General features: G+C 52.5%; 19 non-coding genes across 19 annotated transcripts; 17 read left to right on the top strand and 2 right to left on the bottom strand.

The window, feature by feature from the left end:
* The first annotated feature begins 2712 nt into the window (after positions 1–2712).
* On the top strand, positions 2713–2785 carry trnat-ugu (transfer RNA threonine (anticodon UGU)). Its single transcript has one exon. It is a non-coding gene; the product is annotated as a tRNA-Thr (tRNA).
* A 3943-nt stretch (positions 2786–6728) lies between these two features.
* Positions 6729–6801, top strand: trnat-cgu (transfer RNA threonine (anticodon CGU)). The gene has a single exon. It is a non-coding gene; the product is annotated as a tRNA-Thr (tRNA).
* Positions 6802–10896: 4095 nt separating this feature from the next.
* trnat-agu (transfer RNA threonine (anticodon AGU)) lies at positions 10897–10969 on the top strand. The gene has a single exon. It is a non-coding gene; the product is annotated as a tRNA-Thr (tRNA).
* Positions 10970–11658: 689 nt separating this feature from the next.
* trnat-agu (transfer RNA threonine (anticodon AGU)) lies at positions 11659–11730 on the top strand. Its single transcript has one exon. It is a non-coding gene; the product is annotated as a tRNA-Thr (tRNA).
* A 2179-nt stretch (positions 11731–13909) lies between these two features.
* On the top strand, positions 13910–13982 carry trnat-cgu (transfer RNA threonine (anticodon CGU)). Its single transcript has one exon. It is a non-coding gene; the product is annotated as a tRNA-Thr (tRNA).
* A 4509-nt stretch (positions 13983–18491) lies between these two features.
* trnat-cgu (transfer RNA threonine (anticodon CGU)) lies at positions 18492–18564 on the top strand. Its single transcript has one exon. It is a non-coding gene; the product is annotated as a tRNA-Thr (tRNA).
* Positions 18565–23045: 4481 nt separating this feature from the next.
* trnat-agu (transfer RNA threonine (anticodon AGU)) lies at positions 23046–23118 on the top strand. Its single transcript has one exon. It is a non-coding gene; the product is annotated as a tRNA-Thr (tRNA).
* A 4232-nt stretch (positions 23119–27350) lies between these two features.
* Positions 27351–27423, bottom strand: trnat-agu (transfer RNA threonine (anticodon AGU)). The gene has a single exon. It is a non-coding gene; the product is annotated as a tRNA-Thr (tRNA).
* A 5603-nt stretch (positions 27424–33026) lies between these two features.
* On the top strand, positions 33027–33099 carry trnai-aau (transfer RNA isoleucine (anticodon AAU)). Its single transcript has one exon. It is a non-coding gene; the product is annotated as a tRNA-Ile (tRNA).
* Positions 33100–37564: 4465 nt separating this feature from the next.
* On the top strand, positions 37565–37637 carry trnat-agu (transfer RNA threonine (anticodon AGU)). Its single transcript has one exon. It is a non-coding gene; the product is annotated as a tRNA-Thr (tRNA).
* A 5221-nt stretch (positions 37638–42858) lies between these two features.
* trnai-gau (transfer RNA isoleucine (anticodon GAU)) lies at positions 42859–42931 on the top strand. Its single transcript has one exon. It is a non-coding gene; the product is annotated as a tRNA-Ile (tRNA).
* Positions 42932–46804: 3873 nt separating this feature from the next.
* On the top strand, positions 46805–46877 carry trnat-agu (transfer RNA threonine (anticodon AGU)). The gene has a single exon. It is a non-coding gene; the product is annotated as a tRNA-Thr (tRNA).
* A 2131-nt stretch (positions 46878–49008) lies between these two features.
* Positions 49009–49081, top strand: trnat-ugu (transfer RNA threonine (anticodon UGU)). Its single transcript has one exon. It is a non-coding gene; the product is annotated as a tRNA-Thr (tRNA).
* A 942-nt stretch (positions 49082–50023) lies between these two features.
* Positions 50024–50096, top strand: trnai-aau (transfer RNA isoleucine (anticodon AAU)). The gene has a single exon. It is a non-coding gene; the product is annotated as a tRNA-Ile (tRNA).
* A 5876-nt stretch (positions 50097–55972) lies between these two features.
* Positions 55973–56045, top strand: trnat-ugu (transfer RNA threonine (anticodon UGU)). The gene has a single exon. It is a non-coding gene; the product is annotated as a tRNA-Thr (tRNA).
* A 3722-nt stretch (positions 56046–59767) lies between these two features.
* On the top strand, positions 59768–59840 carry trnat-agu (transfer RNA threonine (anticodon AGU)). The gene has a single exon. It is a non-coding gene; the product is annotated as a tRNA-Thr (tRNA).
* Positions 59841–63455: 3615 nt separating this feature from the next.
* Positions 63456–63528, top strand: trnat-ugu (transfer RNA threonine (anticodon UGU)). Its single transcript has one exon. It is a non-coding gene; the product is annotated as a tRNA-Thr (tRNA).
* Positions 63529–64520: 992 nt separating this feature from the next.
* On the top strand, positions 64521–64594 carry trnat-cgu (transfer RNA threonine (anticodon CGU)). The gene has a single exon. It is a non-coding gene; the product is annotated as a tRNA-Thr (tRNA).
* A 2565-nt stretch (positions 64595–67159) lies between these two features.
* Positions 67160–67231, bottom strand: trnat-agu (transfer RNA threonine (anticodon AGU)). The gene has a single exon. It is a non-coding gene; the product is annotated as a tRNA-Thr (tRNA).
* Positions 67232–68777: the final 1546 nt, after the last annotated feature.

Here is a 68777-nt window from a genome sequence, read left to right as displayed (position 1 = left end):
GCTCACTGCCCACGTGTCCTAACTCGCACCGAGTCCCGCTCACCCATCACCCCCTGTGCTCGCTGCCCCGTGTCCTAACTCGCACCCAGTCCCACTCACCCATCACCCCCTGTGCTTACTGCCCACGTGTCCTAACTCGCACCGAGTCCCACTCACCCATCACCCCCTGTGCTCTCTGCCCTACATTGGCTCCCGGTTAAGCAACGCCTCGATTTCAAAATTCTCATCCTTGTTTACAAATCCTTCCATGACGCTCGCCCCTCCCTATCTCTGTAACTTCCTCCAGCACTACACCCCTCCCTATCTCTGTTACCTCCTCCAGCGTCTACACCCCTCCCTATCTCTATAACCTCCTCCAACACCTACATCCCTCCCTATCTCTGTAACTTCCTCCAGCACTACACCCCTCCCTATCTCTGTTACCTCCTCCAGCGTCTACACCCCTCCCTATCTCTATAACCTCCTCCAACACCTCCATCCCTCCCTATCTCTGTAACTTCCTCCAGCACTACACCCCTCCCTATCTCTGTTACCTCCTCCAGCGTCTACACCCCTCCCTATCTCAATAACCTCCTCCAACCCCTGCACCTCTCCCTATCTCAATAACCTCCTCCAACACCTACACCCCTCCCTATCTCTGTAACCTCCTCCAGCACTACACCCCTCCCTATCTCTGTTACCTCCGCCAGCGTCTACACCCCTCCCTATCTCTATAACTTCCTCCAACACTACACCCCTCCCTATCTCTGTTACCTCCTCCAGCGTCTACACACCTCCCTATCTCAATAACCTCCTCCAACACCTACACCCCTCCCTATCTCTGTAACCTCCTCCAGCCACTACACCCCTCCCTATCTCTGTAACCTCCTCCAGCCCCTACACCCCTCCCTATCTCTGTAACCTCCTCCAGCCCCTACACCCCTCCCTATCTCTGTAAACTCCTCCAGCCCCTACACCCCTCCCTATCTCTGTAACCTCCTCCACCACCTACACCCCTCCCTATCTCTGTAACCTCCTCCAGCCCCTACACCCCTCCCTTTCTCTGTAATCTCCTCCAGCCCCTACACCCCTCCCTATCTCTGTAACCTCCTCCAGCCCCACAACCCCCCGAGATGTCTGCACTCCTCTAATTCTGCCCTCTGACCATCCCTGATTATAATCGCTCCACCATCGGGGGCCGTGCCTTCTGTTGCCTGGGCCCCAAGCTCTGGAACTCCCTCCCTAAACCTCTCCGCCTCTCTACCTCTCTTTCCTCCTTCAAGACGCTCCTAATAACCGACCTCTTCACCTGCGCCAATTTCTATTTTTGTGGCTCGGTGTCAAATTTTTATCCCATAATCCTCCTGTGGAGCACCTTGGGACGTTTCACTACGTTAAAGGCGCTATATAAATATACATTATTGTTGGTGTTCCCTCTGTCTCTCCTCTTCCCCGTCTCTCTCTCACTCCTTCCCCTCACTCTCCCTTTCCCTCTCTCTCACTCCTTCCCCTCACTCTCCCCTTCCCTCACTCTCACTCCTTCACCTCACTCTCCTCTTCCCCGTCTCTTTCTCACTCCTTCCCCTCACTCTCCCTTTCCCTCTCTCTCACTCCTTCCCCTCACTCTCCCCTTCCCTCTCTCTCACTCCTTCACCTCACTCTCCTCTTCCCCGTCTCTCTCTCACTCCTTCCCCTCACTCTCCCTTTCCCTCTCTCTCACTCCTTCCCCTCACTCTCCCTTTCCCTCTCTCTCACTCCTTCCCCTCACTCTCCCTTTCCCTCTCTCTCACTCCTTCACCTCACTCTCCCCTTCCCTCTCTCTCACTCCTTCCCCACACTCTCCCCTTCTCTCTCTCTCAATACTTCCCCTCACTCTCCCCTTCCCTCTCTCTCACTCCTTCCCCTCACTCTCCCCTTCCCTCTCTCTCACTCCTTCCCCTCACTCACCCCTTCCCTCTCTCTCAATCCTTCCCCTCACTCTCCCCTTCCCTCTCTCTCACTCCTTCCCCTCACTCTCCCCTTCCCTCTCTCTCACTCCTTCCCATCACTCTCCTCTTCTCCATCTCTCTCTCACTCCTTCCCCTCACTCTCCCCTTCCCTCACTCTCACTCCTTCCCCTCACTCTCCCCTTCCCTCTCTCTTCCTCTAATAGAGCCCCACCTAGTGGACTATCGATGTAATAACAACTACTGACACGCTCCTCTCTCTCTCCATCTCTCTCTCTCTCTCTCTCCCCGTCCCCCTCAAACTCACTCCTTCCCTCACGCTGTCCCTTTCCCCCGCTTTCTCCCCTTCCCACTCTCCGCTCCTCTCTCTCCACTCAATCCTCAATCTCTCTCCTCCTCTCTCTCTCTCTCTCTCTCCCTTCCCTTCTGACTTTCCCCTTCCCCCTCTCTAACCCCTTCCGGCTCGAGAGACAGTGAGCGACAGAGAGAAAGTGATAGAGAGACAGAGAGAGAGAGAGACAGAGGGAGAGAGAGAAAGAGATTGAGAGACAGAGAGATTGGGGCAGAGTGTGACTGAGTTGCCTTGGGATGTTTTACTACGTGAAAGACCCGATATATCGATGTTGAGAAGTGAATATTGAAAAGACGGAGGCAGGCGTCTCCCCTGCCTCCTCCCTCTCTCTCTTTCCGATCTCTCTCCCCTTCCCCCTCTCTCTCACTCCTTCCACTCTCTCTTTTCCCTTCCCCTCACTTTCCTGCTCCTTCCCCTGTATTTCCCAGTGCAGGTGGCTCCATAGCTCAGGGGTTGGAGCACTGGTCTTGTAAACCAGGAGTCGTGAGTTCAAATCTCACTGGGGCCTACTCAAAATGAGCTCAGTATTTAAATTCACTGTCAATTAACAAGGGTTTTAATTATCAATATTAAACAGCTCTGAGACTGTCCCTGGAACAACAGGCTCCCCTCCTCTCTCCTCCTTCTTGTGTCTCTGACACTCTCTCTCCCTTTCCAAATCTCTCTCTCCCTTCCCCATCACGACCCATTCTGCACCTTTTTATCGCTTTCCCGTCTCTCACTCATTCCCTTCTCCCCCTTTCCCCCTCCCTCGCCTCACCCTCTCTCTCCGCTATCCACTCTCTCACCCCCTCTCTCCGCTCACTCTGTCTCTTTCTCCAACCCAGTCTCTCCACCCTCTCTCCCCTTCCCCTCACCTTTTCACTCTCCACCTCCCTCCCTCCCCTCCTTCCTCTCTCGCTCTCTTTTCCCTTTCTTTTCAGAGTCTCCCGTTCTCCCTCTCTCTCCCCTTCCTTTCTCTCTCCCTTGCCTCCTCCCTCTCTTGCCTTCCCATCTCTCTCCCCTTCCCCCCTCTCCCCTTCCCCTCTCTCCCCTTCCATCACTTACTCTCCCCTTCCGCTCTCATCCATTATCCTCTCTCACTCACTCCATCGCCACCCTCCCCTCTCCCTCTATTTCCCCTTCCCCCTCTCTCTCACTCCTTCCACTCTCTCTTTTCCCTTCCCCTCTCTTTCCTGCTCCTTACCCTGCGTTTCCCAAAGCAGGTGGTTCCATAGCTCAGGGGTTAGAGCTCTGGTCTAGTAAATCAGGGTCGTGGGTTCAAATCTCACTGGGGCATACTCAAAATTAGCTCAATATTTAAATTCACCGTCAATTAACAAGGGCTTTAATTATAAATATTAAACTGCTCTGATACCGACCCTGGAACAACAGGTTGTCGTCTCCATTACACTTTCTCGCCATCCAAATCTCTCTCTGTCGACCCCCATTCTGCATCTTTTACCCCCTTTCCCGCTATCTCGCTTTGCCCGTCTCCCCCCTCCTTTGCCACACCCACTCTCTATCCTTTCCTGTCTCTCTCTCTCCCCCTTCCGCTCCCCACCTCTCACTCCCCTTCCCCCTGTCTCTCAATTCTTCCCACATTCTACCCAATATAAACTAGAGGTGATCCAAAACTCGGCTGACCCCGTGTCCTAACTCGCACCCAGTCCCGCTCACCCATCACCCACTGTGCTCACTGCCCCCGTGTCCTAACTCGCACCCAGTCCCGCTCACCCATCACCCGCTGTGCTCACTGCCCCGTGTCCTAACTCACACCCAGTCCCGCTCACCCATCACCCTCTGTGCTCGCTGCCCCGTGTCCTAACTCACACCAAGTCCCGCTCACCCATCACCCCCTGTGCTCGCTGCCCCCGTGTCCTAACTCACACCAAGTCCCGCTCACCCATCACCCCCTGTGCTCGCTGCCCCCGTGTCCTAACTCACACCAAGTCCCGCTCACCCATCACCCCCTGTGCTCGCTGCCCCGTGTCCGAACTCGCACCGAGACCCGCTCACCCATCACGCCCTGTGCTCACTGCCCCGTGTCCTAACTCGCACCAAGTCCCGCTCACCCATCACCCCCTGTGCTCACTGCCCCGTGTCCTAACTCACACCCAGTCCCGGTCACCCATCACCCCCTGTGCTCACTGTCCCGTGTCCTAACTCGCACCGAGTCCCGCTCACCCATCACCCCCTGTGCTCACTGCCCCGTGTCCTAACTCACACCCAGTCCCGGTCACCCATCACCCCCTGTGCTCACTGCCCCGTGTCCTAACTCACACCCAGTCCCGCTCACCCATCACCCCCTGTGCTCACTGCCCCATGTCCTAACTCGCACCGAGTCCCGCTCACCCATCACCCCCTGTGCTCTCTGCCCTACATTGGCTCCCGGTTAAGCAACGCCTCTATTTCAAAATTCTCATCCTTGTTTACAAATCCCTCCATGACGCTCGCGCCTCCCTATCTCTGTAACTTCCTCCAGCACTACACCCCTCCCGATCTCTGTTACCTCCTCCAGCGTCTACACCCCTCCATATCTCTATAACCTCCTCCAACACCTACACCCCTCCCTATCTCTGTAACTTCCTCCAGCCACTACACCCCTCCCTATCTCTGTAACCTCCTCCAGCACCTACACCCCTCCCTATCTCTGTAACCTCCTCCAGCCCCTACACCCCTCCCTATCTCTGTAACCTCCTCCAGCACCTACACCCCTCCCTATCTCTGTAACCTCCTCCAGCCCCTACACCCCTCCCTATCTCTGTTACCTCCTCCAGCGTCTACACCCCTCCCTATCTCTATAACCTCCTCCAACACCTACACCCCTCCCTATCTCTGTAACCTCCTCCAGCCACTACACCCCTCCCTATCTCTGTAACCTCCTCCAGCACCTACACCCCTCCCTATCTCTGTAACCTCCTCCAGCCCCTACACCCCTCCCTATCTCTGTAACCTCCTCCAGCACCTACACCCCTCCCTATCTCTGTAACCTCCTCCAGCCCCTACACCCCTCCCTATCTCTGTCACCTCCTCCAGCCCCTACACCCCTCCCTATCTCTGTAACCTCCTCCAGCCCCACAACCCTCCCTATCTCTGTAACTTCCCACACACCTCCCTATCTCTGTAACCTCCTCCAGCCCCTGCACCCCTCCCTATCTCTGTAACCTCCTCCAGCCCCTACACCCCTCCCTATCTCTGTAACCCCCTCCAGCCCCACAACCCCCCGAGATGTCTGCACTCCTCTAATTCTGCCCTCCTGACCATCCCTGATTATAATCGCTCCACCATCGGAGGCCGGGCCTTCTGTTGCCTTGGCCCCAAGCTCTGGAACTCCCTCCCTAAACCTCTCCGCCTCTCTATCTCTCTTTCCTCCTTCAAGACTCTCCTTAAAACCGACCTCTTCACCTGCGCTAATATTTATTTTTGTGGCTCGGTGTCAAATTTTTATCCCATAATCCTCCTGTGGAGCACCTTGGGACGTTTCACTACGTTAAAGGCGCTATATAAATATACATTATTGTTGGTGTTCCCTCTGTCTCTCCTCTTCCCCGTCTCTCTCTCACTCCTTCGCCACATTCTCCCCTTCTCTCTCTCTCACTCCATCCCCTCACTCTCCCCTTACCTCTCTCTCACTCCTTCCCCTCACTCTCCCCTTCCCTCTCTCTCAATCCTTCCCCTCACTCACCCCTTCCCTCTCTCTCAATCCTTCCCCTCACTCTCCCCTTCCCTCTCTCTCACTCCTTCCCCTCACTCTCTCCTTCCCTCTCTCTCACTCCTTCCCCTCACTCTCCTCTTCTCCATCTCTCTCTCACTCCTTCCCCTCACTCTCCCCTTCCCTTTCTCTCACTCCTTCCCCTCACTCTCCCCTTCCCTCTCTCTTCCTCTAATAGAGCCCCACCTAGTGGACTATCGATGTAATAACAACTACTGACACGCTCCTCTCTCTCTCCATCTCTCTCTCTCCCTCTCTCCCCGTCCCCCTTTCACTCACTCCTTCCCTCACGCTGTCCCTTTCGCCCGCTTTCTCCCCTTCCCACTCTCCGCTCCTCTCTCTCCACTCACTCCTCAATCTCTCTCCTCCCTCTCTCTCTCTCTCTCTCCCTTCCCTTCTGACTTTCCCCTTCCCCCTCTCTGACCCCTTCCGGCTCGAGAGACAGTGAGCGACAGAGAGAAAGTGATAGAGAGACAGAGAGAGAGAGAGACAGAGGGAGAGAGAGAAAGAGATTGAGAGACAGAGAGATTGGGACAGAGTGTGACTGAGTTGCCTTGGGATGTTTTACTACGTGAAAGACCCGATATATCGATGTTGAGAGGCGAATATTGAAGAGACGGAGGCAGGAGTCTCCCCTGCCCCCTCACTCTCTCTCTTTCCGATCTCTCTCCCCTTCCCCCTCTCTCTCACTCCTTCCACTCTCTCTTTTCCCTTCCCCTCACTTTCCTGCTCCTTCCCCTGACTTCCCAGAGCAGGTGGCTCCATAGCTCAGGGGTTAGAGCACTGGTCTCGTAAACCAGGGGTCGTGAGTTCAAATCTCACTGGGGCCTACTCAAAATTAGCTCAGTATTTAAATTCACTGTCAATTAACAAGGGCTTTAATTATAAATATTAAACAGCTCTGAGACTGTCCCTGGAACAACAGGCTGGGCTCCCTTCCTCTCTCTGACACTCTCTCTACCTTTCCAAATCTCTCTCTCCCTTCCCCATCACGACCCTTTTTATCGCTTTCCCGTCTCTCACTCATTCCCTTCTCCCCCTATCCCCCTCCCTCGCCTCACCCTCTCTCTCCGCTATCCACTCTCTCACCCCCTCTCTCCGCTCACTCTGTCTCTTTCTCCAACCCAGTCTCTCCACCCTCTCTCCCCTTCCCCTCGCCTTTTCACTCTCCACTTCCCTCCCTCCCCTCCTTCCTCTCTCGCTCTCTTTTCCCTTTCTTTTCAGAGTCTCCCGTTCTCCCTCTCTCTCCCTTTCCTTTCTCTCTCCCTTGCCTCCTCCCTCTCTTGCCTTCCCATCTCTCTCCCCTTCCCCCCTCTCCACTTCCCCTCTCTCCCCTTCCATCACTTACTCTCCCCTTCCGCTCTCATCCATTATCCTCCCTCACTCACTCCATCGCCACCCTTCCCTCTCCCTCTATTTCCCCTTCCCCCTCTCTCTCACTCCTTCCACTCTCTCTTTTCCCTTCCCCTCTCTTTCCTGCTCCTTACCCTGCGTTTCCCAAAGCAGGTGGTTCCATAGCTCAGGGGTTAGAGCTCTGGTCTAGTAAATCAGGGTCGTGGGTTCAAATCTCACTGGGGCATACTCAAAATTAGCTCAATATTTAAATTCACCGTCAATTAACAAGGGCTTTAATTATAAATATTAAACTGCTCTGATACCGACCCTGGAACAACAGGTTGTCGTCTCTATTACACTTTCTCTCCATCCAAATCTCTCTCTGCCGACCCCCATTCTGCATCTTTTACCCCCTTTCCCGCGATCTCGCTTTGCCCGTCTCCCCCCTCCCTTGCCACACCCACTCTCTATCCTTTCCTGTCTCTCTCTCTCCCCCTTCCGCTCCTCACCTCTCACTCCCCTTCCCCCTGTCTCTCAATTCTTCCCACATTCTACCCCAATATAAACTAGAGGTGATCCAAAACTCGACTGACCCCGTGTCCTAACTCGCACCGAGTCCCACTCACCCATCACCCGCTGTGCTCGCTGCCCCGTGTCCTAACTCACACCCAGTCCCACTCACCCATCACCCCCTGTGCTCACTGCCCCGTGTCCTAACTCACACCCAGTCCCACTCACCCATCACCCGCTGTGCTCGCTGCCCCTGTGTCCAAACTCGCACCGAGTCCCGCTCACCCATCACCCACTGTGCTCACTGCCCCGTGTCCTAACTCACACCCAGTCCCACTCACCCATCACCCCCTGTGCTCACTGCCCCGTGTCCTAACTCACACCCAGTCCCACTCACCCATCACCCGCTGTGCTCGCTGCCCCTGTGTCCAAACTCGCACCGAGTCCCGCTCACCCATCACCCCCTGTGCTCGCTGACCCCGTGTCCTAACTCACACCCAGTCCCACTCAACCATCACCCACTGTGCTCGCTGACCCGTGTCCTAACTCGCACCCAGTCCCGCTCACCCGTCACCCCCTGTGCTCACTGCCCCGTGTCCTAACTCGCACCGAGTCCCGCTCACCCATCACCCCCTGTGCTCACTGCCCACGTGTCCTAACTCACACCCAGTCCCACTCACCCATCACCCCCTGTGCTCACTGCCCACGTGTCCTAACTTGCACCGAGTCCCGCTCACCCATCACCCCCTGTGCTCACTGCCCCGTGTCCAAACTCACACCGAGTCCCACTCACCCATCACCCCCTGTGCTCTCTGCCCTACATTGGCTCCCGGTTAAGCAACGCCTCGATTTCAAAATTCTCATCCTTGTTTACAAATCCCTCCATGACGCTCGCCCCTCCCTATCTCTGCAACTTCCTCCAGCACTACACCCCTCCCTATCTCTATAACCTCCTCCAACACCTACACCCCTCCCTATCTCTATAACTTCCTCCAGCACTACACCCCTCCCTATCTCTGTTACCTCCTCCAGCGTCTACACCCCTCCCTATCTCTATAACCTCCTCCAACACCTACATCCCTCCCTATCTCTGTAACTTCCTCCAGCACTACACCCCTCCCTACCTCTGTTACCTCCTCCAGCGTCTACACCCCTCCCTATCTCAATAACCTCCTCCAACACCTACACCCCTCCCTATCTCTGTAACCTCCTCCAGCCCCTACACCCCTCCCTATCTCTGTAACCTCCTCCAGCACCTACACCCCTCCCTATCTCTGTAACCTCCTCCAGCCCCTACACCCCTCCCTTTCTCTGTAACCTCCTCCAGCCCCTACACCCCTCCCTATATCTGTAACCTCCTCCAGCACCTACACCCCTCCCTATCTCTGTAACCTCCTCCAGCCCCTACACCCCTCCCTTTCTCTGTAATCTCCTCCAGCCCCTACACGCCTCCCTATCTCTGTAACCTCCTCCAGCCCCACAACCCCCCGAGATGTCTGCACTCCTCTAATTCTGCTCTCTGACCATCCCTGATTATAATCGCTCCACCATCGGGGGCCGTGCCTTCTGTTGCCTGGGCCCCAAGCTCTGGAACTCCCTCCCTAAACCTCTCCGCCTCTCTACCTCTCTTTCCTCCTTCAAGACGCTCCTAATAACCGACCTCTTCACCTGCGCCAATTTCTATTTTTGTGGCTCAGTTTCAAATTTTTATCCCATAATCCTCCTGTGGAGCACCCTGGGACGTTTCACTACGTTAAAGGCGCTATATAAATATACATTATTGTTGGTGTTCCCTCTGTCTCTCCTCTTCCCCGTCTCTCTCTCACTCCTTCCCCTCACTCTCCCCTTCCCACTCCTTCTCCTCACTCTCCCCTTCCCTCTCTCTCACTCCTTCACCTCACTCTCCCCTTCTCTCTCTCTCACTCCTTCCCCTCACTCTCCCCTTCCCTCTCTCTCACTCCTTCACCTCACTCTCCTCTTCCCCGTCTCTCTCTCACTCCTTCCCCTCACTCTCCCTTTCCCTCTCTCTCACTCCTTCCCCTCACTCTCCCTTTCCCTCTCTCTCACTCCTTCACCTCTCTCTCCCCTTCCCTCTCTCTCACTCCTTCCCCTCACTCTCCCCTTCCCTCTCTCTCACTCCTTCACCTCACTCTCCCCTTCCCTCTCTCTCACTCCTTCCCCACACTCTCCCCTTCTCTCTCTCTCAATACTTCCCCTCACTCTCCCCTTCCCTCTCTCTCACTCCTTCCCCTCACTCTCCCCTTCCCTCTCTCTCACTCCTTCCCCTCACTCACCCCTTCCCTCTCTCTCAATCCTTCCCCTCACTCTCCCCTTCCCTCTCTCTCACTCCTTCCCCTCACTCTCCCCTTCCCTCTCTCTCACTCCTTCCCCTCACTCTCCTCTTCTCCATCTCTCTCTCACTCCTTCCCCTCACTCTCCCCTTCCCTCACTCTCAATCCTTTCCCTCACTCTCCCCTTCACTCTCTCTTCCTCTAATAGAGCCCCACCTAGTGGACTATCGATGTAATAACAACTACTGACACGCTCCTCTCTCTCTCCATCTCTCTCTCTCCCTCTCTCCCCGTCCCCCTCAAACTCACTCCTTCCCTCACGCTGTCCCTTTCCCCCGCTTTCTCCCCTTCCCACTCTCCGCTCCTCTCTCTCCACTCAATCCTCAATCTCTCTCCTCCTCTCTCTCTCTCTCTCTCTCCCTTCCCTTCTGACTTTCCCCTTCCCCCTCTCTAACCCCTTCCGGCTCGAGAGACAGTGAGCGACAGAGAGAAAGTGATAGAGAGACAGAGAGAGAGAGAGACAGAGGGAGAGAGAGAAAGAGATTGAGAGACAGAGAGATTGGGGCAGAGTGTGACTGAGTTGCCTTGGGATGTTTTACTACGTGAAAGACCCGATATATCGATGTTGAGAGGCGAATATTGAAAAGACGGAGGCAGGCGTCTCCCCTGCCTCCTCCCTCTCTCTCTTTCCGATCTCTCTCCCCTTCCCCCTCTCTCTCACTCCTTCCACTCTCTCTTTTCCCTTCCCCTCACTTTCCTGCTCCTTCCCCTGTGTTTCCCAGTGCAGGTGGCTCCATAGCTCAGAGGTTAGAGCACTGGTCTAGTAAACCAGGGGTCGTGAGTTCAAATCTCACTGGGGCCTATTCAAAATTAGCTCAGTATTTAAATTCACTGTCAATTAACAAGGGCTTTAATTATAAATATTAAACAGCTCTGAGACTGTCCCTGGAACAACAGGGTCCCCACCTCTCTCTTCCTTCTTGTGTCTCTGACACTCTCTCTCCCTTTCCAAATCTCTCTTTCCCTTCCCCATCACGACCCGTTCTACACCTTTTTATCGCTTTCCCGTCTCTCACTCATTCCCTTCTCCCCCTTTCCCCCTCCCTCGCCTCACCCTCTCTCTCCGCTATCCACTCTCTCACCCTCTCTCTCCGCTCACTCTGTCTCTTTCGCCAACCCAGTCTCTCCACCCTCTCTCCCCTTCCCCTCGCCTTTTCACTCTCCACCTCCCTCCCTCCCCTCCTTCCTCTCTTTTCCCTTTCTTTTCAGAGTCCCCCATTCTCCCTCTCTCTCCCCTTCCTTTCTCTCTCCCTTGCCTCCTCCCTCTCTTGCCTTCCCACCTCTCTCCTTCCCCCCTCTCCCCTTCCCCTCTCTCCCCTTCCATCACTTACTCTCCCCTTCCGCTCTCATCCATTATCCTCTCTCACTCACTCCATCCCCACCCTTCCCTCTCCCTCTATTTCCCCTTCCCCCTCTCTCTCACTCCTTCCACTCTCTCTTTTCCCTTCCCCTCTCTTTCCTGCTCCTTACACTGCATTTCCCAAAGCAGGTGGTTCCATAGCTCAGGGATTAGAGCACTGGTCTAGTAAACCAGGGTCGTGGGTTCAAATCTCACTGGGGCTTACTCAAAATTAGCTCAATGTTTAAATTCACCGTCAATTAACAAGGGCTTTAATTATAAATATTAAACTGCTCTGATACCGACCCTGGAACAACAGGCTGTCGTCTCTATTACACTTTCTCTCCATCCAAATCTCTCTCTGCCAACCCCCATTCTGCATCTTTTACCCCCTTTCCCGCGATCTCGCTTTGCCCGTCTCCCCCCTCCCTTGCCACACCCACTCTCTATCCTTTCCTGTCTCTCTCTCTCCCCCTTCCGCTCCCCACCTCTCACTCCCCTTCCCCCTGTCTCTCAATTCTTCCCACATTCTACCCAATATAAACTAGAGGTGATCCAAAACTCGGCTGACCCCGTGTCCTAACTCGAACCGAGTCCCACTCACCCATCACCCGCTGTGCTCGCTGCCCCGTGTCCTAACTCGCAACGAGTCCCACTCACCCATCACCCACTGTGCTCATTGCCCCGTGTCCTAACTCGCACCCAGTCCCACTCACCCATCACCCCCTGTGCTCGCTGCCCCGTGTCCTAACTCGCACCGAGTCCCGCTCACCCATCACCCCCTGTGCTCACTGCCCCGTGTCCTAACTCGCATCGAGTCCCGCTCACCCATCACCCCCTGTGCTCGCTGCCCCGTGTCCTAACTCGCACCGAGTCCTGCTCACCCATCACCCACTGTGCTCACTGCCCCGTGTCCCAACTCACACCCAGTCCCGCTCACCCATCACCCCCTGTGCTCGCTGACCTACATTGGCTCCCGGTTAAGCAATGCCTCGATTTCAAAATTCTCATCCTTGTTTACAAATCCCTCCATGACCCCTCACTACTCCCTATCTCTTTAACCTCCTCCAGCCCCTACATCCCTCCCTATCTCTGTAATTCCCTCCGGCCCCACAACCCCCCGAGATGTCTGCACTCCTCTAATTCTGCCCTCTGACTATCCCTGATTATAATCGCTCCACCATCGGTGGCCGGGCCTTCTGTTGCCTGAGCCCCAAGCTCTGGAACTCCCTCCCTAAACCTCTCCGCCTCTCTACCTCTCTTTCCTCCTTCAAGACGCTCCTTAAAACCGACCTCTTCACCTGCGCTAATTTCTACTTTTGTGGCTCGGTGTCAAATTTTTATCCCATAATCCTCCTGTGGAGCAGCTTGGGACGTTTCACGATGTTAAAGGCGCTATATAAATATACATTATTGTTGTTGTTCCCTCTGTCTCTCCTCTTCCCCGTCTCTCTCTCACTCCTTCCCCACACTCTCCCCTTCCCTCTCTCTCACTCCTTCCCCTCACTCTCCCCTTCCCTCTCCCTCACTCCTTCACCTCACTCTCCTCTTCCCCGTCTCTCTCTCACTCCTTCCCCTCACTCTCCCCTTCCCTCTCTCTCACTCCTTCCCCTCACTCTCCACTTCCCTCTCTCTCACTCCTTCCCCTCACTCTCCCCTTCCCTCTCTCTCACTCCTTCCCCTCATTCTCCCCTTCCCTCTCTCTCACTCCTTCCCCTCACTCTCCCCTTCCCTCTCTCTCACTCCTTCCCCTCACTCTCCCGTTCCCTCTCTCTCACTCCTTCCCCTCACTCTCCCCTTCCCTCTCTCTTCCTCTAATAGAGCCCCACCTAGTGGACTATCGATGTAATAACAACTACTGACACGCTCCGCTCTCTCTCCATCTCTCTCTCTCTCGATCTCCCCTTCGCACTCTCACTCACTCCTTCCCTCTCCCTGTTCCTTTCCCCCGCTTTCTCCCCTTCCCACTTTCCGCTCCTCTCTCTCCACTCACTCCTCAATCTCTCCCCTCCCTCTCTCTCTCTCTCTCTCTCCTTTCCCTTCTGACTTTCCCCTTCCCCCTCTCTAACCCTTTCCGGCTCGAGAGACAGTGAGCGACAGAGAGAAAGTGATAGAGAGACAGAGAGAGAGAGAGACAGAGGGAGAGAGAGAAAGAGATTGAGAGACAGAGAGATTGAGGCAGAGTGTGACTGAGTTGCCTTGGGATGTTTTACTACGTGAAAGACCCGATATATCGATGTTGAGAGGCGAATATTGAAGAGACGGAGGCAGGCGTCTCCCCTGCCTCCTCCCTCTCTCTCTTTCCGATCTCTCTCCCCTTCCCCCTCTCTCTCACTCCTTCCACTCTCTCTTTTCCCTTCCCCTCACTTTCCTGCTCATTCCCCTGTATTTCGCAGTGCAGGTGGCTCCATAACTCAGAGGTTAGAGCACTGGTCTCGTAAACCAGGAGTCGTGAGTTCAAATCTCACTGGGGCCTGCTCAAAATTAGCTCAGTATTTAAATTCACTGTCAATTAACAAGGGTTTTAATTATCAATATTAAACAGCTCTGAGACTGTCCCTGGAACAACAGGGTCCCCTCCTCTCTCCTCCTTCTTCTGTCTCTGACACTCTCTCTCCTTTTCCAAATCTCTCTCTACCTTCCCCATCACGACTCGTTCTACACCTTTTTATCGCTTTCCCGTCTCTCACTCATTCCCTTCTCCCCCTTTCCCCCTCCCTCGCCTCACCCTCTCTCTCCGCTATCCACTCTCTCACCCCCTCTCTCCGCTCACTCTGTCTCTTTCGCCAACCCAGTCTCTCCACCCTCTCTCCCCTTCCCCTCACCTTTTCACTCTCCACTTCCCTCCCTCCCCTCCTTCCTCTCTCGCTCTCTTTTCCCTTTCTTTTCAGAGTCTCCCGTTCTCCCTCTCTCTCCCCTTCCTTTCTCTCTCGCTTGCCTCCTCCCTCTCTTGCCTTCCCATCTCTCTCCCCTCTCCCCTTCCCCTCTCGCCCCTTCCATCACTTACTCTGCCTTCCGCTCTCATCCATTATCCTCTCTCACTCACTCCATCGCCACCCTTCCCTCTCCCTCTATTTCCCCTTCCCCCTCTCTCTCACTCCTTCCACTCTCTCTTTTCCCTTCCCCTCTCTTTCCTGCTCCTTACCCTGCGTTTCCCACAGCAGGTGGTTCCATAGCTCAGGGGTTAGAGCACTGGTCTAGTAAATCAGGGTCGTGGGTTCAAATCTCACTGGGGCATACTCAAAATTAGCTCAATATTTAAATTCACCGTCAATTAACAAGGGCTTTAATTATAAATATTAAACTGCTCTGATACCGACCCTGGAACAACAGGTTGTCGTCTCTATTACAATTTCTCTCCATCCAAATCTCTCTCTGCCGACCCCCATTCTGCATCTTTTACCCCCTTTCCCGCGATCTCGCTTTGCCCGTCTCCCCCCTCCCTTGCCACACCCACTCTCTATCTTTTCCTGTCTCTCTCTCTCCCTCTTCCGCTCCCCACCTCTCATTCCCCTTCCCTCTGTCTCTCAATTCTTCCCACATTCTACCCCAATACAAACGAGAGGTGATCCAAAACTCGACTGACCCCGTGTCCTAACTCGCACCGAGTCCCACTCACCCATCACCCCCTGTGCTCGCTGCCCCGTGTCCTAACTCACACCCAGTCCCACTCACCCATCACCCCCTGTGCTCACTGCCCCGTGTCCTAACTCACACCGAGTCCCGCTCACTCATCACCCGCTGTGCTCACTGACCCCGTGTCCTAACTCACACCCAGTCCCACTCACCCATCACCCGCTGTGCTCGCTGCCCCGTGTCCTAACTCACACCGAGTCCCACTCACCCATCACCCGCTGTGCTCGCTGCCCCGTGTCCTAACTCACACCCAGTCCCGCTCACCCATCACCCCTTGTGCTCGCTGCCCCCGTGTCCTAACTTGCACCGAGTCCCGCTCACCCATCACCCCTTGTGCTCGCTGCCCCCGTGTCCTAACTCGCACCGAGTCCCACTCACCCATCACCCGCTGTGCTCGCTGCCCCGTGTCCTAACTCGCACCGAGTCCCGCTCACCCATCACCCCCTTGTGCTCACTGCCCCGTGTCCTAACTCGCACCGAGTCCCGCTCACCCATCACCCCCTTGTGCTCACTGCCCCGTGTCCTAACTCGCACCGAGTCCCACTAAACCATCACCCCCTTGTGCTCACTGCCCCGTGTCCTAACTCGCACCGAGTCCCACTCACCCATCACCCCCTGTGCTCGCTGACCCGTGTCCTTACTCGCACCGAGTCCCGCTCACCCATCACCCCCTGTGATCACTGCCCCATGTCCGAACTCGCACCGAGTCCCGCTCACCCATCACCCCTTGTGCTCACTGCCCCGTGTCCTAACTCGCACCGAGTCCCGCTCACCCATCACCCGCTGTGCTCGCTGCCCCTGTGTCCAAACTCGCACCGAGTCCCGCACACCCATCACCCCCTGTGCTCGCTGCCCACGTGTCCTAACTCACACCGAGTCCCGCTCACCCATCACCCCCTATGCTCACTGCCCCATGTCCTAACTCACACCGAGTCCCGCTCACCCATCACCCACTGTGCTCGCTGACCCGTGTCCTAACTCGCACCCAGTCCCACTCACCCATCACCCCCCGTGCTCACTGCCCCGTGTCCAAACTCACACCGAGTCCCACTCACCCATCACCCCCTATGCTCTCTGACCTACATTGGCTCCCGGTTAAGCAACGCCTCGATTTCAAAATTCTCATCCTTGTTTACAAATCCCTCCATGACGCTCGCCCCTCCCTATCTCTGTAACTTCCTCCAGCACTGCACCCCTCCCTATCTCTGTTACCTCCTCCAGCGTCTACACCCCTTCCTATCTCTATAACCTCCTCCAACACCTACACCCCTCCCTATCTCTGTAACTTCCTCCAGCACTACACCCCTCCCTATCTCTGTTACCTCCTCCAGCGTCTACACCCCTCCCTATCTCTATAACCTCCTCCAACACCTACATCCCTCCCTATCTCTGTAACTTCCTCCAGCACTACACCCCTCCCTATCTCTGTTACCTCCTCCAGCGTCTACACCCCTCCCTATCTCTATAACCTCCTCCAGCACCTACACCCCTCCCTATCTCTATTACCTCCTCCAGCACCTACACCCCCTCCCTATCTCTGTAACCTCCTCCAGCCCCTACACCCCTCTCTATCTCTGTAACCTCCTCCAGCCCCTACACCCCTCCCTATCTCTGTAACCTCCTCCAGCCCCTACATCCCTCCCTATCTCTGTAAACTCCTCCAGCCCTTACACCCCTCCCTATCTCTGTAACCTCCTCCAGCCCCTACACCCCTCCCTATCTCTGTAACCTCCTCCAGCCCCTCGCCCCTCCCTATCTCTGTAATCTCCTCCAGCCCCACAACCCCCCGAGATGTCTGCACTCCTCTAATTCTGCCCTCCTGACCATCCCTGATTACAATCGCTCCACCATCGGTGGCCGGGCCTTCTGTTGCCTGGGCCCCAAGCTCTGGAACTCCCTCCCTAAACCTCTCCGCCTCTCTACCTCTCTTTCCTCCTTCAAGACATTCCTTAAAACCGACCTCTTCACCTGCGCTAATTTCTACTTTTGTGGCTCGGTGTCAAATTTTTATCCCATAATCCTCCTGTGGAGCAGCTTGGGACGTTTCACTACGTTAAAGGCGCTATATAAATATACATTATTGTTGGTGTTCCCTCTGTCTCTCCTCTTCCCCGTCTCTCTCTCACTCCTTCCCCTCACTCTCCCCTTCCCTCTCTCTCACTCCTTCCCCATACTCTCCCCTTCCCTCTCTCTCATTCCTTCCCCTCACTCTCCCCTTCCCTCTCTATCACTCCTTCCCCTCATTCTCCCCTTCCCTCTCTTTTGCTCCTTCCCCTCACTCTCCCCTTTACTCTCACTCACTCTTTCCCCTCACTCTCCCCTTCCCTATCTCTCCCTCCTATCCCTCACTCTCCCCTTCCCTCTCTCTCACTCCTTCCCCTCACTCTCCCCTTCCCTCTCTCTCATTCCTTCCCCTCACTCTCCCCTTACCTCTCTCTCACTCCTTCCCCTCACTCTCCCCTTCCCTCTCTCTCACTCCTTCCCCTCACTCTCCCCTTCCCTCTCTCTCACTCCTTCCCCTCACTCTCCCCTTCCCTCTCTCTCACTCCTTCCTCTCACTCTCCCCTTCCCTCTCTCTCACTCCTTCCCCTCACTCTCCCCTTCCCTCTCTCTCACTCCTTTCCCTCACTCTCCCCTTCCCTCTCTCTCACTCCTTCCCCTCACTCTCCCCTTCTCTCTCTCTTCCTCTAATAGAGCCCCACCTAGTGGACTATCGATGTAATAACAACTACTGACACGCTCCTCTCTCTCTCCATCTCTCTCTCGCTCTCTATCGCCTTCCCCTCTCACTCACTCCTTCCCTCTCCCTGTTCCTTTACCCCGCTTTCTCCCCTTCCCACTCTCCGCTCCTCTCTCTCCACTCACTCCTCAATCTCTCCCCTCCCTCTCTCTCTCTCTCTCCTTTCCCTTCTGACTTTCCCCTTCCCCCCTCGAACCCCTTCCGGCTCGAGAGACAGTGAGCGACAGAGAGAAAGTGATAGAGAGACAGAGAGAGAGACTGAGAAAGAGAGAGAAACAGAGCGAGAGTGAGTGAGTGAGAGAGAGAGAGACAGAGAGACAAAGTGATAGAGAGACAGAGAGAGAGTGAGAAAGAAAGACAGAGAGAGAGAGACTGAGAAAGATACACAGAGAGACAGAGAGACAGAGAGATTGGGACAGAGTGTGACTGAGTTGCTTTGGGATGTTTTACTCCGTGAAAGACCCGATATATCGATGTTGAGAGGCGAATATTGAAGAGACGGAGGCAGGAGTCTGGGGGATGATACACAATCTGAGCGTTTCACTGACCCCTCCTCATTCTTCAAACACACAGCACTAACTGGGGAATGACCCACAGCCCACAACAGGTGGTTCCATAGCTCAGGGGTTAGAGCACTGGTCTCGTAAACCAGGGGTCGTGGGTTCAAATCTCACTGAGGCCTACTCAAAATTAGCTCAGTATTTAAATTCACCGTCAATTCACAAAGGCATTGATTATAAATATTAAACAGCTCTGAGATTGACCCTGGAACTACAGGCTCCCCTCACTCCTCTCCTTTCCCTGTCTCTCTGCTTTCCAGATCACGACCCGTTCTACATTTTTTTTTAACTCCTCTCTCACTTTCCCGCAATCTCACTTTCTCCATCTCTCTCTCCCCTTTCCCTCTCTCTCTCCCCTTCCCCTCTCTCTCCTTCCGCTCCCTCCCCTCACTCCTCTCTCTCCCTCTTTTGCCTTTCTTTTCAGATTCTCCCCTGCTCTCTCTCTCCCCTTCCTTTCTCTCTCCCCTGCCTCCTCCCTCTCTCCCCTTTCCCTCTCTCTCTCCCCTTTCCCTCTCTCTCCCCTTCCCCTCTCCTCCCTCCTCTCTCTCACTCTTTTGCCTTTCTTTTCAGATTCTCCCCTGCTCCCTCTCTCTCCCCTTCCTTTCTCTCTCCCCTGCCTCCTCCCTCTCTCGACTTCCCATCTCTCTCTCCTCCGCCTCTCACTCTCTCCCATTCCGCTCTCTCCCATTCCCCTCTGGCTGACTCCTTCCCCCTCTCTCTCCCATTCCCTCTCCCACTCATTCCCCTCTCTCCCTCCTTTTACAACTTCCAAGCACTAATCTCTCTCACACAGCCGACACAGACACGATGGGCCGAATGGCCCTCCTTGTGTGCTGTAAGATTCTGTCAATGTTCAGGGATGAATCACTGAGAATGATTATTCGGGCCCCATCTCCTTGTTAACAATAGTAAGATGCAAACAGGAGTTGGTGTTACAGGTGGCTCCCACTCTTTCCCCTCCCCCTCACTCTCTCATTCCTTCCCCCTCTCTCCCCTTAACATCTCTTTCCCCATCCTCTCTCTCCCCTGCCCCTCCTAGTCTCCTCTTCCCCCCTCTCTCTCACTCCTTCCCCACTCTCTATTTTGCCCTGTCTCCCCCTCCCCTTCCCCTCCCACTCTCCCTCTCTTCCACTCATTCAGCTCTCTTTACCCACTCACTCTCTCTCTCTCCATCCCCTCCCTCTCTTTCCCCACCTTCCTCTCTTCCTCGCTGTCTCCTCTTCCCCGTCTCTCTCTCACTCCTTCCCCTCACTCTCCCCTTCCCTCTCTCTCACTCCCTCCCCTCACTCTCCCCTTCCCTCTCTCTCACTCCTTCCCCTCACTCTCCCCTTCCCTTTCTCTCAATCTTTCCCCTCACTCTCCCCTTTCCTTTCTCTCAATCCTTCCCCTCACTCTCCCCTTCCCTCTCTCTTCCTCTAATAGAGCCCCACCTAGTGGACTATCGATGTAATAACAACGACTGACACGCTCCTCTCTCTCTCCTTCTCTCTCTCTCTCTCTCTCTCCCCTTCCCACTCTCACTCTCTCCTTCCCTCTCCCTGCCCCTTTCCCCTGCTATCTCCCCTTCTCCACTCTCCGCTCCTCTCTCTCCACTCACTCCTCAATCTCTCTCCTCCCTCTCTCTCTCTCTCCCCTTTCCCTTCTGACTTTCCCCTTCCCCCTCTCGAACCCCTTCTGGCTCGAGAGACAGTGAGCGACAGAGAGAAAGTGATAGAGAGACAGAGGGAGTGAGAAAGAGAGAGACAGAGAGACAGAGAGATTGAGGCAGAGTGTGACTGAGTTGCCTCGGGATGTTTTACTACGTGAAAGACCCGATATATCGATGTTGAGAGGTGAATATTGAAGAGACGGAGGCAGGAGTCTGGGGGATGAGACACAATCTGAGCGTTTCACAGACCCCTCCTCATTCTTCAAATGAAAAAACTGGCTCCTCTTCACCTGGCCAGGCTGTGGGTTCATTGTTCAGCTTCCCGTCTGAGACTGGAGATGGGAAGTGCTTTCGCGTTCGAGTGGCTTTCTAATCTGGTCACTGGCTTCACGTGAACGGGTGCCTCAGGTTCCTGAGCCCCTTTGTCAGTGGCCCCCCCCTTCCTTTTGCTGGGACTGGCGGGTGAACCTTTACATCCTGGGTTTTGTCACAGACAGCCGCCATGTGGTCTCCAGAGTTTTAACAAACCAGCGTTTTCACGTACCTGCACAGGGAGATCCCATCACAGGGAAAATACCCTCAGAGACAAACCCTACAAAGTCCACGCAATATTCTCGACTGAGTCCATTCTTTAACCAGAGACTTTACGATCTCTTCACTCTCTCTCCCCTTCCCATCTCTCCCTTTCCCCTCTCTCTCCCCTTCCTTTCTCTCTGCCCTGCCTCCTTCCTCTCTCCCCTTCCCCACTCTCTCTCTCACTCCTTCCCTCTCTCTCCCCTTCCGCTCTCTCCCTTTCCCCTCTCTCTCCCCTTCCTTTCTCTCTGCCCTGCCTCCTTCCTCTCTCCCCTTCCCCACTCTCTCTCTCACCCCTTCCCTCTCTCTCCCCTTCCCCTCTCTCCCCTTCCATCCCTTATTCCCCCCTTCCCCACTCTCTCTCTCAACTTCCCCCTCTTTCTCACTCCTTCCCGCTCTCTCTCTCTCCTTCCACTCTCTCTTTTCCCTTCCCCTCTCTTTCCTGCTCCTTCCCCTGTCGCTCCCAGCACAGGTGGCTCCATAGCTCAGGGGTTAGAACACTGGTCTTGTAAACCAGAGGTCTTGAGTTCAAATTTCCCAGGAACTGACTCTAAATTAGCTCAGTATTTAAATTCATTCTCAATTAACTTCAAGCCTGTCTCTCCCCTTCCAAATATCACCCTCCCTTCTCCATTCTACTCTGCTTCCCCTCCCTCCTCCTCTCTCTTTCTTTTCAGATTCTCCCCTGCTCCCTCTCTCGAACCTTCCTTTCTCTCTCCCCTGCCTCCTCCCTCTCTCGACTTCCCATCTCTCTCCCCTCGCTCTCTTCCATTCCCCTCTGGCTGATTCCTTCCCATTCCCTCTCCCACTCATTCCCCTCTCTCCCGCCTTTTACAACTTCCAAGCACTAATCTCTCTCACAGAGCCGGCACAGACACGATGGGCCGAATGGCCCTCCTTGTGTGCTGTAAGATTCTGTCAATGTTCAGGGATGAATCACCGAGAATGATTATTCGGACCCCACCTCCTTGTTAACAATAGTAAGATGTAAACAGGAGCTGGTGTTACAGGTGACTCCATAGCTCAGGGGTTAGAGCACTGGTCTTGTAGACCAGGGGTCGTGGGTTCAAATCTCACTGACCTACTCAAAATTAGTTCAGCATTTAAATTCACCATCAATTAACAAGAGGTTTAAATTATAAATATTAAACAGCTCTGAGACTGACCCTGGAACAACAGGATCTTCTCGACTCTCTGTCCCTTTCCAAATCTCTCTCTATTCCCCATCAAGACCCATTCGACATCTTTTTTCCCCATCGCTCACACATTCCCCTCTCCCCCCTTCCCCCTCCCTCGCCTTGTCCTCTTTCCTTCCCCTCTCTCTCACTCCTTCCCCCCTCTCTCTCCCCTTCCCCTCCTTCCCCCTCTCTCCCCTTCCCCTCCCTCTCCCTCCTTCCACACTCTCTTTTCCCTTCCCATCTCTTTCTTGCTCCTTCCCCTGACTAGTTCAAAACAAGTAGCTCCATAGTTCAGGGGTTAGAGCACGGGTCTAAATAAACCAGGGGTTGTGAGTTCAAATCTCACTCGAGCCTACTCAAAATGAGCTCAGTATTTAAGTTCACCGTCAATTAACAAGGGCTTAAATTATAAATATTAAACAGCTCTGAGACCGACCCTTGAAGAACAGGCTTCTCTCTCCCCTTCCAAACCTCTCTCTTCCTTCCCCATCACATTCCGTTCTGCATCTTTTTACCCTCTCTCCCGCTATCTCTCTTTCCCTGTCTCTCACTCCTTCCCCTCTCTCCCCTCACTCTCTATCCTTTCACCTATCTCGCCCCTTCTGCTCTCTCCTTGCTGATCTTTCTCCTCTTCCCCCTCTCTCTCAGCTTCCCCCCTCTCTCCCTCTCCTTCCCCCCTCGATCCCCATTCTGCTCTCTCTCCCCTTCCCCTCTCGCTCACTCCTTCCTCTCTCCCTTTTCATTTTCTCCCCTCCTCGCTCTATCTTCCCTCTCCTTCTCCCTCCCCTCACCTGTCTCCACTCCCCTCCCTCCTGACTTGCTCTCCTTCCCTCACTCTCGCTCTCCCCTTTCCCATCAGACTCTCCCCCTCCCCATCTCAACAATTCTCCCCTTCTCCCTCTCTCCCCTTCCTCCGCTCTGCACAGAAAGAGAGAGACAGTGAGAGAGAGAGAGAGAGAGATCGAGAGACTGAGAGACAGAGAGAAAGAGAGAGAGACAGAGAGATTGAGGCAGAGTGTGACTGAGTTGTTTTGGGATGTTTTACGACGTGAAAGACCCGATATATCGATGTTGAGAGGCGAATATTGAAGAGACGGAGGCTGGAGTCTGGGGGATGAGACACAATCTGAGCGTTTCACTGACCCCTCCTCATTCTTCAAACACACAGCACTAACTGGGGAATGACCCACAGCCCAGGGCAGGTGGCTCCATAGCTCAGGGGTTAGAGCACTGGTCTAGTAAACCAGGGGTCGTGGGTTCAAATCTCACTGGGGCCAACTCCGAATTAGCTCAGTATTTAAATTAGCAAGGGCTTTAATTGTAAATATGGGTCAAATACTTTATTAAGATGGAGAGTGACAGAGTTAATTCAGAGATGAGGGCCTTGAAGTTCAGGAAAGATAACTTTGATGGTGTGAGATGTGAATAGACTGGCCAGTGATCCTTCAAGGGTTGATGTTGGATTGACAATGGCAAACATTTAAAGATCACATGGATGAACTCCAACAATTACACATCCCTGTCTGGAGCAAAAATAAACTGGGGAATGTGGCTCACAAGGGAAATGAAGGATAGTGTTAAATCCAAGGAAGAGGCATATAAATTGGCCAGAAAAAGCAGCAAACCTGAGGACTGGGAGAATTTTGTAACACAGCAGAGGAGGACAAAGGGTTCAACCAGGAGGGGGGAAAATAGAGTATGAGAGGAAGCTTGCAGGCAACATAAAAGCTTCAAAAAAGAGTAGTGATGACAAACATCAATCTCTTGCAGTCAGATTCAGGTGAATTTATAATGGGGAACAAAGAAATGGCGGACCAGTTAAACAAATACTTTGGTTCTGTCTTCACGAAGGAAGACACAAATAAGTTTCTGGAAGTACTAGGGGACTGGGGCAGGGGGGGGGCCAGTGAGAAGGGGGAACTGAAGGATATCCGTATTAGGTGGGAACTTGTGTTCGGGAAATTGATGGGATTGAAGGCTGATAAATCCCCAGGGCCTGATAGCCTGCATCCCAGAGTACTTAAGGAAGTGGCCCTCAAAATAGTGGATGCATTGGTGATCATTTTACAATAGTCTATTGACTCTGGATCAGTTCCTATGGACTGGAGGGTAACTAATGTTATGCCGCTGTTTAAAAAAGGAGGGAGAGAGAAAGCGGGTAATTATAGACCGGTTAGCCTGACATCGGTAGTGGGGAAAATGATGGAATCAATTATTAAACATGAAAAAGCAGCACATTTGGAAAGCAGTGACAGGATCGATCCAAGTCAGCATGGGTTTATGAAAGGGAAATCATGCCAGACAAATATTCTCGAATTTTTTGAGGATGTAACTCGTAGAGTGGACAAGGGAGAACCAGTGGATGTGGTGTATTTGGACTTTCAAAAGGCTTTTGACAATGTTCCACACAAGAGATTAGTGTGCAAAATTAAAGCACATGTTATTGGGGGTAATGTACTGACGTGGATAGAGAACTGGTTGGCAGACAGGAAGCAAAGAATCGGGATAAACGGGTCGTTTTCAGAATGGCAGGCAGTGACTAGTGGGGTGCCGCAGGGCTCAGTGCTGGGACCCCAGCTATTTACAATATACATTAATGATTTGGATGAGGGAATTGAGTGTAATATCTCCAACTGGGTGGCAGTGTGAGCTGTGGGGAGGACACTAAAAGTGTGTAGGGTGACTTGGACAGGTTAGGTGAGTGGGCAAATGCATGGCAGATGCAGTATAATGTGGGTAAATGTGAGGTTATCTACTTTGGTGGCAAAAACATGAAGGCGAATATTATCTGAATGGCGGCAGATTAGGAAAAGAGGAGGTGCAACGAGACCTGGGTGTCATGGTACATCAGTCATTGAAAGTTGGCATGCAGGTACAGCATTTTTCTCTGCCCTCCCCATCACTGTTATGTTCAGAATAAATCCACGGGACCGTATCGTAAGCTGAAACTATTGTGACCTTGGTCTCTTTATTGAGACCCCAGAGTGGGGAAGCAGCATGGTGGATCACCTTATGTACCTGCTTGTCCCAGGGTGCACAAGTGACCCTTAGGCCTCCCACAGGTGTGCCCCCTAGTGGCAAGTCTGACATATTGGTGAGGTTTAGGTGCATACATAACATCACTCCCCCCCCCGCCCCCTCCAAAGGCTTATGTACCAGTTATTTGCAAGTTGAGGCGATATGACGCCCTGTGTCCCCGGGTCGATCACCTGATTTGAATTCCTGGCCTGGGTGAGTTGGTCGGAACGTTGCTGCCCGGCCGAGTGCCTGGTGTGATGGGACAGACGTGGCCAGGTCCTTTCACAATGGTGGCCTGCTTATCGATAGTTTGCAGTCTGGTCTGGTCCAAACGCTTTCTGCGTTTGCTCAGTACATGGTTTCACAACCAAACACTCCATTTTCATCACACACACACACACACTCCATTCCCCTCTTTGTCTCACACAGTGCTCTCGGCCCCATCTGGGGGCCCTGAATATTGTCCACGTCACTTATTCTGATGTGGTGTGGAGGGGGGCCGTACGATCATGGTGCATTCTCTGCTGATAGCAGACGGAAGGCTCGGTCCTGAGCGACTCTGTCCGGTGACTGCGTAGCAACCCGGGACAGCCGGGGTCTGTAGGGAGTCTACCGCGACACGTGTGGAGCTCGGCTTGGTGATCTGGGCTGCCCGCTGAGGACTATTGTCGCTGACCCTAAGGCCTGGAGAGCCCAGGATGGGCCGATACGGCCCTGAGACTTTCAGTGGTAGCGGGAGGCCGTGTGGTCCCCCGTGGATCCTGGGACGTAGTACGGAGGTTCCCGCACCACCGACTGTGTGTAGCCTCCCTGCCTTTCTTTGTAACACGTTGCAGGGTTTGACCCACAGGGCAGGGGGCAATCTGATGGGATGAGCATTACGTCTTTGCGACGGATAAGCTGCAACACTTCCGTCTGGCGGTTCGCCGTGAGCAGGCGGTAATGTGATAACACATCACTTGCTACAAGTACTTTGTCAGATACATATACGACCGGTTGTTGTTTGCCCGCTACTTTGGCTTGTTTTAACGTACCCCCGACCCCATATGATAGTACACCATTGGCCGTGAAAGAACGCTCACATGGGTTCCACAGTGCAAACAACTTATTGGGACATAGTGGGGTCCTGGCCTTCTCAGCGGCCCCCCCCTTTACCTTTGTCCCAAACCCAGTGGCCTTCCTCGCTGGCCAACACATGCCTCTGTTCCGTTGCGGCCACATCCCGTGGTCTGGACGTTTCTCTCGACCCGTGGTCTGGACGCTTCTCTCGACTGCCGCCATCTTCCTCCCCAGGGATTCCCGCCTCTGGCGTCGGGAAGACACATTCGGATGGTTTCGGCCGGAGCCCCACTCCGCTTGGTCGACCTGGAGCCTCTTCCGTCGCCGCCAAGAGGTCGTCGGCTTCGGGTGCTGGGTACCCCCGTCTGTAACCGCTGCTCGGTTGGTCTTCGCCTCCTGGTGGTCGCGATGAGCGGCCTGTGCCTCGGGGGTCTGCAAATGGATCTGCACTTCTCCCCCCTTCTCCCTCTCTCTCCCCCCTTCCCCCTCTCTCCCCTTCCCCCTCTCTCCCCTTCCCCCTCTCTCCCCTTCCCCCTCTCTCCCCTTCCCCCTCTCTCTCTCCCCTTCCCCCTCTCTCCCCTTCCCCCTCTCTCCCCTTCTCCCTCTCCCCCCTTCCCCCTCTCTCTCCCCCCTTCCCCCTCTCTCCCCTTCTCCCTCTCTCCCCTTCCCCCTCTCTCCCCTTCCCCCTCTCCCCCCTTCTCCCTCTCTCCCCTTCCCCTCTCTCCCCTCCCCCCTCTCTCCTCTCACTCCTTCAGGAGCAGGCCATTGGGAAAAGCATAATTGGGTCAGGCAGAGTCAGCATGGATTTATGAAGGGGAAGTCATGTTTGACTAATTTGCTGGAATTCTTTGAGGATGTAACCAACAGGGTGGATAAAGGGGAACTCATTTTAAGAGTGGAAGCAAGTCTTCCTCGATTCCGAGGGACTGCCTCTTGCAATGTCTGTCAGCTTGTAATGTTTGTAGCTCCACATTGAGGATGTGGACGTATTGTGTACTGCAAGTGCAGAGTTAATAATAAACAGAATTCGGCGGGTTTCCGAAGACTTCCGAGAGAGCTGCGCGCCATGTTAGGAAGCTGTGTGTGCTGTGCCCTGTGAATATATCACACCGATGCTGATGATGTTGGAGACAAAGAGTGAGAGAGAAAGAGAAAGTCAGGTTGAGAGATTGAGTGAGAAGGAAAAAGAGTAAGGGAGAGGCAGAATCCCATTCGGCCCATCGTATCCACGCCGATCGGCCAAGAGCAACCCAGCCTCATCCCACTTTCCAGCTCGAGGTCTGTGTGTTCCAGCACTTCAAGTTCTTTTTAAATGTGGTCATCTTTTAACGTGGACAAAAAAGTTCCAGGGTCAGTCTGGGAGCTGTTTAATATTAATAATTAAAGCTCCTGTTAATTGACAATGAATTTAAATTATGATCCAATTTTGAGTGGGCCCCAGTGAGATTTGAACCCATGACCCCTGGTTTACTAGACCAGTGCTCTAACCCCTGAGCTATGGAGCCACCTACTCTGGGCTGTGGGTCATTCCCCAGTTAGTGCTGTGTGTTTGAAGAATGAGGAGGGGTCAGTGAAACGCTCAGATTGTGTCTCATCCCCCAGACTCCTGCCTCCGTCTCTTCAATATTCGCCTCTCAACATCGATATATCGGGTCTTTCACGTAGTAAAACATCCCAAGGCAACTCAGTCACACTCTGTCCCAATCTCTCAGTCTCTCTGTCTCTGGCTCTCTCTCTCACTCCTGCTCCTATTTCTTGTGTTGTTATGATTGTTCAGGGATGAATCACCCAGTCTCAGAGCCACCCGTATATAACCCGATATTTCACACTTCCTGCTTTATTCCCAGGATGTGATGAAGGGTAAAATGAACCAGTTGGGGTTTTTACCCATAATGCATCCCTCAGCGATGTGTTTGACCCCTGAGAGACAGATCGATAGATCGATAGATAGATAGACAGACAGACAGACAGACAGATAGATAGATAGATAGATAGATAGATAGATAGATAGATAGACAGACAGACAGATAGATAGATAGACAGACAGACAGACAGACAGACAGATAGATAGACAGACAGATAGACAGACAGACAGACAGATAGACAGATAGATAGATAGAACAAAACAGAGATTGATACACAGCACTAACTGGGGAATGACCCACATGCCAAAACAGGTAGCTCCAAAGCTCAGGGGATAAAGCCCTGGTTTGGTAAACCAGGGGTTGTGAGTTTAAATCTCAGTGGGGCCTACTCAAAATTAGCTCAGTATTTAAACTCACTGTCAATTAACAAGAGTCTTAATAATAAATATTAAACAGCTCTGTAATCAACCCAGAAACAACAGACTCCTATTTGCCCCCTTCACCAATCTTTCTCACTCCTTTATTCTTCTCTCTATCTCTCCGCTTCTGCCTTTCCCTTCATTCTCACTTTCTATTTCCCTCCCTCTCATTGCCAGTCGCTCTGTCTCTCTCTCTGCCCTTTACGTCTCTCTCTCTCTCTTTCTGTCTCTCTCTGTCTCTGCCATTCGGCCCATCGAGCCTGTTAGAGAGGGTGCAGAAAATATTTACCAGCACTTGTAGGATCTTGCGGAGACATCGTTGGTGGTATTTCTCCAGCGACTTGAGCTGTCCGCTGTACATGGTCCATGTCTCTGAGCCATACAGGAGGGCGGCTATTACTACAGCCCTGTAGACCATGAGCTGGGTGGTAGGTTTGAGGGCCTGGTCTTCAAACACTCTTTTCCTCAGGCGGCCGAAGGCTGCACTGGTGCTCTGGAGGCGGTGTTGGATCTGGTGGTCAATGTCTGCTCTTGTTGATAGGAGGCTCCCGAGGTTTGGGAAATGGTCCACGTTGTCCAGGGCCACGTGTGGACCTTGATGACTGGGGGGCAGTGCTGTGCGGCGAGGACAGGTTGATGGAGGACCTTTGTCTCACGGATGTTTAGTGTAAGGCCCGAGCTCTCGTACGCCTCAGTAAATACATTGACTATATCCTGGAGTTCAGCCTCTGAATGTGCGCAGATTCAGGCGTCGTCCGCGTACTGTAGCTCGACGACAGAGGTTGTGGTGGTCTTGGTGATCATCGATTCCATTCATGCCGCTTCAAAGGATACGTTTGCAAGGGCTGTGTAACAATGGGACACCTCCAACGTATGTGCAGGCGAGCTGCAAATCCTGCTAATCCTGCAAACCATCATGTTGCAGAGGAGGACAGATCCACGGCGGAACACGATGAACCAGAGCCTCAGACCGAGGAGGCAGAGGCTCCAAATCTTTCTCTGCCCTCCCCATCTACACAAACTGTTCTACATTTTTATCTTGTTTTCCCCATCTCTCACTCATTCCCCTCTCTCACCCTCTGCCTTCTCCCCTTTCTCCTCCCTCTCTCTCTCCCCTTCCCGCTCTTACACACTCGTTACCCTCTCTCTCGCTCCTTCCCCCCTCTCTCTCACTCCTTCACTTTTCTCTCTCCCTTTCCTCTCTCCTCTTCTCGTCTCTCTTACACACTCTCTCCCCTTCCAAATCCCTCTCTCCCTTCCCCATCACGACCCGTTCTACATCTTTTCACCCCTCTCTCCCTTTCCCGCGATCTCATTTTCCCCGTCTCTCACTCATTCCCCTCTCCCTCCTTCCCCTTCCCTCACCTCACCCTCTCTCCTTCCCCCTCTCTCCCCTTCCCTCACTCACACCTTCCCCACTCGCTCCCCCTTCCACTCTCTCTCTCCCCCCATCCCCTCCCTCTATCTCCCCTTTCCCTCCCTCTATTTCCCCTTTCCCTCTCTCTTCCTCCCTCTCTCTCCCCTTCCCCACTCTCTCCCCTTCTCCTCCCTCTCTTTCCACTCCCCTCTCTCTCCCCTTTCCATCTCTCTTCCTCCCTCTCTCACTCCTTCCCCACTCTTTCCCCTTCCCCCTCTCTCTCACTCCTTCCCCACTCTCTCTCCTTCCCCACTCTCTCCCCTTCCTCCTCTCTCTCACTCCTTCTGTTATGTATGTAAACCTGTAATTACCATGTCTAACCACCAGAGGGCTTATCCCCCGGAGTCCAAAGAGAGCCCACAATCCCTTGGGAGCACCTGTATATAAGGAGGCCTCACAGGCTGGAGAGGCACTCTGAGATCTGCACTAAAGGACTACGGTCGCACTTACTTTGAGGTTACAGCATCTAGTCTGACTCTTTTTTCAAGACATAACAACAGGCGACGAGGTACAGATGACGAACCCCAATGCAACAATGCGGAGAACTGTGAGCATCCTGGAGAAATTTTCGGAGGGAGATGATTGGGAAACCTTCGTGGAACGACTTGAGCAATACTTTGTGGCCAACGAGCTGGAAGAAGAAACGAACACTGCCAAACCAAGGGCGATCCTCCTCACCGTTTGTGGGCCATCAACATATGGCCTCATGACAATCCTGCTCGCTCCAACGAAACCCACAGACAAGTCGTACGATGAGTTGTGCACACTGGTCCGGGAGCATCGGAACCCGAAGGAAAGCGTTCTGATGGCAAGGTATCGGCTCTACACGTACACGAGGTCTGAAGGCCAGGAAGTGACAAGCTGTGTCACCGAGCTAAGGCGCCTTTGCAGGACATTGCGAAATTGAAGGACACTTGGACCATATGCTCAGGGACTTCATTGTACTTGGCATTGGCCATGAAGCCCACAATCTATCACAAGGTGAGAGCGGTACCTTACATGATGAGAGAGAGGGTGGACATTGAGCTGGACAGGCTGCAACGAGAGGACATCATTTCGCCGATCGAATTCAATGAGTGGGCCAGTCCGATCGTTCCAATCCTCAAGGGAGACGGCACCGTCAGAATCTGTGGTGATTACAAAGTAACTATCAAACGTTTCTTGCTGCAGGATCAATACCCGCTACCAAAGGCAGACGACCTATTTGTCACGCTGGTGGCGGTGGGGGAAAACATTCACGAAGCCGGACTTGACCTCGGCCTACATGACGCAGGAGCTGGTGGAATCTTCGAAAGGCCTCACCTGCCTCAACACGCACAAAGGTCTTTTCGTTTACAACAGATGCCCGTTTGGGATTCGATCAGCCACGGCGATATTCCAGAGGAACACGGAAAGCTTGCTGAAGTGGGTCCCGTGCACCGTGGTCTTCCAGGACGACATCTTGGTTACAGGTCGGGACACCGTCGAGCATTTGCAGAACGTGGAGGAGCTCCTTAGTCGGCTTAATCGTGTGGGGCTCAGGCTGAAATGCTCGCAGTGCGTTTTCCCGGTGCCTGAAGTGGAGTTCCCGGGGAGAAGAATCGCGGCGGACGGCATCAGGCCCACCGATTCGAAGACGGGGGCAATCGAGAAGGCACCGAGACCACGGAACGTGACGGAGCTGCGGTCGTTTCTAGGACTCCTGAACTATGTTGGTAACTTCTTACCGGGTCTCGGCACATTGTTAGAACCCCTGCACCCTCCACTGCGTAAGGGAGATGAATGGGTCTGGGGTAAAAGCCAAGAAAATGCCTTTGAGAAAGCTAGGAAGCTGTCATGTTCAAACAAATTGCTTGTGTTGTACGATCCATGTAAACGTTTGGTACGAGCATGTGATGCGTCGTCGTACGGGGTCGGGTGTGTATTGTAACAAGCGAATCAATTTGGGAAATTGCAACCGGTTGCTTATGCAACCAGAAGTCTGTCTAAGGCCGAGAGGACCTGCAGTATGATCGAGAGAGAAGCATTAGTGTGTGTTTACGGGGTAAAGAAAATGCATCAATATCTGTTCGGGCTCAAATTCGAATTGGAAATCGACCACAAGCTGCTTATATCTCTCCTTTCTGAAAATTAGGGGATAAATACGACTGCATCGGCCCGCATCCAGAGATGGGCGCTCACGTTGTCCACATACAACTACACCATCCGCCACAGGCCAGGCACAGAAAACTGTGCCGATGCTCTCAGTCGGCTAACATTGCCCACCACCGGGGTGGAGATGGCACAGCCCGCAGATTTAGTTATGGTAATGGAAGCATTTTCTTTCCGACAGATTCTCCCCCTCTCTCTCATTCCTTCCCCCTCTCTCTCACTCCTTTAGGAGCAGGCCATTGGGAAAAGCATGGATTGATGAAGGGGAAGTCATGTTTGACTAATTTATTGGAATTCTTTGAGGATGCAACAAACAGGATGGATAAATGGGGACTCAGTTTTCAAGTGGAAGCAATTTCTCCTCCATTCCCAGGGACTGCCGATGATGATGATGATGTTGGAGACAGACAGAGAGTCAGGTCGAGAGATTGAGTGAGAAGGGAATAAGGCAGAAACCCATTTTGGCCCACTGCATCCACACCCACCGACCAAGCCTAATCCCACTTTCGAGCTTTCGGTCTGTATATCTGCAGGTTACAGCACTTCAAGTACAATCTAAATGTGGTAATCTTTTAATGTGGACAAGACAGTGCTTGTTGTTCCAGGGTCAGTCTGGGAACTGTTTAATATTTATAATTAAAGCCCTTGTTAATTGACAGTGAATTTAAATACTGAACTAATTTTGAGTCAGCCTCAGTGAGATTTGTCCCCACAACCACTGGTTTACGAGACCAGTGCTCTAACCCCTGAGCTATGGAACCACCTGCTCTGGGCTGTGGGTCATTCCCCAGTTAGTGCTGTGTGTTTGAAGAATGCGGAGGGGTCAGTGAAACGCTCAGATTGTGTCTCATCCCCCAGACTCCTGCCTCCGTCTCTTCAATATTCACCTCTCAACATCGATATATCGGGTCTTTCACGTAGTAAAACATCCCAAGGCAACTCAGTCACACTCTGTCCCAATCTCTCAGTCTCTCTGTCTCTCAGTCTCTCTCTGTGTATCATACTCAGACTCTCTCTCTCTGTCTCTCCATCTCTCACTCTCTCTCTGTCTCTCTCACAATCTCACTCATTCTCTCTCTCTGTCTCTCTATCACTTTCTCTCTGTCGCTCACTGTCTCTCGAGCCGGAAGGTGTTAGAGAGGGGGAAGGGGAAAATCAGAAGGGAAAGGAGAGAGGGAGTCTGGGGGATGAGACACAATCTGAGCGTTTCACTGACCCCTCCTCATTCTTCAAACACACAGCACTAACTGGGGAATGACCCAAAGCTTAGAGCAGGTGGTTCCATAGCTCAGGGGTTAGAGCACTGGTCTAATAAACCAGGGGTCGAGGGTTCAAATCTCACTGGGGCCTACTCAAAGTTAGTTCAGTATTTAAATTCAATGTCAATTAACAAGGAATTTAATTATAAATATTAAACAGCTCCCAGACTGTTCCTGGGACAATTGTCTCTTCAACTCTCTCCCCTTCCAAATTGCTTGCTTTCCCTGTCTCTCACTCATTTCCCTTGCACTGACCTCGCCACACACACTCACTATCCTCTCTCACACTTCTTTCGACATTCTACCCAATATGAACTAGAAGTGATCCAAAACTCGGCTGCCCCGTGTCCTAACTCACACCCAGTCCCGCTCACCCATCTCCCCCTGTGCTCGCTGCACGACATTGGCACCTGGTTAAGAAATGCCTCGATTTCAAAATTCTCATCCTTGTTTACAAATCACTCCATGGCCCCTCACTACTCACTATCTCTGTAACCTCCTCCAGCCCCACAACCCTCCCAATCTCTGTAACTTCCCACAATCATTGAATGGCGGAGCAGGCTCAAGGGGCGAGATGGCCTACTCCTGTTCCTTATGTCTGCACTCCTCTAATTCTGCCCTCCTGACCATCCCTGATTATAATCGGTGGCGTTGCCTGGGCCCCAAGCTCTGGAACTCCCTCCTTAAACCTCTCTACCTCTCTTTCCTCCTTCAAGACTCTCCTTAAAACCGACCTCTTCACCTGTGCTAATTTCTACTTTTGTGGCTCGGTGTCAAATTTTTATCCCATAATCCTCCTGTGGAGCACCTTGGGACGTTTAGAAACATAGAAACATAGAAAATAGGTGCAGGAGCAGGCCATTCAGCCCTTCTAGCCTGCACCGCCATTCAATGAGTTCATGGCTGAACATGAAACTTCAGTACCCCCTTCCTGCTTTCTCGCCATAACCCTTGATCCCCCGAGTAGTAAGGACTTCATCTAACTCCCTTTTGAATATATTTAGTGAATTGGCCTCAACTACTTTCTGTGGTAGAGAATTTCACAGGTTCACCACTCTCTGGGTGAAGAAGTTTCTCCTCATCTCGGTCCTAAATGGCTTACCCCTTATCCTCAGACTGTGACCCCTGGTTCTGGACTTCCCCAACATTGGGAACATTCTTTCTGCATCTAACCTGTCTAAACCCGTCAGAATTTTAAACGTTTCTATGAGGTCCCCTCTCATTCTTCTGAACTCCAGTGAATACAAGCCCAATTGATCCAATCTTTCTTGATAGGTCAGTCCCGCCATCCCGGGAATCAGTCTGGTGAACCTTCGCTGCACTCCCTCAATAGCAAGAATGTCCTTCCTCAAGTTAGGAGACCAAAACTGTACACAATACTCCAGGTGTGGCCTCACCAAGGCCCTGTACAACTGTAGCAACACCTCCCTGCCCCTGTATTCAAATCCCCTCGCTATGAAGGCCAACATGCCATTTGCTTTCTTAACCGCCTGCTGTACCTGCATGCCAACCTTCAATGACTGATGTACCATGACACCCAGGTCTCGTTGCACCTTCCCTTTTCCTAATCTGTCACCATTCAGATAATAGTCTGTCTCTCTGTTTTTACCACCAAAGTGGATAACCTCACATTTATCCACATTATACTTCATCTGCCATGCATTTGCCCACTCACCTAACCTATCCAAGTCACTCTGCAGCCTAATAGCATCCTCCTCGCAGCTCACACTGCCACCCAACTTAGTATCATCCGCAAATTTGGAGATACTGCATTTAATCCCCTCGTCTAAATCATTAATGTACAATGTAAACAGCTGGGGCCCCAGCACAGAACCTTGCGGTACTCCACTAGTCACTGCCTGCCATTCTGAAAAGTACCCGTTTACTCCTACTCTTTGCTTCCTGTCTGACAACCAGTTCTCAATCCACGTCAGCACACTACCCCCAATCCCATGTGCTTTAACTTTGCACATTAATCTCTTGTGTGGGACCTTGTCGAAAGCCTTCTGAAAGTCCAAATATACCACATCAACTGGTTCTCCTTTGTCCACTTTACTGGAAACATCCTCAAAAAATTCCAGAAGATTTGTCAAGCATGATTTCCCTTTCACAAATCCATGCTGACTTGGAACTATTATGTCACCATTTTCCAGATGCACTGCTATGACATCCTTAATAATTGATTCCATCATTTTACCCACTACTGAGGTCAGGCTGACCGGTCTATAATTCCCTGTTTTCTCTCTCCCTCCTTTTTTAAAAAGTGGGGTTACATTGGCTACCCTCCACTCCATAGGAACTGATCCAGAGTCAATGGAATGTTGGAAAATGACTGTCAACGCATCCGCTATTTCCAAGGCCACCTCCTTAAGTACTCTAGGATGCAGGCCATCAGGCCCTGGGGATTTATCTGCCTTCAATCCCATCAATTTCCCCAACACAATTTCCCGACTAATAAAGATTTCCCTCAGTTCCTCTTCCTTACTAGACCCTCTGACCCCTTTTATATCCGGAAGGTTGTTTGTATCCTCCTTAGTGAATACCGAACCAAAGTACTTGTTCAATTGATCCGCCATTTCTTTGTTCCCCGTTATGACTTCCCCTGATTCTGACTGCAGGGGACCTACGTTTGTCTTCACCAACCTTTTTCTCTTTACATATCTATAGAAACTTTTGCAATCCGCCTTAATGTTCCCTGCAAGCTTCTTCTCGTACTCCATTTTCCCTGTCCTAATCAAACCCTTTGTCCTCCTCTGCTGAGTTCTAAATTTCTCCCAGTCCCCAGGTTCGCTGCTATTTCTGGCCAATTTGTATGCCACTTCCTTGGCTTTAATACTATCCCTGATTTCCCTAGATAGCCACGGTTGAGCCACCTTCCCCTTTTTATTTTTACGCCAGACAGGAATGTACAATTGTTGTACTTCATCCATGCGGTCTCTAAATGTCTGCCATTGCCCATCCACAGTCAACCCCCTAAGTATCATTCGCCAATCTATCCTAGCCAATTCACGCCTCATACCTTCAAAGTTACCCTTCTTTAAGTTCTGGACCATGGTCTCTGAAATTACTGTTTCATTCTCCATCCTAATGCAGAATTCCACCATATTATGGTCACTCTTCCCCAAGGGGCCTCGCACAATGAGATTGCTAATTAATCCTCTCTCATTACACAACACCCAGTCTAAGATGGCCTCCCCCCTAGTTGGTTCCTCAACATATTGGTCTAGAAAACCATCCCTTATGCACTCCAGGAAATCCTCCTCCACCGTATTGCTTCCAGTTTGACTAGCCCAATCTATGTGCATATTAAAGTCACCCATTATAACTGCTACACCTTTATTGCATGCACCCCTAATTTCCTGTTTGATGCACTCACTACGTTAAAGGCGCTATATAAATATACATTATTGTTGGTGTTCCCTCTGTCTCTCCTCTTCCCCGTCTCTCTCTCATTCCTTCCCCTCACTCTCCCCTTCCCTCTCTCTCACTCCTTCCCCTCACTCTCCCCTTCCCTCTCTCTCACTCCTTCACCTCACTCTCCTCTTCCCCGTCTCTCTCTCACTCCTTCCCCTCACTCTCCCCGTCTCTCTCACTCCTTCCCCTCACTCTCCCCTTCCCTGACTCTCACTCCTTCCCCTCACTCTCCCCTTCCCTCTCTCTCACTCCTTCACCTCACTCTCCTCTTCCCCGTCTCTCTTTCACTCCTTCCCCTCACTCTCTCTCTCACTCCTTCCCCTCACACTTTGCTTCCCTCTCTCTCACTCCTTCCCCTCACTCTCCCCTTCCCTCTCTCTCACTCCTTCTCCTTACTCACCCTTCCCTCTCTCTCACTCCTTCCCCTGACTCTCCCCTTCCCTCTCTCTCACTCCCTCCCCTCACTCTCCCCTTCCCTCTCTCTCACTCCCTCCCCTCACTCTCCACTTCCCTCTCTCTCACGCCTTCCCCTCACTCTCCCGTTCCCTCTCTCTTCCTCTAATAGAGCCCCAGCTAGTGGATTATCGATGTAATAACAACTACTGACATGCACCTCTCTCTCTCCATCTCTCTCTCTCCCTCTCTCCCCGTCCCCCTCTCACTCACTCCTTCCCTCTCCCTGTCCCTTTTCCCCGCTTTCTCCCCTTCCCACTCTCCGCTCCTCTCTCTCCACTCACTCCTCAATCTCTCTCCTCCCTCTCTCTCTCTCTCTCCTTTCCCTTCTGACTTTCCCCTTCCCCCTCGCTAACCCCTTCCGGCTCGAGAGACAGTGAGCGACAGAGAGAAAGTGATAGAGAGACAGAGAGAGAGAGAGACAGAGAGAGAGAGAGAAAGAGATTGAGAGACAGAGAGATTGGGGCAGAGTGTGACTGAGTTGCCTTGGGATGTTTTACTACGTGAAAGACCCGATATATCGATGTTGAGAGGCGAATATTGAAGAGAGGGAGGCAGGAGTCTCCCCTGCCTCCTCCCTCTCTCTCTTTCCGATCTCTCTCCCCTTCCCCCTCTCTCTCACTCCTTCCACTCTCTCTTTTCCCTTCCCCTCACTTTCCTGCTCCTTCCCCTGAGTTCCCAGAGCAGGTGGCTCCATAGCTCAGGGGTTAGAGCACTGGTCTAGTCAACCAGGGGTCATGAGTTCAAATCTCACTGGGGCCTACTCAAAATTAGCTCAGTATTTAAATTCACCGTCAATTAACAAGGGCTTTAATTATAAATATTAAACAGCTCCAAGACTGTCCCTGGAACAACAGGCTCCCCTCCTCTCTCCTCCTTCTTGTGTCTCTGACACTCTCTCTCCCTTTCCAAATCTCTCTCTCCCTTCCCCATCACGACCCGTTCTACACCTTTTTATCGCTTTCCCGTCTCTCACTCATTCCCTTCTCCCCCTTTCCCCCTCCCTCGCCTCACCCTCTCTCTCCGCTATCCACTCTCTCACCCCCTCTCTCCGATCACTCTGTCTCTTTCTCCAACCCAGGCTCTCCACCCTCTCTCCCCTTCCCCTCGCCTTTTCACTCTCCACTTCCCTCCCTCCCCTCCTTCCTCTCTCGCTCTCTTTTCCCTTTCTTTTCAGAGTCTCCCGTTCTCCCTCTCTCTCCCTTTCCTTTCTCTCTCCCTTGCCTCCTCCCTCTCTTGCCTTCCCATCTCTCTCCCCTTCCCCCCTCTCCCCTTCCCCTCTCTCCCCTTCCATCAATTACTCTCCCCTTCCGCTCTCATCCATTATCCTCTCTCACTCACTCCATCGCCACCCTTCCCTCTCCCTCTATTTCCCCTTCCCCCTCTCTCTCACTCCTTCCACTCTCTCTTTTCCCTTCCCCTCTCTTTCCTGCTCCTTACCCTGCGTTTCCCAAAGCAGGTGGTTCCATAGCTCAGGGGTTAGAGCACTGGTCTAGTAAATCAGGGTCGTGGGTTCAAATCTCACTGGGGCATACTCAATATTTAAATTCACCGTCAATTAACAAGGGCTTTAATTATAAATATTAAACTGCTCTGATACCGACCCTGGAACAACAGGTTGTCGTCTCTATTACACTTTCTCTCCATCCAAATCTCTCTCTGCCGACCCCCATTCTGCATCTTTTACCCCCTTTCCCGCGATCTCGCTTTGCCCGTCTCCCCACTCCCTTGCCACACCCACTCTCTATCCTTTCCTGTCTCTCTCTCTCTCCCCCTTCCGCTCTCCACCTCTCACTCCCCTTCCCCTGTCTCTCAATTCTTCTCACATTCTACCCCAATATAAACTAGAGGTGATCCAAAACTCGACTGACCCCGTGTCCTAACTCGCACCCAGTCCCACTCACCCATCACCCCCTGTGCTCGCTGCCCCGTGTCCTAACTCACACCGAGTCCCACTCACCCATCACCCCCTGTGCTCGCTGCCCCGTGTCCTAACTCACACCGAGTCCCACTCACCCATCACCCCCTGTGCTCGCTGCCCCGTGTCCTAACTCACACCCAGTCCCACTCACCCATCACCCACTGTGCTCACTGCCCCGTGTCCCAACTCACACCGAGTCCCGCTCACCCATCACCCTCTGTGCTCGCTGCCCCGTGTCCTAACTCACACGGAGTTCCGCTCACCCATCACCCACTGTGCTCACTGCCCCGTGTCCTAACTCGCACCGAGTCCCACTCACCCATCACCCGCTGTGCTCGCTGCCCCGTGTCCGAACTCGCACCGAGTCCCACTCACCCATCACCCCCTGTGCTCACTGCCCCGTGTCCTAACTCGCACCGAGTCCCACTCACCCATCACCCCCTGTGTTCACTGACCTTGTGTCCTAACTCGCACCCAGTCCTGCTCACCCATCACCCCCTGTGCTCACTGACCCCGTGTCCTAACTCGCACTGAGTCCCATTCACCCATCAACCCCTGTGCTCACTGCCCCGTGTCCTAACTCGCACCCAGTCCCGCTCACCCATCACTCCCTGTGCTCACTGCCCCCGTGTCCTAACTCGCACCCAGTCCCGCTCACCCATCACCCCCTGTGCTCGCTGCCTCCGTGTCCTAACTCGCACCGAGTCCCGCTCACCCATCACCCTCTGTGCTCACTGCCCCGTGTCCTAACTCACACCCAGTCCCGCTCACCCATCACCCCCTGTGCTCACTGCCCCGTGTCCTAACTCGCACCGAGTCCCGCTCACGCATCACCCCCTGTGCTCACTGCCCCGTGTCCTAACTCGCACCCAGTCCCGCTCACGCATCACCCCCTGTGCTCGCTGCCCCCGTGTCCTAACTCGCACTGAGTCCCGCTCACCCATCACCCGCTGTGCTCGCTGCCCCCGTGTCCTAACTCGCACTGAGTCCCGCTCACCCATCACCCGCTGTGCTCGCTGCCCCCGTGTCCTAACTCGCACCGAGTCCTTCTCACCCATCACCCACTGTGCTCACTGCCCCGTGTCCTAACTCACACCGAGTCCCACTCACCCATCACCCCCTGTGCTCACTGCCCCCGTGTCCTAACTCACACGGAGTCCCGCTCACACATCACACCCCTGTGCTCACTACGTTAAAGGCGCTTTATAAATGTACATTATTGTTGATGTTCCCTCTGTCTCTCCTCTTCCCCGTCTCTCTCTCACTCCTTCCCCTCACTCTCCCCTTCCCTCTCTCTCACTCCTTCCCCTCACTCTCCCCTTCCCTCTCTCTCAATCCTTCCCCTCACTCTCCCCTTCCCTCTCTCTCACTCCTTCCCCTCACTCTCCCCTTCCCTCTCTCTCAATCCTTCCCCTCACTCACCCCTTCCCTCTCTCTCAATCCTTCACCTCACTCTCCCCTTCCCTCTCTCTCACTGCTTCCCCTCACTCTCCCCTTCCCTCTCTCTCACTCCTTCACCTCATTCTCCTCTTCTCCATCTCTCTCTCACTCCTTCCCCTCGCTCTCCTCTTCCCTCTCTCTCACTCCTTCCCTTCACTCTCCCCTTCCCTCTCTCTTCCTCTAATAGAGCCCCACCTAGTGGACTACCGATGTAATAACAACTGCTGACACGCTCCTCTCTCTCTCCATCTCACACTCTCCCTCTCTCGCCTTCCCCCCTCACTCTCTCCTTCCCTCTCCCTGTTCCTTTCCCCCGCTTTCTCCCCTTCCCACTCTCCGCTCCTCTCTCTCCACTCACTCCTCAATCTCTCCCCTCCCTCTCTCTCTCTCTCTCCTTTCCCTTCTGACTTTCCCCTTCCCCCCTCTAACCTCTTCCGGCTCGAGAGACAGTGAGCGACAGAGAGAAAGTGATAGAGAGACAGAGAGAGAGACTGAGAAAGAGAGAGAAACAGAGCGAGAGTGAGTGAGTGAGAGAGAGAGAGACAGAGAGAGAGTGAGAAAGAAAGACAGAGAGAGAGATACTGAGAAAAATACATAGAGACAAAGAGAGATTGAAGCAGAGAGAGAGTGAGAAAGGAAGACAGAGAGAGAGAGAGAGACTGAGAAAGATACACAGAGAGACAGAGAGACAGAGAAACTGAGCCAGAGTGTGACTGAGTTGCCTTGGGATGTTTTACTACGTGAAAGACCCGATATATCGATGTTGAGAGGCGAATATTGAAGAGACGGAGGCAGGAGTCTGGGGAATGAGACACAATCTGAGTGTTTCACTGACCCCCTCCTCATTCTTCAAACACACAGCACTAACTGGGGAATGACACACAGCCCAGGGGTTAGAGCACTGGTCTAGTAAACCATGGACTGTGGGTTCAAATCTCACTGGGGTCTACTCACAATTAATTCAGTATTTAAATACAGTGTCAATTAACAAGGGCTTTAATTATAAATATTAAACATCTCTGAGACTGATCCTGGAACAACAGGCTCCCCTCACAACATTCTCTCTCTCTCTGCTTGACATGTTTTACATCTTTTTTCCGCTTTCTCGCTTTTCCCGTCTCTCACATTCCCATCTCTCACCCTCTTCCATCCCCCACTCTCCCCTGCCCTCTCTTCCCTCCCCTCCCTCCTCTCTCTCTCTTTTCCCTTTTTTTTCAGATTCTCCCATTCCCCCTCTCTCTGTCCCCTCCCTCTCTTTCTCTCTCTCCCCTCCCTCTCTCCTCTTCCCTTCTCTCTCTCCCCTTCCTCTCTCGCCTTCCATCTCTTTCTCTCCCCTTCCGCTCTCTCCTATTCCCCACTCTCATCCTTTCCTCTCTCTCTATCTCTCTCCTTCCCCCTCTCTCTGTCCCCTCCCTCTCTTTCCCCTCCCCCTCTCTCTCTCCCCTTCCACTCTCTCTTTCTCCCTGTCTCCCATTTCCAACTCTCTCTCACTCCTTCCTACCTCTCTCCCTTTCCCACTATCTCGCTTTCCCCGTCTCTCACTGTGATATATTCACAGAGCACAGCACACACAGCTCCTAACAAGGCAGGCAGCTCTCTCGGAAGCCTCCGGAAATCTGCCTGGTTCAGTTTAATTATTAACTCTGCAGTTGCAGTACACAATATGTCCACATCCACAGTGTGGAGCGACAAACATTACAAGCTTACAGACATTACACTCACTCATTCTCCTCTCTAACCCTCTCCCCTCACTGTCTCTCCTTCCCCCTCTCGCCGCTTTTCACTCTCCGCTTCCCTCTCCTTCCTCCCTCTCTTTCGACCCCTCCCTCCCCTCTCTCCTCTCTCTCTCTCTCTTTTCCATTTCTTTTCAGGTTTCCCCCTTCTCCCACTCTCTCCCCTTCCCCTCCCGCTCTTTCACATTCCCAACTTTCTCTTTTCCCTTCCCCTCTCTTTCCCTCTCCTTCCCCACTCTTTCTCTCCCCTTCCCCTCTCTCTCTCACTCCTTCCCCATCACTCCTCTCAACATCTCTTTCACCTTCCCCCCACTCTCTCTCCCCTTCCCTCTCTTTCCCCTCCCCTCTCTCGCTCTCGCCTTCCCTCTCTCTCTCTCCCATTCCCCTCTCGCTCACTCCTTCCCCTCTCCCTTTTCATTTTCTCCCCTCCTCTCTCTCTCCTCTCCCTCACCTTCTCTCTCCCCTCCACAGTCTCCACTCCCCTCCATCCTCCCTTTTATTCCCTCGCTCTCGCTCTCCCCTTTCCCATCAGACTCTCCCCCTCCCAATCTCTCCCATCCCCCCTCTCACTCCCCTTCTCCCTCTCTCTCCCCTTTCCCCGCTCTACCCTCTCCCCTCGAGGGACAGAGTGAGAAGGTGAGAGACAGAAAGAAAGAGACAGAGACAGTGAGACAGAGAGAGACTGAGAGATTGGGACAGAGTGTGACTGAGTTGCCTTGGGATGTTTTACTACGTGAAAGACCCGATATATCGATGTTGAGAGGCGAATATTGAAGAGACGGAGGCAGGAGTCTGGGGGATGAGACACAATCTGAGCGTTTCACTGACCCCTCCTCATTCTTCAAACACACAGCACTAACTGGGGAATGACCCACAGCCCAGGGCAGGTGGTTCCATAGCTCTGGGGTTAGAGCACTGGTCTGATAAACCAGGGGTCGTGGGTTCAAATCTCACTGGGGCCGACTCAAAATTAGCTCAGTATTTAAATTCACTGTCAATTAACAAGGGCTTTAATTATAAATATCAAACAGCTCCAAGACTGTCCCTGGAACAACAGGGTCCCCCCTCTCTCCTCCTTCTTGTGTCTCTGACTCTCCCTTCCTCATCACGACCCGTTCTACACCTTTTTATCGCTTTCCCGTCTCTCACTCATTCCCTTCTCCCCCTTTCCCCCTCCCTCGCCTCACCCTCTCTCTCCGCTATCCACTCTCTCACCCCCTCTCTCCGCTTACTCTGTCTCTTTCGCCAACCCAGTCTCTCCACCCTCTCTCCCCTTCCCCTCACATTTTCACTCTCCACCTCCCACCCTCCCCTCCTTCCTCTCTCGCTCTCTTTTCCCTTTCTTTTCAGAGTCTCCCGTTCTCCCTCTCTATCCCCTTCCTTTCTCTCTCCCTTGCCTCCTCCCTCTCTTGCCTTCCCATCTCTCTCCCCTTCCCCCCTCTCCCCTTCCCCTTTCTTCCCTTCCATCACTTACTCTCCCCTTCCGCTCTCATCCATTATCCTCTCTCACTCACTCCATCGCCACCCTTCCCTCTCCCTCTATTTCCCCTTCCCCCTCTCTCTCACTCCTTCCACTCTCTCTTTTCCCTTCCCCTCTCTTTCCTGCTCCTTACCCTGCGTTTCCCAAAACAAGTGGTTCCATAGCTCAGGGGTTCGAACACTGGTCTAGTAAATCAGGGTCGTGGGTTCAAATCTCACTGGGGCATACTCAAAATTAGGTCAGTATTTAAATTCACCGTCAATTAACAAGGGCTTTAATTATAAATATTAAACTGCTCTGATACCGACCCTGGAACAACAGGTTGTCGTCTCAATTACACTTTCTCTCCATCCAAATCTCTCTCTGCCGACCCCCATTCTGCATCTTTTACCCCCTTTCCCGCGATCTCGCTTTGCCCGTCTCCCCCCTCCCTTGCCACACCCACTCTCTATCCTTTCCTGTCTTTCTCTCTCCCCCTTCCGCTCCCCACCTCTCACTCCCCTTCCCCCTGTCTCTCAATTCTTCCCACATTCTACCCAATATAAACCAGAGATGATCCAAAACTTGGCTGATCCCGTGTCCTAACTCGCACCCAGTCCCGCTCACCCATCACCCACTGTGTTCACTGCCCCGTGTCCTAACTCACACCCAGTCCCGCTCACCCATCACCCCCTGTGTTCACTGCCCCGTGTCCTAACTCGCACCAAGTCCCACTCACCCATCACCCTCTGTGCTCACTGCCCCCGTGTCCTAACTCGCACCGAGTCCCACTCACCCATCACCCCCTGTGCTCACTGCCCCCGTGTCCTAACTCACACCCAGTCCTGCTCACCCATCACCCCCTGTGCTCTCTGCCCTACATTGGCTCCCGGTTAAGCAACACCTCGATTTCAAAATTCTCATCCTTGTTTACAAATCCCTCCATGACGCTCGCACCTCCCTATCTCTGTAACCTCCTCCAGCCCCTACACCCCTCCCTATCTCTGTAACCTCCTCCAGCCCCTACACCCCTCCCTATCTCTGTAACCTCCTCCAGCCCCTACTCCCCTCCCTATCTCTGTATCCTCCTCCAGCCCCTACACCCTCCCTATCTCTATAACCTCCTCCAGTTCCTACACCCCTCCCTATCTCTGTAACCTCCTCCAGCCCCTACACCCTCCCTATCTCTGTAATCTCCAGCCCCTACACCCCTCCCTATCTCTGTAACCTCCTCCAGCCCCTACACCCCTCCCTATCTCTGTAACCTCCTCCAGCCCCTACTCCCCTCCCTATCTCTGTATCCTCCTCCAGCCCCTACACCCTCCCTATCTCTGTAACCTCCTCCAGCCCCTACACCCCTCTCTATCTCTGTAACTTCCACCAGCCCCTACACCCCTCCCTATCTCTGTAACCACCTCCAGCCCCTACACCCCTCCCTATCTCTGTAATCTCCTCCAGCCCCACAACCCCCCGAGATGTCTGCACTCCTCTAATTCTGCCCTCCTGACCATCCCTGATTATAATCGCTCCACCATCAGTGGCCGTGCCTTCTGTTGCCTGGGCCCCAAGCTCTGGAACTCCCTCCCGAAACCTCTCCGCCTCTCTACCTCTCTTTCCTCCTTCAAGACTCTCCTTAAAACCGACCTCTTCACCTGCGCTAATTTCTACTTTTGTGGCTCGGTGTCAAATTTTTATCCCATAATCCTCCTGTGGAGCACCTTGGGACGTTTCACTACGTTAAAGGCGCTATATAAATATACATTATTGTTGGTGTTCCCTCTGTCTCTCCTCTTCCCCGTCTCTCTCTCACTCCTTCCCCTCACTCTCCCCTTCCCTCTCTCTCACTCCATCCCCTTCCCTCTCTCTCACTCCTTCCCCTCACTCTCCCCTTCCCTCTCTCTCACTCCTTCCCCTCACTCTCCCCTTCCCTCTCTCTCACTCCTTCCCATCACTCTCCCCTTCCCTCTCTCTCACTCCTTCACCTCTCTCTCCCCTTCCCTCTCTCTTCCTCTAATAGAGCCCCACCTAGTGGACTATCGATGTAATAACAACTACTGACACGCTCCTCTCTCTCTCCATCTCTCTCTCTCTCTCTCTCGCCTTCCCCCCTCACTCTCTCCTTCCCTCTCCCTGTTCCTTTCCCCCGCTTTCTCCCCTTCCCACTCTCCGCTCCTCTCTCTCCACTCACTCCTCAATCTCTCCCCTCCCTCCCTCTCTCTCCTTTCCCTTCTGACTTTCCCCTTCCCCCCTCTAACCCCTTCCAGCTCGAGAGACAGTGAGCGACAGAGAGAAAGTGATTGAGAGACAGAGAGAGAGACTGAGAAAGAGAGAGAAACAGAGCGAGAGTGAGTGAGTGAGAGAGAGAGAGACAGAGAGACAAAGTGATAGAGAGACAGAGAGAGAGTGAGAAAGAAAGACAGAGAGAGAGAGACTGAGAAAAATACACAGAGACAAAGAGAGATTGAGGCAGAGAGAGAGTGAGAAAGGAAGACAGAGAGAGAGAGAGAGACTGAGAAAGATACACAGAGACACAGAGAGACTGAGAGACAGAGAGATTGGGGCAGAGTGTGACTGAGTTGCCTTGGGATGTTTTACTACGTGAAAGACCCGATATATCGATGTTGAGAGGCGAACATTGAAGAGACGGAGGCAGGAGTCTGGGGGATGAGACACAATCTGAGCGTTTCACTGACCCCTCCTTATTCTTCAAACACACAGCACTAACTGGGGAATGACCCACAGCCCAGGGCAGGTGGCTCCATAGGTCAGGGGTTAGAGCACTGGTCTAGTAAACCAGGGGTCGTGGGTTCAAATCTCAATGGGGCCTACTCAAAATTAGCTCATTGTTTAAATTTACTGTCAATTAACAAGGGGTTTAATTATAAATATTCAACAGCTCTGAGACCAACCCTGGAACAACAGACTCCTGTCTCTCTCTTCCCCATCATGACCTGTTCTACATCTTTTTCCCACGATCTCGCTTTCCCAGCTCTCACTCATTCCCCTCTCCCCCCTCCATCGCCTCACCCTCTCTCTCAGCTATCCACTCTCTCATTGTGTCTCTTTCGCTGACCCAGTCTCTCCACCCTCTCTCCCTTTCCCCTCGCCTTTTCACTCTCCACTTCCCTCCCTCCCCTCCTTCCTCTCTCGCTCTCTTTTCCCTTTCTTTTCAGAATCTCCCGTTCTCCCTCTCTCTCCCCTTCCTTTCTCTCTCCCTTGCCTCCTCCCTCTCTTGCCTTCCCATCTCTCTCCCCTTCCCCCCTCTCCCCTTCCATCTCTTACTCTCCCCTTCCCCCTCTCTCTCACTCCTTCCATTCTCTCTTTTCCCTTCCCCTCCCTTTCCTGCTCCTTCCCCTTGTCTTTTCACAAAACAGGTGGCTCCATAGCTCAGGGGTTAGAGCACTGGTCTAGTAAACCTGGGGTTGTGGGTTCAAATCTCACTGGGACCTACTCAAAATTAGCTCAGTATTTAAGTTCACTGTCAATTAACAAGGACTTTAATTATAAAAATTGAACAGCTCAAAGACCGACCCTGAAACAACAGACTCCCTGTCTACACTTCCCCGTCTCTTACACTCTCTCCTCCCTTCCCATTGTAACCTTTTTTCCCCAGTCTCTCACTCATTCCTCTCTGTCACCCTCTCCCCTACCCACTCTTTGTGTCTCTTCTCCCTTTCTTTTCAGATTCTACGATAAAAACATAAGAACATAAGAAATAGGGGCAGGAGTAGGTCATACGGCCCATCGAGCCTGCTCCGCCATTTAATACCATCATGGACTCAGCTCCACTTCCCTGCCCGCCCCTTTATTCCCTTGTCGGTTAAGAAACTGTCTATCTCTGTCTTAAATGTATTCAATGTCCCAGCTTCCACAGCTCTCTGAGGCAGCGAATTCCACAGATTTACAACCCTCTGAGAGAAGAAATTCCTCCTCATCTCAGTTTTAAATGGGCGGCCCCTTATTCTAAGACCATGCCCCCTAGTTCTAGTCTCCCCCATCAGTGGAAACATCCTCTCTGCATCCACCTTGTCAAGCCCCCTCATAATCTTATACGTTTCGATAAGATCACCTCTCCTTCTTCTGAATTCCAATGAGTAGAGGCCCAACCTCCTCAACCTTTCCTCATAAGTCAACCCCCCTCATCCCCGGAATAAACCGAGTGAACCTTCTCTGAACTGCCTCCAAAGCAAGTATATCCTTTCGTAAATATGGAGACCAAAACTGCACGCAGTACTCCAGGTGTGGCCTCACCAATACCCTGTATAACTGTAGCAAGACTTCCCTGCTTTTATACTCCATCCCCTTTGCAATAAAGGCCAAGATACCATTGGCCTTCCTGATCACTTGCTGTACCTGCACACTAACCTTTTGTGTTTCATGCACAAGTACCCCCAGGTCCCGCTGTACTGCGGCACTTTGCGATCGTTCTCCATTTAAATAATAACTTGCCCTTTGATTTTTTTCTGCCCAAGTGCATGACCTCACACTTTCCAACATTATACTCCATCTGACAAATTTTTGCCCACTCACTTAGCCTGTCTATGTCCTTTTGCAGATTTTTTGTGTCCTCCTCACACATTGCTTTTCCTCCCATCTTTGTATCGTCAGCAAACTTGTCTACGTTACACTCAGTCCCTTCTTCCAAGTGGTTAATATAGATTGTAAATAGTTAGGGTCCCAGCACTGATCCCTGCGGCACACCACTAGTTACTGGTTGGTAACCAGAGAATGAACCTGTTGTGTTCCTAACACAGATGAGACTGCACACAGGGAGGTTAAAGTAACAGTGACCTCAGTCTTTATTAAGACACTCCAGAGTGAGGAACAGGCCTTAGGGCCCGGCTTATACACAGTGCTCCCAAGGGATGCTGGGATCCCTTGGGACTTCAGGGGATGTGCTCCCTGGTGGCGGAAGATGGGAGTGCATGCTTTACAGATACACAACAGAACCATCTATTCTTCTCTCTCCCCTTCCCTCTCTCAGTCCTTCCGCTCTCTCTCCCCCCCTTAACTCTATCTCTTCATCCCCACTCTTTCCCCCTCCCCCTCTCTCTCTCCCCTTCCCCTCCCACATTACCATTCCCCTCGCTCACTCCCCTTCCCCTCCCTCTCTCTCTCTCCCCTTTCCTCTCTCCTGTCATTCTCCCCCCACTCCTTCCCCTCTCTCTCCTCCCTCCTCTATCTTGCCTCTCTCTCCTCTCCCCCTCTCTCCCCCCTCTCTCCCCTTCCCCCTCTGCTTTTTCACTCTCCCTTTCACTCTCCCTCTCCCCTTCCACTCTCGTCCCTCCCCTCCCTCCACTCTCTCTCTTTACCATTCTTTTCCGATTCTCCCCTTCGCCCTCTCTGTCTCCCCTTCCTTTCTCTCTCCCCTGCCCCCTCCCTCTCTCGTCTTCCCATCTCTCTCCCCTTCCCGTCTCTCCCCTCCCCCTCTCCTTCTCTCCCATTCCTCTCTCTCTCACTCCGTCTTCCTCTCTCTCCCCTTCCTCTCTTTCCCCTTCCCCATCTCTCTCACTCCTTCCACGCTCTCTTTTCCCTTCCCCTCTCTTTCCTGTTCCTTCCCCTGTAACTCCTCAAACAGGAGGCTCCATAGCTCAGGGGTTAGAGCACTGGTCTTGTAAACCAGCGGTCATGAGTTCAAATCTCAATGGGGCCTCCTCAAAGTTAACTCAATATTTAAATTCAGCCTCAATTAACAAGGCTATTAAACAGCTTTGAGACTGACCCTGGAGCAACAATCTCCTTTTGTCTCCAGTGATATCGCTCTCCCTTCCCGTTCTGCATCTTTTTCCCGCTATTGAACTTTCCCCGTCCCTCACAGACTCCCCTCCCCCTCTCTCCCCCACCCTTTCACTCTCTCTCTCTCCGTCCCCTCTCTTTCCCCTCGCCACTCTTTCTCTCTCCCTTTCCCCTTCACTTCTCTTTCCCACTCCTCCACGATCACCTTCCCCTTCCCGCCTCTCTCTAACCCTTCCCTTTTCTCACTCTCCACTTCCCCTCTCTCCCCTTCTCTCTCACTTTTATTCACCGCGCACTCCTTCCCTCTCTCTCCTTCCTCCTCTATCTTCCCTCTCTCTCCCCTCCCCCTCATACCCCTACCCACTCTCTCCACCCTCTCTCCCCCTCCCGTTCTGCCTTTTCACTCTCCCTTTCCCTCTCTCCTCCCCTCTCTCTCCTCCCCTACCTCCTCTGTCTCTCCCTTTTCCCTTTCTTTTCAGATTCTCCCCTTCTCCCTCTCTTTCTCGTTCCTATTTCTCCTATCCCCATCTCTCTCCCCTTCCCCCTCTCTCACTCCTTCCACTCTCTCTCCACTTCCCCTCTCTCTCTCACTCCTCCTCCCCTCTCTTCCCCTCCCCTCCCTTTCTCACTCCTTCTACTCTCTCCCTCCCTTCCACACTCTCTCCCTCCCTTCCACACACTCTCTCCCCTTTCCCCCTCTCACTCCTTTCCCTCCCTCTCTTCCTCTTCCCCCTCCTTCCCCCTCTCTCTCACTCCTTCCTTCTCTGTCTCCCCTTCCCCCTCTCTCTCACTCCTTCCACCCTCTCTTTTCCCTTACCCTCTCTTTCCTGCTCCTTCCCCTGTCTTTCCCAGAGCAGGTGGCTCCATAGCTCAGGGGTTAGAGCACTGGTCTAATAAACCAGGGGTCGTGAGTTCAAATCTCATTGGGGCCTCCTCAAGATCCACTTATTTATTAAATTCACCGTCAATTAACAAGGGCTTTAATTATAAATATTAACCAGCTCTGAGACCGACCCAGGAACAACAGGCTCCCCTCTCCTCCCCTTGTCTCCCTCACACTCTCTCTCCCCCTTCCAAATCTTTCTCTGCCCTCCCCATCACTATTATGATCAGAATAAATCCAGGGGACCGTATCGTGAGCTGAAACTATTGTGACCTTGGTCTCTTTATTGAGACCCCAGAGTGGGGAAGCAGCATGGTGGATCACCTTATGTACCTGCTTGTCCCAGGGTGCACAAGTGACCCTTAGGCCTCCCACAGGTGTGCCCCCTAGTGGCAAGTCTGACATATTGGTGAGGTTTAGGTGCATACATAACATCACTCCCCCCCCCGCCCCCTCCAAAGGCTTATGTACCAGTTATTTGCAAGTTGAGGCGATATGACGCCCTGTGTCCCCAGGTCGATCACCTGATTTGAATTCCTGGCCTGGGTGAGTTGGTCGGAACGTTGCTGCCCGGCCGAGTGCCTGGTGTGATGGGACAGACGTGGCCAGGTCCTTTCACAATGGTGGCCTGCTTATCGATAGTTTGCAGTCTGGTCTGGTCCAAACGCTTTCTGCGTTTGCTCAGTACATGGTTTCACAACCAAACACTCCATTTTCATCACACACACACACACACTCCATTCCCCTCTTTGTCTCACACAGTGCTCTCGGCCCCATCTGGGGGCCCTGAATATTGTCCACGTCACTTATTCTGATGTGGTGTGGAGGGGGGCCGTACGATCGTGGTGCATTCTCTGCTGATAGCAGGCGGAAGGCTCGGTCCTGAGCGACTCTGTCCGGTGACTGCGTAGCAACCCGGGACAGCCGGGGTCTGTAGGGAGTCTACCGCGACACGTGTGGTGCTCGGCTTGGTGATCTGGGCTGCCCGCTGCGGACTATTGTCGCTGACCCTAAGGCCTGGAGAGCCCAGGATGGGCCGATACGGCCCTGAGACTTTCAGTGGTAGCGGGAGGCCGTGTGGTCCCCCGTGGATCCTGGGACGTAGTACGGAGGTTCCCGCACCACCGACTGTGTGTAGCCTCCCTGCCTTTCTTTGTAACACGTTGCAGGGTTTGCCCCACAGGGGGGGGGGGGCAATCTGATGGGATGAGCATTACGTCTTTGCGACGGATAAGCTGCAACACTCCCGTCTGGCGGTTCGCCGTGAGCAGGCGGTAATGTGATAACACATCACTTCCTACAAGTACTTTGTCAGATACATATACGACCGGTTGTTGTTTGCCCGCTACTTTGGCTTGTTTTAACGTACCCCCGACCCCATATGATAGTACATCATTGGCCGTGAAAGAACGCTCACATGGGTTCCACAGTGCAAACAACTTATTGGAACATAGTGGGTTCCTGACCTTCTCAGCGGCCCCCCCCTTTACCTTTGCCCCAAACCCAGTGGCCTTCCTCGCTGGCCAACACATGCCTCTGTTCCGTTGCGGCCACATCCCGTGGTCTGGACGTTTCTCTCGACCCGTGGTCTGGACGCTTCTCTCGACTGCCGCCATCTTCCTCCCCAGGGATTTCCGCCTCTGGCGTCGGGAAGACACATTCGGATGGTTTCGGCCGGAGCCCCGCTCCGCTTGGTCGGCCTGGAGCCTCTTCCGTCGCCGCCAAGAGGTCGTCGGCTTCGGGTGCTGGGTACCCCCGTCTGTAACCGCTGCTCAGTTGACCTTCGCCTCCTGGTGGTCGCGACGAGCGGCCTGTGCCTCGGGGGTCTGCAAATGGATCTGCACTTCGACGCCTGGTTCAGCTGAAGGTGGGGGGCTTGCTCAGCCTTTGAGCAAGGGGAGAGGTTGTTCGCCAGAGAAGGTACACAGAGGTCTTCCCAGTTCCATCGAATCTTCCCCATCCACCTTCTACCAAGCAGCATTGGCCCATCACCTGAAACAATCCACAGAGGTAAATCGCGCACCGCTCCCTCATGGGATACCCTTATGCCCGCACTACCAATAACTGGTCTCAGTTCCTTGGTGTAGGTGCCCAGCTTTGCCTGAATCGGGATCAGCTTGGGTCATTGTGCTCTGTCGCCCCCCCCCACAGTCTCTCGAATGCCTTCTGGCTCATTATTGATTGACCCGCCCCCGTGTCTAGTTCCATGGAGACTGGAGTGCCGTTAGGTCCAACTTTTCACATTATCGGAGGGCTTTTGGTGGTGAAGGTGTGTACCCCATGTACTTCCCCTTCAGCCTCAGGTTGAGTTGCCTCTCCTGCTCGTTCAGCGTGACCCTCGCTGGATCGATGGTCCTCTCCTGACTCTGCCACGTGGTGAGTCACAGACCCTTTGCACATTCGCTGGAGGTGCCCCATTGTTCCACGGCCCTTGCACACACAGGGCTTGAATCGACATTGATGGGCTCGATGGCTGACCCCAGCAGGGCCAACATGGTGCTAATGGATACGCATTCACGGCCCACGGCGGACTTTGAGTCACTCGAGGCCTAGGTCTGGCCTCTGCGGTCATGTGGGCCCTGTCCTGTGCCGCTCTGCCTGCTGAATACATTATTTTATGCACAGTACTTGCCGGTGAGCTTCGAATCTGTTTCGTGTTATCGCTTGTGGATATGAAGGCCTGGGCTGTCGTGATGGCCTTGCTCAGATAGAAACACAGAAAAAGAGAAAATAGGTGCAGGAGTAGGCCATTCGGCCCTTCGAGCCTGCACCACCATTCAATAAGATCATGGCTGATCATTCACCTCAGTACCCCTTTCCTGCTTTCTCTCCATACCCCTTGATCCCTTTAGCCGTAAGGGCCATATCTAACTCCCTCTTGAATATATCCAATGAACTGGCCTCAACAACTCTCTGCGGCAGGGAATTCCACAGGTTAACAACTCTCTGAGTGAAGAAGTTTCTCCTCATCTCGGTCCTAAATGGCTTACCCCTTATCCTTAGAATGTGTCCTCTGGTTCTGGACTTCCCCAACATCGGGAACATTCTTCCTCCATCTAACCTGTCCCGTCCCGTCAGAATCTTATACGTTTCTATAAGATCCCCTCTCATCCTTCTAAACACCAGTGTATAATGGTTCAGTTTATCCAGTCTCTCCTCATATATCAGTCCTGCCATCCCGGGAATCAGTCTGGTGAACCTTTGCTGCACTCCCTCAATAGCAAGAATGTCCTTCCTCAGATTAGGAGACCAAAACTGAACACAATATTCCAGGTGAGGCCTCACCAAGGCCCTGTACAACTGCAGTAAGACCTCCCTGCTCCTATACTCAAATCCCCTCGCGATGAAGGCCAACATACCATTTGACTTCTTCACCGCCTGCTGTACCTGCATGCCAACTTTCAATGACTGATGAACCATGACACCCAGGTCTCGTTGCACCTCCCCTTTTTCTAATCTGTCACCATTCAGATAATATTCTGCCTTCCTGTTTTTGCCTCCAAAGTGGATAACCTCACATTTATCCACATTATACTGCATCTGCCATGCATTTGCCCACTCACCTAACCTGTCCAAGTCACCCTGCAGCCTCTTAGCATCCTCCTCACAGCTCACACCGCCACCCAGCTTAGTGTCATCTGCAAACTTGGAGATATTACACTCAATTCCTTCATCTAAATCATTGATGTATATTGTAAATAGCTGGGGTCCCAGCACTGAGCCCTGCGGTACCCCACTAGTCACTGCTTCCCATTCCGAAAAGGACCCGTTTATCCCGGGCTCCGGCAGACAGCAGCTTGCGAAGGATGAGCTCGTGACCGATTCCGAGCACGAAACCGTTCGGCAACATTTCCCGCAAAGATCCCGCAAAAACCGTACTGCCCCGCAAGGAATCTTCTGGCCCTGGGAGCGCCGGTGGGTGTAAAAGTGATACCTGGCCTTTAAGGTGCTCTCCTTCGGCTTGAGGCGTTCCCACACCAGCACACACAGCTCTGTGTAAGTCTTCTCCTCTGGTTTGACCGGTGCCAGCAGGTTTTTGAGCAGGCCGTATATCGGAGACCCACATACGGTGAGGAGAATCGCCCTGGTCTTGATCGCCCTCTCTCAGCCTCGTCCTGTTCATTGGCGACGTAGTACCGGTCGGGACGCTCAACGAAGGCTTCCCAAATCATCACCCTCAACAAATCCCTCAACAAGACCAACGGCAGCCATTACCGTGTGAAGGTTGGTGATCCGTTACTCGTCGCCAGTGAGTGATGTTCAGAATAAATCCACAGGACTGTATTGCAAGCTCAAACTGTGGTGACCTTGTGCTCTTTATTCAGACTCCAGGGTGGGGAAGCAGTATGGTGAGTCACCTTATATACCTGCTTGTCCCAGGGTGTACAGGTGACCATTGGGTCTCCCACAGGTGTGCCCCCTAGTGGCAAGTCTTACATATTGGTGACGTTTACATGTGTACACAACAATCACGACCCGTTCCACATCTTTTTATTCCTCTCTCACTTTCCCGCCATCTCGCTTTCCTCGTCTCTCACTCATTCCCCTCTCCCCCTTGCCCCTCCCTCGCCTCACCCTCTTCCCGTCCCACTCTCTCCCCTTCCGACTCTGCCTTTCCACTCTCCCTCTCGCTCCTCCTTCTCCGCTCCCTTTCCTCCCCTCCCTCCTCTCTCTCTCTCTTTTCCCTTTCCTTTCAGATTCTCCCCATCTCCCTCTCTCCCCTTCCCCTTTCTCTCTCCCCTTCCTCACTCTCTCACTCCTTCCCCTCTCTCTCTCACTCCTTCCCCATCACTCCTCTTAACATCACTTTCACCATCCCCCCGCTCTCTCTCCCCTTCCCTCTCTTTCCCCTCCCCTCTCTCGCTCTCGCCTTCCCCCTCTCTCTCCCCTTCTCCCTCTCTCACCTTCCCTTCCCTCTCCTTCCCCTCCCTCCTCTCTCGCTCTCGTCTTCCCCCTCTCTCTCCCATTCCCCTCTCGCTCACTCCTTCCCCTCTCCCTTTTCATTTTCTCCCCTCCTCTCTCTCCCCTCCCTCTCCTTCTCCCCCCCTCCCCTGTCTCCACTCCCCTCCCTCCTCCCTTTCCTTCCCTCGCTCTCGCTCTCCCCTTTCCCATCAGACTCTCCCCCTCCTCATCTCTCCCATCCCCCCAACCTCTCTCTCCCCTTCTCCCTCTCTCTCCCCTTCCCCCGCTCTACCCTCCCGCCTCGAGAGACAGAGTGAGAAGGTGAGAGACAGAAAGAAAGAGATAGAGACAGAGCGACAGAGAGAAAGAGAGACAGAAAGTGAGAGAGAGAGATTGAGAGAGAGAGAGAGACAGAGAGACAGAGAGATTGGGACAGAGTGTGACTGAGTTGCCTTGGGATGTTTTACTACGTGAAAGACCCGATATATCGATGTTGAGAGGCGAATATTGAAGAGACGGAGGCAGGAGTCTGGGGGATGAGACACTATCCCGCGATCTCACTTTCTCCATCTCTCTCTCCCCTTTCCCTCTCTCTCTCCCCTTCCCCTCTCTCTCCTTCCGCTCCCTCCCCTCACTCCTCTCTCTCGCTCTTTTGCCTTTCTTTTCAGATTCTCCCCTGCTCCCTCTCTCTCCCCTTCCTTTCTCTCTCCCCTGCCTCCTCCCTCTCTTGATTTCCCATCTCTCACTCCTCCTCCTCTCGCTCTCTCCCATTCCCCTCTGGCTGACTCCTTCCCCCTCTCTCTCCCATTCCCTCTCCCACTCATTCCCCTCTCTCCCTCCTTTTACAACTTCCAAGCACTAATCTCTCTCACAGAGCCGGCACAGACACGATGGGCCGAATGGCCCTCCTTGTGTGCTGTAAGATTCTGTGAATGCTCAGGGATGAATCACCGAGAATGATTATTCGGGCCCCACCTCCTTGTTAACAATAGTAAGATGCAAACAGGAGCTGGTGTTACAGGTGACTCCATAGCTCAGGGGTTAGAGCACTGGTCTTGTAAACCAGTGATCGTGGGTTCAAATTTCACTGGGGCCTACTCAATTTTGGCTTCTGTTACTGAATTGACCGTCAATCAGCGACAGGCCGACACCATCAAAGGAACCACTCACTCCGCACTTTACAATCTTCCCACAGTACTTTCACTTCCCACCCCCAGTCTGTATCCCACCTTTTCCACATCCAGTCTCAGAGACACCGATATATCATCGACTCATCGAAACTTACAGCAGGGAAGGAGACCATTTCGGCCCATCGTGTCTGCACCAGCCGACCAAGAGCTATCTGCTGGGCAGGGCCACATAGTCCGCATGTCCCAGACACGAGACTCCCAAAGCAAGCGCTCCACTCGGAACTCCTTCACGGCAAGCGAGACAAAGGTGGGCAGAGGGAAGGTTACAAGGGACACCCTCAAAGCCTCCCTGATAAAGTGCAATATCCCCACCCACACCTGGGAGTCCCTGGCCAAAGACCAGTCCCGCCCGGAGTGGAGGAAGTGCATCCGGGAGGGCGCTGAGCACCTCGAGTCTCGTCGCCGAGAGCGTGCAGAAACCAAGCGCAGGCAGCGGAAGGAGCGTGCGGCAAACCAGTCCCACCCTCCCCTTCCCTCAACGTCGATCTGTCCCACCTGTGACAGGGACTGTGGTTCCCGTATTGGACTGTTCAGCCACCTCAGGACTCATGTTAAGAGTGGAAGCAAGTCTTCCTCGATTCCGAGGGACTGCCTATGATGATGATATGATCCCAGCCTGATCCCACTTTCCAGCTCTCGGTCCGTAGCCCTGTAGCTTACGGCACTTCAAGTGTACATCCAAGTACCTTTTAAATGTGGTGAGGGTTTCTGCCTCTACCACCCTTTCAGGCCGTGAGTTCCAGACCCCCACCACCCTCTGGGTGAAGGAATGGAGGTCTCCCCTCAGCCTCCTCTGTTCCAAAGAAAACAACCCCAGCCGATCCAATCTTCCCTCGTCGCTAAAATTCTCCAGTCCCGCCAACATCCTGGTAAATCTCCTCTGCACCCTCTCCAGTGCAATCACATCCTTCCTGCGATATCCTGACATTTTAGGGAGAAATAAATCTGGGAAACATAGAAACGTAGAAAATAGGTGCAGGAGTAGGCCATTCGGCCCTTCGAGCCTGCACCACCATTCAATATGATCATGGCTGATCATTCCCTCAGTACCCCTTTCCTGCTTTCTCTCCATACCCCTTGATGCCTTTAGCCGTAAGGGCCATATCTTACTCCCTCTTCAATATATCCAATGAACTGAACTCAACAACTCTCTGCGGCACGGAATTCCACAGGTTAACAACTCTCTGAGTGAAGAAGTTTCTCCTCATCTCGGTCCTGAATGGCTTACCCCTCATCCTTAGACTGTGTCCCCTGGTTCTGGACTTCCCCAACATCGGGAACATTCGGCCAGCATCTAACCTGTCCTGTCCCGTCAGAATAGAAACATAGAAACATAGAAAATAGGTGCAGGAGTAGGCCATTCGGCCCTTCTAGCCTGCACCGCCATTCAATGAGTTCATGGCTGAACATTCAACTTCAGTACCCCATTCCTGCTTTCTCGCCATACCCCTTGATCCCCCTAGCAGTAAGGACCTCATCTAACTCCTTTTTGAATATATTTAGTGAATTGGCCTCAACAACTTTCTGTGGTAGAGAATTCCACAGGTTCAGCACTCTCTGGGTGAAGAAGTTCCTCCGCAACTCGGTCCTAAATGGCTTACCCCTTATCCTTAGACTGTGACCCCTGGTTCTGGACTTCCCCAACATTGGGAAATTCTTCCTGCATCTAACCTGTCTAACCCCGTCAGAATCTTATACGTTTCTATAAGATCCCCTCTCATCCTTCTAAACTCCAGTGAATACAGGCCCAGTCGATCCAGTCTCTCCTCATATGTCAGTCCTGCCATCCCGGGAATCAGTCTGGTGAACCTTCGCTGCACTCCCTCAATAGCAAGAATGTCCTTCCTCAGATTAGGAGACCAAAACTGAACACAATATTCCAGGTGAGGCCTCACCAAGGCCCTGTACAACTGCAGTAAGACCTCCCTGCTCCTATACTGAAATCCCCGAGCTATGAAGGCCAACATACCATTTGACTTCTTCACCGCCTGCTGTACCTGCATGCCAACTTTCAATGACTGATGAACCATGACACCCAGGTCTCGTTGCACCTCCCCTTTTCCTAATCTGTCACCATTCAGATAATATTCTGCCTTCCTGTTTTTGCCCCCAAAGTGGATAACCTCACATTTATCCACATTATACTGCATCTGCCATGCATTTGCCCACTCACCTAACCTGTCCAAGTCACCCTGCAGCCTCTTAGCATCCTCCTCACAGCTCACACCGCCACCCAGCTTAGTGTCATCTGCAAACTTGGAGATATTACACTCAATTCCTTCATCTAAATCATTGATGTATATTGTAAATAGCTGGGGTCCCAGCACTGAGCCCTGCGGCACCCCACTAGTCACTGCCTCCCATTCCGAAAAGGGCCCGTTTATCCCGGGATCCGGCAGACAGCAGCTTGCGAAGGATGAGCTCGTGACCGATTCCGAGCACGAAACCGTTCGGCAACATTTCCCGCAAAGATCCCGCAAAAACCGTACTGCCCCGCAAGGAATCTTCTGGCCCTGGGAGCGCCGGTGGGTGTAAAAGTGATACCTGGCCTTTAAGGTGCTCTCCTTCGGCTTGAGGCGTTCCCACACCAGCACACACAGCTCTGTGTAAGTCTTCTCCTCTGGTTTGACCGGTGCCAGCAGGTTTTTGAGCAGGCCGTATATCGGAGACCCACATACGGTGAGGAGAATCGCCCTGGTCTTGATCGCCCTCTCTCAGCCTCGTCCTGTTCATTGGCGACGTAGTACCGGTCGGGACGCTCAACGAAGGCTTCCCAAATCATCACCCTCAACAAATCCCTCAACAAGACCAACGGCAGCCATTACCGTGTGAAGGTTGGTGATCCGTTACTCGTCGCCAGTGAGTGATGTTCAGAATAAATCCACAGGACTGTATTGCAAGCTCAAACTGTGGTGACCTTGTGCTCTTTATTCAGACTCCAGGGTGGGGAAGCAGTATGGTGAGTCACCTTATATACCTGCTTGTCCCAGGGTGTACAGGTGACCATTGGGTCTCCCACAGGTGTGCCCCCTAGTGGCAAGTCTTACATATTGGTGACGTTTACATGTGTACACAACAATCACGACCCGTTCCACATCTTTTTATTCCTCTCTCACTTTCCCGCGATCTCGCTTTTCCCGTCTCTCACTCATTCCCCTCTCCCCCTTTCCCCTCCATCGCCTCACCCTCTTCCCGTCCCACTCTCTCCCCCTCCGACTCTGCCTTTCCACTCTCCCTCTCCCTCCACCTTCTCCGCTCCCTTTCCTCCCCTCCCTCCTCTCTCTCTCTCCTTTCCCTTTCCTTTCAGATTCTCCCCTTCTCCCTCTCTCTCCCCTTCCCCCGCTCTACCCTCCCCCCTCGAGGGAAAGAGTGAGAAGGTGAGAGACAGAAAGAAGGAGACAGAGACAGAGAGACAGAGAGAAAGGGAGACAAAGCCAGAGTGTGACTGAGTTGCCTTGGGATGTTTTGCGACGTGAAAGACCCGATATATCGATGTTGAGAAGTGAATATTGAAGAGACGGAGGCAGGAGTCTGGGGGATGAGACACAATCTGAGCGTTTCACTGACCCCTCCTCATTCTTCAAACACACAGCACTAACTGGGGAATGACCCACAGCCCAGAGCAGGTGGCTCCATAGCTCAGGGGTTAGAGCACTGGTCTAGTAAACCAGGGGTCGTGGGTTCAAATCTCACTGCGGCCTACTCAAAATTAGTTCAGTATTTAAATTCACTGTCAATTAACAAGGGATGTAATTATAAATATTAAACAGCTCCGAGACCGACCCTGGAACAACAAGCTCCTGTCTCTCTCCCTTCCATATTAGGACATGTTCTACATCTTTTTACCTCGCTTTCCCCATCTGTCACTCATTCCCCTCTCCCCCCTTCCCCCTCCCTCGCCTCACACTCTCTCTCCGCTATCCACTCTCTCACCCCCTCTCTCCGCTCACTCTGTCTCTTTCGCCAACCCAGGCTCTCCACCCTCTCTCCCCTTCCCCTCACCTTTTCACTCTCCACTTCCCTCCCTCCCTCCTTTCTCTCTCGCTCTCTTTTCCCTTTCTTTTCAGAGTCTCCCGTTCTCCCTCTCTCTCCCCTTCCTTTCTCTCTCCCTTGCCTCCTCCCTCTCTCCCCTTCCCCCCTCTCCCCTTCCCCTCTCTCCACTTCCATCTCTTACTCTCCCCTTCCGCTCTCATCCATTAGCCTCTCTCACTCACTCCATCGCCATTCTTCCCCTCCCTCTCTATTTCCCCTTCCCCCTCTCTCTCACTCCTTCCACTCTCTCTTTGTTACGCTACACTCTGTCCCCTCTTCCAGGTCATCTATGTATGTTGTAAACAGTTGTGGTCCCAGCACCGATCCCTGTGGCACACCACTAACCACCGATTTCCAACCCGAAAAGCACCCATTTATCCCGACTCTCTGCTTTCTGTTAGCCAGCCAATTCTCTATCCATGCTAATACATTTCCTCTGACTCTGCGTACCTTTATCTTCTGCAGTCACCTTTTGTGTGGCACTTTATCGAATGCCTTTTGAAAATCTAAATACCACCACATCCATCGGTACACCTCTATCCACCATGCTCGTTATACCCTCAAAGAATTCCAGTAAATTAGTTAAACATGATTTCCCCTTCATGAATCCGTGTTGCGTCTGCTTGATTGCACTATTCCTATCTAGATGTCCCGCTATTTCTTCCTTAATGATAGCTTCAAGCATTTTCCCCACTACAGATGTTAAACTAACCGGCCTATAGTTACCTGCCTTTTGTCTGCCCCTTTTTTAAACAGTGGCGTTATTAGCTGCTTTCCAATCCGCTGGTACCTCCCCAGAGTCCAGAGAATTTTGGTAGATTATAACGAATGTATCTACTATAACTTCCGCCATCTCTTTTAATACCCTGGGATGCATTTCATCCAGACCAGGGTACTTGTCTACCTTGAGTCCTATTAGCCTATCCAGCACTACCCCCCGAGTGACAGTGATTGTCTCAAGGTCCTCCCTTCCCACATTCCTGTGACCAGCAATTTTTGGCATGGTTTTTATGTCTTCCACTGTGAAGACCGAAGCAAAATAATTGTTTAAGGTCTCAGCCATTTCCACATTTCCCATTATTAAATCCCTCTTCTCATCTTCTAAGGGACCAACACTTACTTTAGTCACTCTTTTCCGTTTTATATATCTGTAAAAGCTTTTACTACCGTTTTTATGTTTTGCGCAAGTTTATTTTTGTAATCTATCATTTCTTTCTTTCTTGCTTTCGTAGTCATTCTTTGATGTCGTTTAATATTTTCCCAATCTTCTAGTTTCCCACTAACCTTGGCCACCTTATATGCATTGGTTTTTAATTTGATACTCTCCCTTATTTCCTTGGTTATCCACGGCTGGTTATCCCTTCTCTTTCCGCCCTTCTTTTTCACTGGAATATATTTTTGTTGAGCACTATGAAAGAGCTCCTTATAAGTCCTCCACTGTTCCTCAATTGTGCCACCGTTTAGTCTGTGTTTCCAGTCTATTTTAGCCAACTCTGCCCTCATCCCACTGTAGTCCCCTTTGTTTAAGCATAGTACGCTCGTTTCTGACACTACTTCCTCACCCTCAATCTGTATTACAAATTCAACCATACTGTGATCACTCATTCCGAGAGGATCTTTTACTCAGAGATCGTTTATTATTCCTGTCTCATTACACAGGACCAGATCGAAGATAGCTTGCTCCCTTGTAGGTTCTGTAACATACTGTTCTAACAATCCTGTATGCATTCTATGAATTCCTCCTCCAGGCTACCCTGTGCGATTTGATTTGACCAATCGATATGTAGGTTAAAATCCCTCCTTTTTCACATGCCTCCATTATTCCCTTGATTATTGCCCGCCCCACTGTGAAGTTATTATTTGGGGGCCTATAAACTACGCCCACCAGTGACTTTTTCCCCTTACTATCTCTAATCTCCACCCACAATGATTCAACATTTTGTTCATTCGAACCAATATCATCTCTCACAACTGCCCTGATATCATCCTTTATTAACAGAGCTACCCCACCTCCTTTCCCTTCTTGTCTATCTTTCCGAATTGACAGATACCCCTGTATGTTTAATTCCCAGTCTTGGCCACCCTGCAACCACGTTTCTGTAATGGCCACCAAATCATACCCATTTGTAATGATTTGTGCCGTCAACTCATTTACTTTGTTTCGAATGCTGCGTGCGTTCAGGTAGAGTGTTTTAATACTAGTTTTTAAACCATGATTTTTAGTTTTGACCCCTCCTGCAGCCCCTTTATCTTCATACATATTGTCCCTTCCTATCACCTTGTGGTTTACCCTTACCCCAGTGCTACTCTGCTCTGTTGCCTCCTGCCTTTTGCATTCTTTCTTGGGTTCCGGTTCATCTGAGCTCTCACCCACTCTAACTAGCTCAGAGCCCTCTCCTGGGTTCCGAATACAAGTTACTGGTTTGTAACCAGAGAATGAACCTGTTGTGTTCCTAACACAGATGAGACTGCACACAGGGAGGTTAAAGTAACAGTGACCTCAGTCTTTATTAAGACACTCCAGAGTGAGGAACAGGCCTTAGGGGCCGGCTTATATACAGTGCTCCCAAGGGATGCTGGGATCCCTTGGGACTTCAGGGGATGCGCTCCCTGGTGGTGGAAGATGGGAGTGCATGCTTTACAGATACACAACAGAACCATCTATTCTTCTCTCTCCCCTTCCTTCTCTCAGTCCTTCCGCTCTCTCTCCCCCCCTGAACTCACTCTCTTCATCCCTGCTCTTTCCCCCTCCCCCTCTCTCTCTCCCCTTGCCCTCCCACATTACCATTCCCCTCGCTCACTCCCCTTCCCCTCTCTCTCTCTCTCCCCTTTCCTCTCGACTGTCATTCTCCCCCCACTCCTTCCCCTCTCTCTCCTCCCTCAGCTATCTTGCCTCTCTCTCCCCTCCCCCTCTCTCCCTCCTCTCTCCCCTTCCCCCTCTGCTTTTTCACTCTCCCTTTCATTCTCCCTCTCCCCTTCCACTCTCGTCCCTCCCCTCCCTCCACTCTCTCTCTTTACCATTCTTTTCCGATTCTCCCCTTTGCCCTCTCTCTCCCCTTCCTTTCTCTCTCCCCTGCCTCCTCCCTCTCTCATCTTCCCATCTCTCTCCCCTTCCCGTCTCTCCCCTCCCCCTCTCCTTCTCTCCCATTCCTCTCTCTCTCACTCTGTCTCCCCCTCTCTCCCCTTCCTCACTTTCCCCTTCCCCATCTCTCTCACTCCTTCCACGCTCTCTTTTCCCTTCCCCTCTCTTTCCTGTTCCTTCCCCTGTAACTTCTCAAACAGGAGGCTCCATAGCTCAGGGGTTAGAGCACTGGTCTTGTAAACCAGCGGTCATGAGTTCAAATCTCAATGGGGCCTCCTCAAAGTTAACTCAATATTTAAATTCACCCTCAATTAACAAGGCTATTAAACAGCTTTGAGACTGACCCTGGAGCAACAATCTCCTTTTGTCTCCAGTAATATCGCTCTCCCTTCCCGTTCTGCATCTTTTTCCCGCAATTGAGCTTTCCCCGTCCCTCACAGACTCCCCTCCCCCTCTCTCCCCCATCCTTCCACTCTCTCTCTCTCCGTCCCCTCTCTTTCCCTTCGCCCCTCTTTCTCTCTCCCTTTCCCCTTCACTTCTCTTTCCAACTCCTCCACGATCACCTTCCCCTTCCCGCCTCTCTCTAACCCTTCCCTTTTCTCGCTCTCCACTTCCCCTCTCTCCCCTTCTCTCTCACTTTCATTCACCGCGCACTCCTTCCCTCTCTCTCCTTCCTCCTCTATCTTCCCTCTCTCTCCCCTCCCCCTCATTCCACTACCCACTCTCTCCACCCTCTCTCCCCCTCCCGTTCTGCCTTTTCACTCTCCCTTTCCCTCTCCCCTCCCCTCTCTCTCCTCCCCTACCTCCTCTGTCTTTTCCTTTTCCCTTTCTTTTCAGATTCTCCCCTTCTCCCTCTCTTTCTCGTTCCCATCTCTCCTCTCCCCATCTCTCTCCTCTCCCCCTCTCTCTCTCCCCTTCCCTTCTCTCTCTTCCTCCATGTCTCCCCTTCCCCCTCTCTCACTCCTTCCACTCTCTCTCCACTTCCCCTCTCTCTCTCACTTCTCCCCTCTCTTCCCCTCCCCCTCTCACTCCTTCTACTCTCTCCCTCCCTTCCACACTCTCTCCCTCCCTTCCACAAGCTCTCTCCCCTTTCCCCCTCTCACTCCTTTCCCTCCCTCTCTTCCTCTTCCCCCTCTCTCTCACTCCTTCCCCCTCTCTCTCACTCCTTCCTTCTCTGTCTCCCCTTCCCCCTCTCTCACTCCTTCCACTCTCTCTTTTCCCTTCCCCTCTCTTTCCTGCTCCTTCTCCTATCTTTCCTAAAGCAGGTGGCTCCATAGCTCAGGGGGTTAGAGCACTGCTCTCGTAAACCAGGGGTCGTGAGTTCAAATCTCACTGGGGCCGACTCAAGATCAGCTTATTTATTAAATTCACCGTCAATTAACAATGGCTTTAATTATAAATATTGACCAGCTCTGAGACCGACCCTGGAACAACAGGCTCCCCTCTCCCTCTCCTTGTCTCCCTCACACTCTCTCTTCCCCTTCCAAATCTTTCTCTGCCCTCCCCATCACTGTTATGTTCAGAATAAATCCACGGGACCGTATCGTAAGCTGAAACTATTGTGACCTTGGTCTCTTTATTGAGACCCCAGAGTGGGGAAGCAGCATGGTGGATCACCTTATGTACCTGCTTGTCCCAGGGTGCACAAGTGACCCTTAGGCCTCCCACAGGTGTGCCCCCTAGTGGCAAGTCTGACATATTGGTGAGGTTTAGGTGCATACATAACATCACTCCCCCCCCCGCCCACCCTCCAAAGGCTTATGTACCAGTTATTTGCAAGTTGAGGCGATATGACGCCCTGTGTCCCCGGGTCGATCACCTGATTTGAATTCCTGGCCTGGGTGAGTTGGTCGGAACGTTGCTGCCCGGCCGAGTGCCTGGTGTGATGGGACAGACGTGGCCAGGTCCTTTCACAATGGTGGCCTGCTTATCGATAGTTTGCAGTCTGGTCTGGTCCAAACGCTTTCTGCGTTTGCTCAGTACATGGTTTCACAACCAAACACTCCATTTTCATCACACACACACACACACTCCATTCCCCTCTTTGTCTCACACAGTGCTCTCGGCCCCATCTGGGGGCCCTGAATATTGTCCACGTCACTTATTCTGATGTGGCGTGGAGGGGGGCCGTACGATCATGGTGCATTCTCTGCTGATAGCAGACGGAAGGTTCGGTCCTGAGCGACTCTGTCCGGTGACTGCGTAGCAACCCGGGACAGCCGGGGTCTGTAGGGAGTCTACCGCGACACGTGTGGTGCTCGGCTTGGTGATCTGGGCTGCCCGCTGCGGACTATTGTCGCTGACCCTAAGGCCTGGAGAGCCCAGGATGGGCCGATACGGCCCTGAGACTTTCAGTGGTAGCGGGAGGCCGTGTGGTCCCCCTGTGGATCCTGGGACGTAGTACGGAGGTTCCCGCACCACCGACTGTGTGTAGCCTCCCTGCCTTTCTTTGTAACACGTTGCAGGGTTTGCCCCACAGGGGGGGGGGGCAATCTGATGGGGTGAGCATTACGTCTTTGCGACGGATAAGCTGCAACACTCCCGTCTGGCGGTTCGCCGTGAGCAGGCGGTAAAGTGATAACACATCACTTGCTACAAGTACTTTGTCAGATACATATACGACCGGTTGTTGTTTGCCCGCTACTTTGGCTTGTATTAACGTACCCCCGACCCCATATGATAGTACATCATTGGCCGCGAAAGAACGCTCACATGGGTTCCACAGTGCAAACAACTTATTGGAACATAGTGGGTTCCTGGCCTTCTCAGCGGCCCCCCACTTTACCTTTGCCCCAAACCCAGTGGCCTTCCTCGCTGGCCAACACATGCCTCTGTTCCGTTGCGGCCACATCCCGTGGTCTGGACGTTTCTCTCGACCCGTGGTCTGGACGCTTCTCTCGACTGCCGCCATCTTCCTCCCCAGGGATTCCCGCCTCTGGCGTCGGGAAGACACATTCGGATGGTTTCGGCCGGAGCCCCACTCCGCTTGGTCGACCTGGAGCCTCTTCCGTCGCCGCCAAGAGGTCGTCGGCTTCGGGTGCTGGGTACCTCCGTCTGTAACCGCTGCTCGGTTGATCTTCACCTCCTGGTGGTCGCGATGAGCGGCCTGTGCCTCGGGGGTCTGCAAATGGATCTGCACCACTCCCCCCTTCCCCCTCTCTCTCTCCCCTTCTCCCTCTCTCCCTTCCCCCCACTCTCCCCTCCCCCCTCTCTCCTCTCACTCCTCCAGGAGCAGGCCATTGGGAAAAGCATAATTGGGTCAGGCAGAGTCAGCATGGATTTATGAAGGGGAAGTCATGTTTGACTAATTTGCTGGAATTCTTTGAGGATGTAACCAACAGGGTGGATAAAGGGGAACTCATTTTAAGAGTGGAAGCAAGTCTTCCTCGATTCCGAGGGACTGCCTCTTGCAATGTCTGTCAGCTTGTAATGTTTGTAGCTCCACATTGAGGATGTGGACGTATTGTGTACTGCAAGTGCAGAGTTAATAATAAACAGAATTCGGCGGGTTTCCGGAGACTTCCGAGAGAGCTGCGCGCCATGTTAGGAAGCTGTGTGTGCTGTGCCCTGTGAATATATCAAACCTATGCTGATGATGTGAGAGACAAAGAGTGAGAGAGAAAGAGAAAGTCAGATTGAGAGATTGAGTGAGAAGGAAAAAGAGTAAGAGAGAGGCATAATCCCATTTGGCCCATCGTATCCACACCGGCCGGCCAAGAGCAACCCAGCCTCATCCCACTTTCCAGCTCGAGGTCTGTGGGTTGCAGCACTTCAAGTTCTTTTTAAATGTGGTCATCTTTTAACGTGGACAAAAAGGTTCCAGAGTCAGTCTGGGAGCTGCTTAATATTTTTTGTTAAAGCTCCTGTTAATTGACGATGAATTTAAATTATGATCCAATTTTGAGTAGGCCCCAGTGAGATTTGAACCCACAACCCCTGGTTTACTAGACCAGTGCTCTAACCCCTGAGCTATGGGTCATTCCCCAGTTAGTGCTGTGTGTTTGAAGAATGAGGAGGGGTCAGTGAAACGCTCAGATTGTGTCTCATCCCCCAGACTCCTGCCTCCGTCTCTTCAATATTCGCTTCTCAACATCGATATATCGGGTCTTTCACGTAGTAAAACATCCCAAGGCAACTCAGTCACACTCTGTCCCAATCTCTCTGTCTCTCTGTCTCTGGCTCTCTCTCTCACTCCTGCTCCTATTTCTTGTGTTGTTATGATTGTTCAGGGATGAATCACCCAGTCTCAGAGCCACCCGTATATAACCCGATATTTCACACTTCCTGCTTTATTCCCAGGATGTGATGAAGGGGAAAATGAACCAGTTGGGGTTTTTACACATAATGCATCCCTCAGCGATGTGTTTGACCCCTGATAGATAGATAGATAGATCGATAGATAGATAGACAGATAGATAGATAGACAGACAGATAGATAGATGGACAGACAGACAGATAGACAGATAGATAGATAGATAGACAGACAGACAGACAGACAGATAGACAGATAGATAGATAGATAGATAGATAGATAGATAGATAGATAGATAGACAGATAGATAGACAGATAGATAGATAGATAGACAGACAGATAGACAGACAGATAGATAGACAGACAGACAGACAGATAGGTAGATAGATAGACAGATAGGTAGATAGATAGACAGATAGGTAGATAGATAGACAGATAGACAGACAGACAGATAGATAGATAGATAGATAGATAGATAGATAGATAGATAGATAGATAGATAGACAGATAGATAGAACAAAACAGAGATTGATACACAGCACTAACTGGGGAATGACCCACATGCCAAAACAGGTAGCTCCAAAGCTCAGGGGTTAAAGCCCTGGTTTGGTAAACCAGGGGTTGTGAGTTTAAATCTCAGTGGGGCCTACTCAAAATTAGCTCAGTATTTAAACTCACTGTCAATTAACAAGTGTCTTAATAATAAATATTAAACAGCTCTGTAACCAACCCAGAAACAACAGACTCCTATTTGCCCCCTTCACCAATCTTTCTTACTCCTTTATTCTTCTCTCTATCTCTCCGCTTCTGCCTTTCCCTTCATTCTCACTTTCTATTTCCCCCCCTCTCATTGCCAGTCGCTCTGTCTCTCTCTCTGCCCTTTACGTCTCTCTCTCTCTCTTTCTGTCTCTCTCTGTCTCTGCCATTCGGCCCCTCGAGCCTGTTAGAGAGGGTGCAGAAAATATTTACCAGCATTTGTAGGATCTTGCGGAGACATCGTTGGTGGTATTTCTCCAGCGACTTGAGCTGTCCGCTGTACATGGTCCATGTCTCTGAGCCATACAGGAGGTCGGCTATTACTACAGCCCTGTAGACCATGAGCTGGGTGGTAGGTTTGAGGGCCTGGTCTTCAAACACTCTTTTCCTCAGGCGGCCGAAGGCTGCATTGACGCACTGGAGGCAGTGTTGGATCTGGTGGTCAATGCATGCCCTTGTTGATTGGAGGCTCCCGAGGTTTGGGGAAAGGTCCACGTTGTCCAGGGCCACAATGGG

This window comes from Pristiophorus japonicus, unplaced genomic scaffold (assembly GCF_044704955.1).
Source record: "Pristiophorus japonicus isolate sPriJap1 unplaced genomic scaffold, sPriJap1.hap1 HAP1_SCAFFOLD_288, whole genome shotgun sequence".
Lineage (NCBI taxonomy): Eukaryota > Metazoa > Chordata > Chondrichthyes > Pristiophoridae > Pristiophorus > Pristiophorus japonicus.
Note: the sequence above shows the minus strand (reverse complement) of the source record. Positions and strands in the feature narration are given on the sequence as shown.